This window comes from Megascapheus bottae, chromosome 2 (genome assembly GCF_031878675.1).
Source record: "Megascapheus bottae isolate mThoBot1 chromosome 2, mThoBot2.hap1, whole genome shotgun sequence".
Lineage (NCBI taxonomy): Eukaryota > Metazoa > Chordata > Mammalia > Rodentia > Geomyidae > Megascapheus > Megascapheus bottae.
The window spans coordinates 8365315-8437403 of NC_143510.1; the positions used below are offsets into that span (position 1 = coordinate 8365315).

The 72089-nt window shown below is 43.5% G+C and overlaps 1 long non-coding RNA gene and 3 pseudogenes across 1 annotated transcript; 2 read left to right on the forward strand and 2 right to left on the reverse strand.

Moving 5' to 3' along the window:
* The first annotated feature begins 18981 nt into the window (after positions 1-18981).
* Positions 18982-20994, forward strand: LOC150066353 (N-lysine methyltransferase SETD6 pseudogene; annotated as a pseudogene).
* A 544-nt stretch (positions 20995-21538) lies between these two features.
* On the reverse strand, positions 21539-22690 carry LOC150066354 (uncharacterized). Its single transcript, XR_016532939.1, has 2 exons — positions 22240-22690; positions 21539-21940 (listed from the first exon to the last, which is right to left on the reverse strand). It is a non-coding gene; the product is annotated as an uncharacterized LOC150066354 (long non-coding RNA).
* Positions 22691-47141: 24451 nt separating this feature from the next.
* Positions 47142-49809, forward strand: LOC150066355 (dehydrodolichyl diphosphate synthase complex subunit NUS1 pseudogene; annotated as a pseudogene).
* Positions 49810-71774: 21965 nt separating this feature from the next.
* LOC150066356 (golgin subfamily A member 2 pseudogene) overlaps positions 71775-72089 on the reverse strand; it is a 2799-nt pseudogene continuing 2484 nt past the window's right edge.

A 72089-nucleotide genomic window follows, 5' to 3' on the forward strand; every position in this document is an offset into this window, starting at 1 on the left:
CACAAAAGGAGCTGAGACTCTTATCTCCAATTAACCTTCAGAAAACTGGAAGTGGGGCTATGGCTCAAAGATAGGATTGTTGCTTTGAGCTGAATAGCTCAGGACTGCACCCATGCCCAGAGTTCAATTACTACGACTGACTAAAAGACAAAATAACAACAACAGCCAAAACAAAACATCAGAATTGCCACAAAGGCAGAGATTTGCAAAGACCCTTACCCACCAACCCCTCCACAGACGATAGAACACGAGGAGAGAACAGAACCCAACACAAGGACCTCCAAAGCACCGGGTTCCAGATAGAGACCACAGGCGAGAATAGGTGAACCCCAGACTCGAAAGCCCCCACTGCCGGCCTGTTCTGCTCACGACCAATGTGAGGCAGCACCATCCCCACAGGGCAGGATGGCCTGCCAGGAAGATTAATAGATAAAAGTAATGCTTCCAAAACCATAAATGGCTCAATTTCCACAATGCAAAGCACAATGGAAGCTATAGGAAACAGAATAAGATGAAAAAACGTTTCAGGAGTAGAGGATAAAATGGAGGAGCTGGAGCAGAAAGTCTTAGAAATGGAAATAGACACACACACACACACACACACACACACACACACACACAGAGAGAGGGGGGGGGATTACCAAAGGGAAGTTCAATGGCAGACAAACCAAGGAAAGCAAATCTACATACAGTCGGAATTGATGAGGGAGAGGAATACCAGAACAGCAGAATGCAACACCAATTCAATAACTATCAAAGAAAACCTCCCCATCTGAAGAGAGAAAATCTCACCCCCATAGCAGAAGCATGTAGGGCACCTGGTAGACAGGATCCAAGAAGAAACATTTTTAGACACATAGTAAAAATATTACACCATAGCATGGGGCACAGCAAAATCAAAGAAGGAGCTATATTAAAAATGGGGGAAAAATCAGAATAACTGCAGCCCTCTCCACACAAATCCTCAATGTGTAGAGAGCCTGGAAAGGTATGCTTCAAGATCTGAAGATCACAATTGCCAATGCAAACTCCTCTAAGCAGCAAAGCTAGCCCTTACATTGGATGGCCAAACTAAAACCTTTCAGGATAAACAAACACTAAAGGAATGCATTAAAAGGAAAACAGCAATACTAAAAATAATGAAAGGAGGAATAGAATATGAACAAAATAATCAAGGGAACCACATCAGACAGTACTTAGTAGAAGATAAATGAAGCAAGGACAAGGAAAACAAACACTAAAAACTACAATGCTAGGAAATACAACTTAGCTCTCTATAATAACCCTAGACATTAATGGACTCAATTCTCCAATCAAAAGAAAAAGAACCACCGATTGAGTCTGAAAACGGAATCCAGGGCTGGAGTGTAGCCTAGTGGCAGAGTGCTTGCCTAGCATGCAGGAAGACCTGGGTTTGATTCCTTGGTAGCACAGAAAACCCAGAAGGGGTGCTGTGGCTCAAGTGCAAGAGCAGTGTGACCACATGAGGACAGTCTTGGGAGAAAGAACCTGATTGTAATCCCCAAGAACCCTTCATATGTACATAAAATAATATATAGAGTGAAGGTAACCCCAAGGATGTGGTACAGAGGGTCTCTTCTTAACTTGTGCCATGGTTTGTGGAGGGCTCTGTATTCACGACCTGATACATGGCACAAACAAGTTCACATCTGTAGGAAGATGGAGGAGGGCAAAGGATAAGTGGCAGGTGGACTGATCAACTCAGGACCAGGGAGAGGAGGGAGGGAAAAGCAGGGAGGAGGGAACGGCTGATGCTAAGCAACAGGAACAGAAAAAATCACCAATAATGTTCCAAGAATTCAACTTTTTTCCTATATAAACTTGAGTTCTTTGTATTTTATATTAGTGACAGGTTTGTTAAATCAGAAGGATGATTCTTAACAGTGTGAATAGAAAAACATGTATATGATTCCCCAGGCTCAATAAAAGAAAGATTCACTTAAAACAATTTTTAAAAATCAACTCCTGTGGCCGTTAGTGCCCTGCCCGGCTTACTGTTGTCCATTGTGTTAAAACTCCATGATCATCTGAAAGAGCAAGTACACTGTGGACGTGCCTCATTGCCCAGATCAGGTGGAGACACCAGGTAGGTTGAAGGCAAGATGTGTGCAGAAGAAGTTACTTCATGTTAGGTGGAAATCACCAAATGTGAAAACTCAGCGCTGACCTGTGCTTCCTGAGCATGCGCAGTAAGAAATGGGCATATGTGTTCTGAGCATGTGCAGTATAGACATGGTACTATGCACGGAGCATGCGCAGTAAGGTATAGCATATGTTTCCTGAGCATGCGCGGTACTGAAATGCTAGTATGCGCTCTGAGCATGCGCAGGTCATCCTCCTGGAGGTCTCCTAGGAGCCGGAGGCTGACATGGAGACACGGCGGCTCCCACGTTGAGCAGAGCTGATACCCACGGAGCCGGGCTTCTCCAAGCGAGGCCTGGCCTCTGCTCCGTGCAGGTGCGGAGAGGACGACTTCCTTTAATGCTCAGGTGAGCAGCTTTAACAACTTGCGTCTCCTGAGGTTCCGTGGCCACAGTGGTTTCTTGGCGGGGCTCCCCCAGCCCGCAGCGGCCATGGCGGGCAGGGAATCCTCTTGGGGTGGGGGTGGAGATCCGCCCCGCCTGGGTGCCCCTCGCCCAGTCCAGTGGAGGTGGGGATGGCCATCAGGAGGACTGGCTGTGAGGAGGTGTGAGGATGGTGCTCTCCCCAGCCAGGCCCTCCCTGCAGAGCCCGAGCCCTGCTTCTCCAGAGCCGGACATGAATGGCGCCCAGGACACCAAGTGAGCGCTGGGTGCCAGTCTCCCCCGACCATCCCCTCCTCAGCCCAGCCTGGGCCCGACGCCGGCAGTGGGGCTCGGTCCAGGTGTGGACGAGGCCGTGGGAGCCTCTGTGCAGAGCGAGCCTCTGTGTCCACTGGCGCCTGGGTGGTTCTGAAGCTTGGCAGCAGCGAGGGCCCCACTCACCAACTGCTTAGGGACTGAGCTCAACCAGAAGCCTGGCTCCCAGGCTGAGCTGCTCCTCCACCCACCCCAGCTCTTCATCAAGACTCTCAAGTGTATCTTTCTTTACTCCTTGGAGTTTGCATTTAAAATGATCAATGGTTATTGATTTTTTTCTCTCTGTGTGTTGTCCAGTCCTGAATCTTGAACTCTGGGCCTGGGCACTGTCCTTGAGCTTTCTCAAGGCTAGAATTCTACCACTTGAGCCACAGCACCACTTCTGCTGTTTTCTGTGTATGTGGTACCCAGGAATTGAACCAGGGCTGTGTGCTTTCTAGGCCAGCACTCTACCACTAGGTCAAACGCCTAAATGTCCCTAAATGTCAGGCACTGGGATCCCAAGCCTGGAATCCTAGCTGCTGGGGAGGCTGAAATTGCAATGTCCACTTTGAAGCCACCCTTGGGAGACAAATCTAGGAAATTTTAATCTCCATCTAATCAGCATGGGCCTCAAGTGGGCTTCAACCATGAATAAAAAATGCTAAATGAGCACATCTCCAGACTTCAACTTCTATACTACCATACACCCACGGACACACACATACTCCATAAACACACTCAAGCACACACACCCATAATCCAAGCCTCTGTGGCAATGAAAACAAGGTGCTCTAGACTTGTCCAAAGTAAGGCTCCTTTGATTCCATCAAACTGAGGGAGAACCCTGAAGTTGAAATAGAAGAACTGGCTGTGCCTCCTATCAGAGGACTTTCCTGTCCTCACCCCTCCACCAGGGGGTGGGGTGCCAAACAGGGCAGGGCTGTCCAGTACCCAGAGGCCATCAGAATAAACCAGATCCTAGCCTGGGCAGGGTGAGCCTGGCAGACTTTACATGTCCCTTGATAAAGCAGCCTGGCTGAAGAGTGGTATAAACAGGCAGTTGCTTTTCTATGTTGTCTAACTTCCTTAGGTGCGTTACTGTTCCTCACTTTCTAACTTGGACAGATACTTTGGCAGTCACATCCCAACTTTGTGGTTAATTGGGACAGAGAATGTTAGATTAGGAACAAGTGTAAAATAGGGTCATAGGAATGCCTTTCATTTTCCTCTGGTTAGACCAGCATGGGAATTCCCATCAGAGGTAGTGAATGCAGCATGTTCTGGGTTACATTTCAGAAGCTGGGGCAGGGCTGGGAATACAGTTCAGTGGTAAAATGCTAGCACGCATGAAGCCCTGAAATGATACCTCAGTATCACACAAACAGAAAAGGCCAGAATTGGCACTGTTGCCCAAGTGATAGAGTCCTACCTTTGAGCAAAAAGAAGCTCAGGGACAGTTATCAGACCCTAAGTTCAAGCCATAGAATAACAACAGAAAATGTAGGAGCAGGTGAAGACTAGGTTGTGTGTAGAACACCAGCAAGTTCATCTCCATTATATAACTGTGGGCTGCTGTGAGCAGGACAGCCCAGCAGGGAGGGGAGTTGAGGATGTTTTTTTCCAGGGCACTCATGACTCACTTTTTACAAAAAATCGTGACCTTGAATCAAAGAGACCAAGTGGAGGGTCCCGGAGTTTGGCCTAGATGTAGTTGCTTGCTAGAATGCACAAAGACCTGGGTTCGATTCCACAGTACCACACACATAGAAAAAAAGCCAGAAGTGGCTCAAGTGGTAGACTTCTAGCCTTGAGAAAGCCCAAGGGCAGTGCTCAGGCCCTGAGCCCAAGCCCAGGACTGGCAAAAAAAAAAAAAGACCAAGTGGAAGCCAGCCATTTTTTCTGTTGCCATCATCCCAGCTGCATAGGAGGCTGAGATCAAAGGATTGAAGTTCAATAACAGACCATGTAGGAAAGACCTATATGATTGCATCATCAGTTAACCAAAAAATCCAGAAGTGAAGGTGTGCTTCAACCAATAGCATGCTAGACTTGCAAGAAAAAGCCAAGCAAGGAGATAAGGTCTTGAGTTCACGTCTCAATACTGGCATGAAAAAATAAAAAATATAAGTAACAATGGACGAAGTTGAAGCAGAGTCTCAATGTTGTGTTCCCCCTCTATCTGGAAATTCACTTAGTAGAAGAACTGCAACTTTTAGCCTCTGCCTACTCAGTGCCGGGCAGGATGTATGCACAGCCCAGGTCCTGTCACCCCTGGGATCTCTGAGACAACTTTGGCGGCTTGAGGAGGTGCACCACATTCCGGGGAATCTCCAGCACTGCAGCCTTCATAGAGGAGCTGTGCCTGACAGTGGGGAAGGGCGGGAGAGCAGGGGTCCTGGGGTAGCACCGCATGTGAGGTCACTGCATGACCAGGTACATGGCTGCAGGGACAGTGACAGTGGCTTCATGGTCCATGGTGTCCATGTTGTCCGATCCTAACCAGGCCACCAGATACCAACCCCGCTGCACTCAGGGCAGTTCAACACACTTCCTGTTGTACCTCTTCCTTTCTGTCTTTCTCCACCTTAATTCCTTCAATCCTTTTTTTTCCTGTATCCCTTCTATCTCTTTTTATTTACCTCATTCTTTCCTTGCTGGCTTTCTTCTTTCTTCCTCTCCTCATTTCTTTTGTTTTCTTTCCTTTTAGGCCAGGACCTGGCCTTAAAGTCAAGGGTCTCCCATTCTCCCTTGACCTTGCTGCACTGGAACCAAGCCTCCAACCTAGCTTTTTCCTGGTTAACTGATGATGGATTGTCAGGGATATTTTTGTGCCCAGGTTGGTTTGGAATCATGATCCTCAGATCTCTGTCTCCTGAGTTTTCCTTTGTTTTAAGGTGGAGTTTAAAGTTGACAGGGTGCCCTACCAGTGAGCTGAAGCTCCAGACCCAAGTTTTGGTACTCTGTGCATCACCACACTGTTGTACTGTGTGTACATTTACATGTGCACATGTTCATTGGTGCCCATATGTGAGCAACTGGATTAGTACATGGGTTACTTGTGGGAACTGAGTGTGCAGATCATTCTCTTCTGCCTAAAGACTCTGGCATCTGGCTCCCAGCAAGAAGGAAATTGTGCAGCATAACTGAAGTAGCATCAGAGTCAGAAGTCTCGATCTCAAGCAAGCACCGCTTGCTCATGAGCACTGTCCTTTGGCTTTCTGAGTTCAAGCCCTAGGATTGGCAAAAACAGAACCTACCTGAGAAGCAAAGCATACAAGATTCTTTTACTAGTTAACTTGCAAAAAGTAAGTCTGAAGGGAAGGCTCAAGCAGTAGAGCACCAGGTGTGAGAGAGCATCCTGGGAGAAACTGTAGGAGCTGACATATCTGACAGAGCTTTGAGGGAGGCCAGCTCCACAGGCAATGGGCAGTGGCCTATGAATAGGAGAGCTGGATTAGAGGGGATGGCATTATCAGGGCCAAGAATGCTGTATGAGGAAATTGGAAGGCAGGAAGAATGGAATTCACCCCGTGCTACTTCATGCATAGCAAAAATGTGAGACTCATCACCTATCTGAGGCTTTTGGGGCCAGTCTGCTCCTCAGGTCTCTGTTCCCTCTTGGGCAGCCTCTAAGTGCAATGGACCAAGCTCTGCAGCTGAAATCACAGGACCCCAGAGTGCTGTGCAACTGTTCTTCACAAAGGCAACCCACTAGGACAGCAGACCCTTTTTCACACTCCTACAAGGTAAGCTTAAGTTGGTGCCAATGCCTTGGTTGACTCAGAGGAAGACTTTCAATTCTTGTGACTGTGGGTGTGGGTGTTGGTCCTTGGTCTTGAACTAAGAACCTCGAGCTGATACATAGGTCCTTTGCTGGAGAATGGCACTCTGCCACCTGAGCCTCAGGTCCACTTCCAGCTTCTTCATGGTCAATTGCATAAAAGTATGTTGAATTGGATGCCCGGTATGATATCTCATATCTCAGCCTCTTCATTGGCCAGGATTACAGTTATAAGCTACTGGCACCCAGCTTCACTTTGTGTCTCCAGCATTGAAGTAAGTTATATGTACAAAATGAAGCAAAAAAAATGTCAATACAGAATATCTGTAAGATATCAAGATAAAGTGGGAGAAAATAGAAAAAGTAGAATGTCAAATGAGTGCGTGAGGAAATAAGCAAATGATTGGGTGTTGTATTATTTATAGATATTGGCTGTAAACTTATGTTTTTGTCTGTCCTCGGCATTATCCTCACACTTTCTCAAGGTTTCCACTGTACCATGTGTGCCATTACACTACTTCTGTCTTTTTTCTCTGTATGTGGTCCCGAGGAATGGAACCCAGGGCTTTGTGTGTGCTAGGAAAAACTCTAACACTAATCGCTCTCGTGGCTCATGGCTGTATCTTGTGTACACACATGCACATGTGAACAAGTGTTCAGTCTTGAAGTCCTTTACAGAACTCCCTTTGGCATTTTCTAGGTTGAATGGGAATCTAGGACATTATAAGCTGATGCAGACTTTGAGTGTTGTCAGGATTAGCTTGTGATGGTGCAGTGTTGCATAGGAATAAAGACATCAACTGGAAAGGAACTCATTAAAGCAAAGCTTACTTCTGCAGAAGGCTGTGCCCTTAGTGAAAGATCTGTCAAACAAGCAAAGAGCAGGCAGGCTGCTCCCTTTTCATCCCTAACTCAGCAAGCCCCACCTATCTCCTCCCATTGGCTGAACTCAGGTCCCTCTGCTCCCACTGGCCAATCTTAGGTTCACAACCTGCAAAACCATGTGGCTTAATTAACAGTAAATAATTCAGATTCAAAGAGCTTCTAGTAGGGAGCCTTAGAGTGCTCAAGAAAAGGATGTATGCATCTAATATGTAACTGTCAACAGGAAAGCCACCTGATTAAAGCAGAAGCTTTTCAAAAAAACCAATTTCACAGGATTAATATGAAGCAGAGTGAGAAAGCAAGGAATTAGGGGAGGAAGCACCATGATGTTGTGGACCTGTGCATGTGTTCCCCACATTTTGGGTGGGGGTCATGGGACTTGACCTTCGCCTGGGCACTGTCCTTGAGCTCTTCAGCTCAAGGCTACAACCTGCCCTTGAGTCAAGCCCTACTTTCCTTTCTCTAGAGGTTAATTGAAGTTAAGTGTCTCGGGTCCTTTTTTGCCTGGGCTAGCACTGAACTCAGATCTCAGCCTTCTGAGTAGCTAGGATTTTCAAATTTTATTTATGTGGTACAGTGGAATTGAACCCATGGCCTCATGCTTCCAATCAGTCCACCACTAAGCAACATTAGTAGCCTTGATTATTGTCATTTTTAATGAACATGGGGTAAGTGAGCTTCAGGGGCTCCTGCTTTTTATCATAGATGCACAGTAGGCTGAGATCTGATAAATGCGATTCGAAGCCAGCCTAGGTATACAAACTCTCAAGAACTTAAACCAGCAAAAAGGAAATGAAAATGCAACACTGACCTTGGATACAAAATCCCAAGACAGTGTGAGGTGAAGCCCAGCAACTGCACCAATAAATAAATAAGCCAAGTCCTATGGCCTATTGGAGGAACAGAGTGGTGAAGGCCACGAAGGAGTCAGCAAGAAGCCTCTGCAGAGGTGTTGCAGAGTGCTTTGGGATGAGAGCCCTGCTGCTCTGCTCACCCAGGGAGCCGAAGGACTGGGGGTCTTGAAATTCCTTTCCCCCCTGCAGCCTCAAGGCTCTGAGAGGCTGCTCCAGCCATGGTTCCACAGGAAGAGGCTGCAGAGTGAGGCCTGGTGGTGAGAATGACCTCGTGGGGGAGGCTGGCCCTCTCCTTCCTATCCTGTCAGCAGTGTTGTGTCCTGAGCTGGCAGGATGGACCGGCCCTGAACACACACACAGTGCAGGTCACCTCCACAGGTCATAGAATTTCAGACTTTCTAAAGGCTTCCTTTAGGATGCTGAAAAGAACTGGAATTGGAATATTATATTTTATTCTACAAAAAATGCAACACATATCACCTGTACATGTTTTGACATAAAATTATATATGATATTTTTTGTTTTTATTCTACCTGTACTTGTATAAGGTATTCTCATTGTCCTGTTACATTAACTAGCTTTGGATGTGTAGTTTTCAATGACTGCAAATCTTCATTCCTGCTTTTTTCAAAAAATGTTCACCATATATAATAATTTTATTTTTATTACACTTGTATTCAGCTCTCTAATGTGAATTTACCTGTTACACCATTTATAATATAAAAATGTTAGCATTCAGTACTGCCGTATACAGTGTACTTCATTGTGAGCAATGCAGACTTCTCAGTATACAAATATAAAATAGTAGTAATGTTATGTACAAAACAATAAGAAAATCTTATAGTAATATAGGGATCATCAAATATTTTAAGTTAAGGAATATCAACCTCTTGCACGCTCCTGACTCAAGGAACATGAGCGTCTCAGGCCGCCCTAGATGTTTCTATGTAGCACATTCTCACATCCCTAGACACACCCTAGGCCAAGACATGGTTGAAGGATGTGGCCAGCATTTCACCCTATTCTGAAGATGTCTGCCATGTAATCAGTGTCCTTTCTCTACCCTTCTCCTGTCCCATATTTGTCCAAGGTCAGGAGGTTGATCTTAGTAAGAACTGGAGTGTGGGGGTTGAATAAAGACTCCATTGTGTGGCCATGCTATCCCCACCATTTTCTGTATCTGCATCTTCATGGGCAGTCCAGGAAGTTAACCTAGGAATGCATGGACAGATAACCCCCATCCATCCCCTACCTCCCTCTCCACAGCACTTCCCCCCCACACACACACAGAGTCACTGTGGACACCGCACCCCCTTGTCAGGCAGGTAGATTTGAGTGTGGGCTCCTCCTCCTTGTGAATGAAGAGTTTCTCTTTGGCTGTGCTTGGCTTTAGTCAGTGAGATCCGTGGAAAATGAGTTGTGTTCATTGGTAGCACTCCAAGGTAGAAGTGGCATAGGTGGGCTCCAGTCAAGTCTCATCTCTCCGGTGTCCTTGCTTGAGCCCTTCACCGTGAATGGTATCTCATGAATGTCCCAGAGAAGAGGCTGGCTTTGATCTGTAGTTGTCCCTTCCTGAGGCTTTTCAACTTCCAGTACATTGTAAACATAAAACACCTATCTCGACAAGATAAAATAATGGCATTTGCAGGGAAGTGGATGAATCTAGAGTGAATCATGTTGAATGAGACAAGTCAAGACCAAAGGAACAAAAGACGCATGGTATCCTTGATATGTGGCTATTAAATCCAAACAGTACTAGAGCGAGGACTCAATATTTGCTTACCCAATGCTATAGACATGGTATTGGAAATATAAACAACTACATAGACATAAAAACTTATGACTCAAGACATATTATTTTATTACATAGATCAATATCTGTCTATGATATACAAACCCTTAGCCTTGCCAGTGATTGTATAGAGATTCCCTTCTTCAATACTTGTTTGTTAAACATGTCATTTGAAATATGATGTAAAAATCAATGTTAATAAATTCTAAAAACAAAACAAAACAAAAAATACACCTATCTCATGCCAGGTTGGCCCCATTACTCACTCCTATAATCCCAGCCATTGAGGCAGTTGGGTCAATCCCCTTACAGTCCTGTCCTAGAAAAATCGTTTGAGAGACTCTGAAGAGATGGGGCTGGGCCCAGTGGAGACCACCCCAGCAGAAAATCTGAATTAGGAGAACCTATGTCTATGTGCAGGCCTGGGCAGAAAGAGAGACCCTATCTCTGACTGGGAAACAGTCATCAGCAGAATACCTGTCTAGAAACGGAGGCTTTTTGATCAAATCTCACTGCTGCCAATACACACACGTATTTCTATAGCACCATGTCTGTATTCCTGTTCTAATGATGGTGTGTGTGTGTGTGTGTGTGTGTGTGTGTGTGCGCGTGTGTGTGTAAACATGTGTATGAGCATTTTGGGAATGTTGTCTCCTTGGGGTCTAATCTCACTGAGGGCAATAATTCTTAGTTCCATCCCTTTCCCCACCCAGCATTTACTGCCGTGGCCCCAGAAAGTGCTTTCATTATTTCTTGCTGTGGAAGAGGCCACTGCCAAGCTTGGTAGCCCAGGCAAGGAGGTGTGTGAGACTCATATCATAGCTTTCAAAAGCTATTCATGGAGCTGTGGCTCAAGTGGTCTAATAGTAGCCTTGAGAGAAATAGCTCTAGGACAGTGCCCTAGCCCTCAGGACCAGTGGAAAGACAGAAGGGGGGAAGGATGGAAGGAAGATATAGAGAAAAAGAAAGAAAGAGAGAAAGAAAGAAAGAAAGAAAGAAAGAAAGAAAGAAAGAAAGAAAGAAAGAAAGAGAAAGGAGAAAGGCCCACCCAGATTCCAGGAGATGAGAATGGCCTCACCTCCAGGTGGGAAGGACGATGGTGGCCATGGAAGAGGATTCCCACAGTGTCCTCAGGCAGTAATGTCACACCTCCTCCCAGGGTGAGGCCTGGTAATGAGATGACCTCCTAGGGACAGCCGGGCCTCTGCTTCCTTCCTGTGTCACCATGTCTTTTTATTTGAGTTGCTGGGTTAAACATAAGACTTCCAGAGTTTGGGAATGTGGTCTGCCAGCCTGGTTTCATTCAGTACCCGCATGAACACTGTTTGCAATGCATTTTTAATTGACAGAAAGCCAGGTATCGTTTCAAATTCATTTTTAATTGTGTATTCATTTCACTTGAGATTCCTTTGCTGTCATTCTGAGCCTCCTCTACACACCCAGATTTGAAGCATCAAATGTTCAAGTTCCTAAACTTGTGTAATGTAAATGTTTATTTTGGGGGTTTATTTTATAGAAGTTTGGAGAGCATTGTTTCTGCAATGTTAGGCAAATCAGTTAATATTTCTAGGCTTCCGTTAGGAAATAGTTAACTAGTTCATTAGTTAAATGTGCTGATTCTGGCACTTACACTCAGGACTTCATTCTTTTGCTTAGTTCTCTTGCTGAAGACTGACACTCTACCACTTGAGCAAAAGGTCCACTGCAGTTTTTTGCTGGTCCATTGGAGAGAAGAGTTTCTTGGATTTCTCTGCCCAGGATGGCTTTGAATTCGTATCCTCCAATCTCACTCTCATGAGTACCTAGGATTTTAGGTGAATCACCTGTGTGTGGCTCAGTGTTCTTTTTTTGTAGGGCAGGAACCCAGTACCCTGTGGGCTCAGTATTTTAGCACAGGTGAACATCCACAGGAAATTCTCGTTCATCCCTGTGCTTTCCATGCACTCTGGAGATGCTGTGGTGTTTTTTTACCTGTTCCTCTGCCTGGGACTCATCTTCTTGTTCTGCCTTTTCCCCATGTCCTTGTTTGTGGCTCAGTAGTTCATTTTTACTTCCCGTGATTTATATACAGGGTCATGAGATCCTGTCAAGCAACAGCAGGAGTTCAGCTGTAAAACAGACATGCAGATAAAACAAATATGAAACACCAGTGACAGCATACATGCCGACTATTAAAAACTAAACGAGATACTGGAGACTCCAACTTGGGATTTTAGCTATCCATGGAGCTGAGACAGAGAAGATCAAGCTTTAAAACCAGACCAGGCAGCAAAGTCTGAGAGACTATCTCAAATTAAACAGCAAAACAGCAGACTGGGAAATATGGCTTACGTGGTTGGGAAGGCACTGAGTTCAAAATCCAGGACCAGAAACAAAAGTGATCTCTATGAATTTTATATGATATTTTATGTCTTTTCTCCAGGTGTAAATTGAGCAGAAGAGCAGACTTGAGCCTAGGGCTTTGCCCAGGAAGTGTGCTTGTTTCTAGGGCAGGTGAGGGAGAGACAGCTCTGTTAACTCCAGCATCACTGCAGAGGTGTGACTGTAGTGGAGTGGGGATGTCACAGCAGCAGCGCTGCTCCAATGAGGCAACAGTGCAAGCAGCAAAGAGAAATAGGACACTTCCCTGGCATAAGGACTCTCTCTAGATGTAAACTGGAGTTCATGCTGAATTGTGTGTTTCAATGCATGTTTTCATTTATTTGTTTACATTTGTCAAATTATAATTAAACATATCCATTATGAAGGTATCCTTACTGGGTTGCAATCTCTTGCTGGATCAATCCCTGGAGTAGTAGGGCATGAGTAAATGACAAGGTTCCCACCCTTTGCCCACCTGACCATCTACTTATGATTCTTGTGAGGCTGGAAGTGAGGGGTGGGGTTTGCTGATTTCTCCCAGGTTTGTAGTTCACATGTGTGGAAGGGGAAAGCATGGAAATACTGGTACTGCTTTTTCCTAAAAAAGTAATTTCTGTTTCCTGAGTTCTGCAATACATACCATCTACCTCCATTCTTTTACATCTGAGTACAGAAAGATAGTCATCTTATTTCTTCACATTTTCCTAACGCTCTTCTTTTTCTTTATCTCAGGGCCTATAAGAGTATATCTAGAGCTAAAGGCTATGGATGGGCTGTGTCTGATAAAGTATTACTCTGGTTTTAGGCAACACATAGATAATTTTACGGGGAGTGCTCCTCACACAATCAAAGAAGAAATGTGACAGGGAATGCTGTCAATTTCTGTTCAAAACTATTCTTCTAACATCATATGCATATTTTCATGCACTGGAGATCAATTCAAGAACTTGCAGTGTGACAGTAAGTGCTCTATTGTTGAGGTACATCCTAGACTTTTACAAGTAATACTTAAGAAATGCGTGAATGGCTGGGCCACACTCTGTGGCTCACTCCTGTGATCTTTGATACTTAGAAGTCTGAGATCTGAGGAGCAAAACTCAAAGGCAGTTGTTGAAGAATAGTCTGAGAAACTCCTATCACCAATTAACCACCAAAACCCAGAAGTGGAGTTGTGGCTCAGGTGATGAAGTGCTAGCCTGGAGCAAAGGAGCTCAGGGAGAGAGCCCAGTCTCTGGGCTCAAGGTCAAGCCACATGACCAGCACAAAGAACAACCAGAAATGCACAAAGAACACTTCATATTCTCAGAAAAGAAAGTTTTCAGTGAGCTAGATCTTACTAAAATAAAACCTGTACTGGGGCTGGGAGTTTGGTCTACTGGTAAAGTGCTTGCCTAGCTTGTAGGGAGACCTGGCAGGGTTCAATTCCTTGGTTACCAGATGTATAGAAAAAGCCAAAAGAGGTGCTGTGGTTCAAGTGGTAGAGCTCTAGTCTTGAGAAAGCCAAAGGGCAGTTCAGGCCTTGAGATCAAGTCAGGACTGGCAAGAAACACACCTTTGTAAAGGGGCCAGCAGTTTGACCTAGTGGAAGAGAGCTTGACTAGCATGCTTCAAGAGCCAGCTTTGATTTCTCAGTAGCACATACATAGAAAATGCCAGAAGTGGTGTTGTGGCTCAAGTGGGAAATCCAACAACAGCGTCTAGGCTCTGAGTCCAAGCCAGGACTAGCAATACATGAATAAATATATATACATACATATATATATATATATATCTGTAAGACCTTTATGTGAAGAAATGGAACTAAAACTTGAATAGGGTGTTTATGGTCTTTTTCCGCTCAAAAATATTAAGTCTAAGAAAATTCTTGGAAACTACTGATTATATTATATCCTCATATATTTTTTTATGGTCTGTTTTCTTGCTAGTCCTGGGTTTGAATTCAGGGCCTGATCAGTGTCCTTGACCTTTCCTCAAGACTAGCACTCTACCACTGGAGCCAGAGCATCATTTCCTGCCTTTTCTGTGTATGTAGTATGGAGGATCCAACCAGGGTCTTCATGCACGCTAAGTCAGCACTGTATCACTAGCCCAAACTCTTGGCCCTTTTTATATTTTTTATGGCCCAACAACTATCCTGTCTCTTGATACTGTTTGTATGTTTACTTCATCTCTTTCTAAACTTGCAATTTGTTCTGAGAGAATAGATTGTTTTACTTCTCAGGATAGCTTTATCTTTTTTTTTCTGTTTGTTCAATTGTGGGTCTTAACTCTGGGCCTAAGCAATTCAGCACAAGGCTAGCCCTCTTCCACATGAGCCACAGAGCCACTTCTGGTTACTAAATAAAAACAGTTTGTTTTCCTTTTGAGAAGGTATCAACCGTATGACGTTTTGTCAGTGGTGCAGGTGGCAGTGAAGGGGCACTGACGGTGGGGCACAGCATGTCTATGGGAAAGCTGCCTTCGGTCTACACTGCTCCACTGAGAACCGAGTCCTTTCCTCTCTAAAGCCAAGTCAGACCAATATCGCATCATTCCAACTCTCTCCTGCATGATGCCTCAGTTAGCAATCTCTCCTGATACTCTGCACATATCTGATTATTTTCACTTACTTTACTGTCCCTGACTCAGCTTCTGCATAAACTCCCCAAAAGATAACAGAACTGAGGTAGTTCAACTTTTCAAATATGTTAGAAGTCAGCTATTGAGGAAGTTAAAACACCATGTTTAGTGCCATGGAAGTGTAGTCATTTGTCTTCCCTTATATTTTCCTTTCCAGCACAGAAATTGTAAATATAAAGATGCGGACGCTATAGAGGGAGTGGCCTTCTGACAGTAATTCACCAGCCTAGCAGGGCGGTGCATGCCCATATCAGAAATTCACACGGGGCAATCATGGTTTGACCTCAGCCAAGGCAAAGTTAGTGAGACTCTACCTCAAAAAGAAAATATAGTCTAAAGGACTGGAGACCTCCTTCACCAAGTACAGTGCTTGCCTAGAAAGCACAAACTCTAAAGTTTAGACTCCAGTAGTGTACAACAAAGAGAAAAGAATTCAGAAAAGTAAGAAAAATAAATACTCTGTTGTTCAACTTGTCTTTGTGTCCAAGAGGAAAGCACCCATGCCAGAGCTGGAAAGGCAGCAGAACTTCAGAAGACGTCCATGTGGGCCGCGGGCTGCCTCTCTGTGCTGTGCTCCGTGTCGACACTCATAGAAAATAGGCGACCACAAAGGTTTTGCTCTTCCTTAATTTTAAGACTGCTCCTGGGCTGGCTGGCCATGGCATGCAGTGGTTAAGGAACCAGCATAGCATGTGCAACGGCCTTGCTCTAAGTCAACTCCCAGCACCGCATACACTGGTCAAAGTTCTTGTTGCACTGGCACAGATGACTAATACCTAGAATCCTAGCTACTCAATAGGCTGAGATCTGAGTATCACAGTTTGAAACCAGGGGAGGAAAGAAAGTCCATGAGACTCTTAAATTCAAATATCATCACCAAATATCCAGCAGTGAATCTATGGCTTAAAAATTAACAGAGACAGTACATAGGCCCTGAGTTCATCCTCCCATACTCAAAAAAGTCCCCTCCATTCATATCTAATTAACAAATATTCATCAACCTCAACAGAAATAATCTCAAAATGTGCTCAGCTGATTCTCTCCATTGGCAAGAAGGGGGAGAGAAAATGGCACGTAAACTCCACAAAAGGGAATGTAGTGGCCTTGTCCTGTTTCATATCCTCAGGAATGAGCACAGTACCTGAATGAGCAAATATGTGAATGGACAACAAGTGAATATTCAAATCTGCACCTAGAGGACTTGTTAAAGAAAGATCCTCATATTAAATTCTAGGTAAATCATAAAGAATGACATCGCCCCATTTGTAAGGAAATGGAAAGACTTAGAAAAAGTCATAGTAAGTGAAGTAAGCCAGACTCAAAGGAACGTAGACTCAATGGTTTCCCTCATTTGTCATAATCAGTAGAAACCTTGGGTTCTCCCAGCAGAAATTTATAATAGAACAAAACCTAGACACATAAGGCCATACAGGATGACGCTAAACGAAAGGACCTCCAGGATATAGAAACAAAAGCCATGTACTGAGTGATTGTTGTCCTTAATGTACTACTTTAACTCTCATCTCTTTTGCTGTCCCTTGGTTATCTCATATTGTTACAGTATTTTACCTTGTTATTTGATATATTATATATATGCTTATTTTGTTATTTGAAATTGGATAGGGAAGGGGGAAAAACAAGATGCGGGGTGAGATTGGGAGGAGAGAAATGGGGACCAAGAAATGAGAAAGAGTATCAATGTTTTTGAAGTAATGCACCTTCTGACTGGTGAGTATAATGCAACCCTTATATTAATTACAATAAAAAATATATGAAACAAAAGATAAAAAAAAATCTTCTAGGTTTAGCTGCACTATTGTCAATGGTAAAATGTCTTTGGGTTTATCAATAAAAAATATTTCTTTCTTTGTGTGCATAGATATTATATATATGTAATTAATATAATACATGCTTTATGTTTTGTATGATTATATATGACATAAAGCAAATATAAATGTACATGTATATTTCTGGGTGGTTAAACATAGCTTGTACATATCCCTATATATGGATTTGTGTGTGTATATATATGGTTTAATCCATATATATATAAATATATTAACAGATACTTACACTCATTCTATGCCTTGTTTTTTGTGAACAATAACAAGTAACATTAGGGTACATGTACTAAGTGTATTCCACAGAGTAAGGTTCTCTTCATTTGTCTAGAACTAGGCTGCACCTTATCCCCTAACTTACGTCCTGAGTAGCTGGGATTGTAGAGGAAAGCCACTTTGCCAGACTTATTTTTGTTTTAATAATGGATATGTATAAAATTAAGTACTAACAGATACTAGAAATACTTAGCTCACTGCAGACAGATTTAGTAGGTAACAGCAGTGCTTAGCTCATAGCAGGTTACTTTTATAAAGTGTTAAGGAGAAAGCTTGGCATATGGTTACAGTAATCATGCACATACTAGAATCAAGTATATAAATGAAATCTTATCAGTATCCCTTAGAGGACAACTCTTTTGGGTTAGGTTCTGGAAGAAGGAAGAATAATTCTGAATGGAATGTCTTTTTGGGTTTATAGATCCTAACCCTAAGTGGATAGAGGACAAGAAGCTCCGTGTGTTATGAATATTATTTACTTATTATACATTTGTGAAATAAATAACAGAATGAGTGAGTAAAGAAATGAGGTATTAGCAGATGAAAGAGACAAAGAGTCACATACATATACCTAAGATGACTGCTCTCCTTCCCAAATGCTAGGTGGCATGCTGGCCTCTCGGCCTTTCCACTACTTCCTCCTGGTTCCTGAAAGGGAAGTTGCCTGGAAAATGGCCTTTCAAAAACTGAACCACTATGTAGATCTGCCAAGGGCTCTCACAACTGTGGAGTGTCTACTTCACGACTAGGCCTCCCCACACATCCTGCACAGAGAAAGAGGACATGAGAAGAAGCAGGGGACTGGAGAGGAGACAGAACAATGCTAACATGAGTTGGTGGCATTTGCTAAGAAAGGAGGGGATGCAGGTCCTGGAGACCTAGGACTTCTTCATGCTGTCTGCACTCTTCCTTCCTCTTCTCTTTCAACTTTTCAGGGGAATTTCCATTTCCCAGGGAATTCTGAAACCTGGTTCTGATGAAGTTTTTTCTTTGGAATGAGATGAAAAATTGGTGTTTCTGGCAATGACTGTATGTGGGGTGGGATGGGGGTCACTTGATTCCTAAGTGAGGGATTCTCTACATAGACAAGTCTGATCCTCCTGTCTCGACCTTGCAAACACTAGGATGTGCATTTACCACCATTGTAATTTTACTATTTTTACTTAATACTATCACCCCAAACTGTATTGACCAACATCTGTTCCTCACCACTGGTTATGTACACACAGATAGACAGACACACACACACACACACACACACACACACACACACTTATGTTCCTGGGAATCCATGGAGCACACCTGTAATCCTAGCTACTCTGTAGACTGAGCTCGAAGGATCATGGTTCGAAGAAGGCAGCCAGACAGTTCATGAAATCGTTATCTCCAATGAACCACTCAAAGCTGGACATGGAGATATGGCTCAAGTGGTAGAATGTTAGGGAAAGTGCCCAGATGCTAAACTCAAGCCCCACGACCAGAATACACACACACACACACACACACACACACACACACACACACGTCTTAATAACATTAAGCATCTTAAATAACATTGTATGGGCCTTTCTGAAGGTGTAACTTGAACATGAGAACACAGGGGAACCTTCCCAAAGGTGAGATGTTAGGGTGCTAGTCTAACAGTTCCATTGTCTCTTGGGTAGCTGGGGCACAGACAGCTCTGTCACAGCAGCAGCACTGCAGAGGTGTAACTGTCTGCAGTGGAGTGGGGATGTCCCCAGGGGAATCACAGCAGCGTTGCTCAAATGAGGCAACAGTGCAAGAAGCAAAGAGAAGCAGGAACCTTAGAAAACTTCCCAGCATACAGAATCTGTGTAAAAGGGAATTTAATAAATATAAAGGTTTGACGCTGCCGACTGCGACATGGATGCGCCATGCCGTGCTGCGGGCGGATCGCGTTCGGGGCATGGCGATGCCGGCCAAGAGCCCGCGGGTTGGCGGGCAGGCGGGCTGCGAAGGCAGTGGCGAGGAGCCGGCTTCCGACCCAGTGGCAGGCTTCCTGCGCTGGTGCGGGCGAGTCGGACTAAAGCTGAGTCCCAAGGTGGCGGTGAGCCGGTGGGGGACTGTGTCCGGCTATGGCATGGTGGCTCAGGAAGGCCTGCAGCCCGGAGAGCTGCTGTTAGCGGTGCCCGGGGCTGCGCTCCTGTCTCTGCACACCTGCTCCATTGGCAGTCTGTTGGAAGGAGGTGGGTGCGCGAGCCGGCGCGGGGAGCCCCGGGCCAGGCGGGCGAGCCAGGGCGCGCCAGAGCCTCACTGTGTGTCTTCTCCAGAGGGAGCTGCGCTGCAAAGCCCCTCGGGCTGGGTGCCGCTGCTGCTGGCGCTGCTCCACGAGCTGCAGGCCCCGGCCTCCCACTGGAGCCCCTACTTTGCTCTCTGGCCCGAACTGGGCCGCCTGGAGCACCCCATGTTCTGGACGCAGGAGGAGCGGCAGCGCCTGCTGCAGGGCACAGGTGTCCCCGAGGCGGTGGAGAAGGATTTGGCAAACATCCGCAGCGAGTTCTATTCTGTCGTGCTGCCCTTCATGGAAGCCCACCCTGATCTCTTCAGCCCCAAGGTTCGCTCCCTGGAGCTCTATCACCAACTGGTGGCCGTGGTGATGGCCTATAGCTTTCAAGAACCACTGGACGAGGACGAAGAGGAGCCAAACTCCCCTGTGATGGTGCCTGCGGCAGACATCCTGAACCATCTAGCCAATCACAATGCCAACCTAGAGTACTCTGCAGACTATCTTCAGATGGTGTCTACTCAGTCCATTCCAAAAGGCCATGAGATTTTCAACACTTATGGGCAAATGGCTAATTGGCAACTGATTCATATGTATGGTTTTGTTGAACCATATCCTAACAACACAGATGACACTGCTGACATTCAGATGGTGACTGTTCGTGAAGCTGCATTCCAGGGAGTGAAAAGCGTGTCTGAAAGGCTCCTCCTATACGAGCGCTGGGATTTCTTGTGCAAACTGGAGATGGTAGGGGAGGAGGGAGCCTTTGTGATCGGGCGTGAAGAAGTGCTGACTGAAGAGGAGCTGACCACCACACTTAGGGTACTGTGTATGCCTGCTGACGAGTTCAGAGAGTGTAAAGACCAGGATGGCTGGGGGGAGAGTGAAGGCGAAAGCAGCTTGTCAATCGCCAGTATCCTGAAACTCCAAGCATCATGGAGAAAGCTTCTTTGAGACAGTGTTCTGTTAACACTGCAGACATATGCCACAGACCTAAAAGCTGACCAAGATGTGCTTAGTAATAAGGAGCTCTATGCCAAACTCAGCTCAAGGGAGCAGCAGGCCTTACAGGTTCGCTATGGTCAGAAGATGATCTTGTATCAGTTGTTAGAACTGACAAGTTAGCAGATTCTGTGTTTAACTGCAAGCTGGTGGTATTAAGGGAATCAAACCCCGCTATGCAAGGCTCCAGCTATTTACTTCTGAAACTAAGTCCACTAGCATTGGTGGTGCTGTGGCTCAAATGGTAGCATTGAGCCGAAGAGCTCAGGGCTGACAGCTCCTAGGCCCAACAACAACAACAAAAAATTTGTCTAAGTGGAGTCAAGTAATAACTAATTTCTGGACGTTGTTTTCCTGTTCCAAGTTTTCTCCAAAAATTCCCTTGCCAAGTGTGTCTTCAGGACAAGCTAAGGTGCACAATAAGATTGCCTCAAGAAACAAGTTTCTGTTATAGTAGTACAATCAGCAAGGAGTGATTTCCCAGTGGTCTGGATCTGTTTGCAGGGTTTTTTTTTTTTTTAAATTATTTCTTTTTTTGGTACCAGGCATTGAACACAAGACGTTGCTAGGCAAGTGCTTTTCCATTGAGCTACATCACAGCCCAATGGCCAGGGTCTGTAAGGCCAGGCGGCCTACTTTCCCCTTTACCCAGCCCTGGCTTCGTGCCATGACTTTAATGTTTGCAAAGCACTTAAAATCCTCAACAGAAGAGGCTGTTTTGGTGTTGACTGTGTAGAGAGGGCCTAAGCTAGTGCTGAGGAAGGATAACTCCTAATATTAGTTCCTTTTCCCATAGTTTGAAAGACCAGGAGGGTTGGGGGAAGAAGCTTCAGGCCTGGCTTGCTTTTTTTTTCTCTTCAAAATGAGTGCTTCCCCTGTAACTGTACAATGGCTTTCAGGAAAGGCACACAAAACCCTATGTTCTAGTGTTTGTGTTAGCAACTTAGTGTGGGTAACGCTAAGAAATCTACATTAATATAGTAATAGTTGGCACACTAGGAATGTCAGAAGACAGTTATATCCTTGAACAAAAAGCATGGTATTTAGCTGCCTCTTTTTATTACAAGATACTAGGTTTATGTACTTGCCTTGAACATATTTTGCACAAACCCAGAAGTAGACAAAAGATTTTTCTCTTTCATATATTTACACAAGTTCAAAATGATATTCACAGCATCATCTAAATTTTGGCCAAGTCAAAAAAATGCATTTAAACTTTGGAACGTGCCCACATAGACAGGAGGCCAACCGCAACAGTGTAGGTGTTGGGGCAGACACCTGAGGGCTGGGAGAGTTAGGAGGAGTTGGAAGGATTCCACAGTCAGTTTATCAGTTTGGTGCCTTTACAACAGAGATGCAGTTCATCTAACTGGCACCAGTTCCTTCCATTACTTGCTGAGCCTGCTTCTGTCCCATGCAGCACTGTGCAACGGACTGGAATAACCTAGAGAGTAGAAAGAATTACACACTGACTCATGAGCGAAGTTCAGGGTTAAAACTACTGGTTTTAGCTACTATTGCCTTTTTTGGTTGTGCTAGACAGTGGCCTTGAGCTACTTTCCCCTCATGGCTAGCCCCTCTACTACTGAGCCACAGCTAAACTTGGTTTTTATGGTGGTAAACTGGAGAGTCTTAGGGGCTTTCATACCTGGGTGGGCTTTCAACTGTGACCCTAATTAGCTGGGATTATTGTAACTGTACCAATCTACAGACATTATCCTGTTCCTAGATAATTCAACTTACTTTTCAATTTCTGGGGCACAGTGTACAAACTCATGGTTCCAGAACTTAAATGCTGGATTTTTAATCAGCTCGATGAAGGTAATAAGAAGACCCCAAGGATGTGGCCTATTTACAATCAACCGTTCCAAGAGAACCCTACAAAGGAGAAAGGGATTAATGACTGTTAAAAACTAAAAACAAGAAGTGTTTTCCTAGTCAACTTTATAAGGAATACACATCACAAATAAGATGAATCAGCAAGTTTGTGTATGTCTCACTGGAATCATGCTACTTCTTGATCCTATACATAGTCCAAACAAGCTGAAACATCCTTGACTATGGTTGAGGAAAAGGAAACTTTTTTAAACTTAAAATATTAAGGATCGTTTTTACTTTAAATAGATCTGTGAGACTCAGTGTTGTTCTAAATAATGCAAACTAGACTCTAGCATTGCTAAGAAAGATTTCAAAAGACTAGTAGGGACGAAAAGACCACCCGACCCCCCTCCCCGGTTTGTCTACAGTTCTATCCTGTATTTACAGTAGTGCTATGTGAAAGCTATAAAGGCATCATTTGGACAAACTTCTCACCTTGTGATATCTGTTCCTGGATAGCTTCAGTGTTGGCCTCTGCAAAAAGGTACAGCATGGTGCAGCTGAAGTAGTGAGTATGGCTGTTTGGGTACCACAGCTGATTTGCAATTGCATTCAAGAAGAGATACCAGCCTAGAAATCAAGAAACTTGACTTAAGACTAGCTTTGAAAGACCATCATTATAAGAAAATTGAGGGTTTTTTTTAAAATTTATTTTATTGTCAGGGTAATGAGAGGTTACGGTTAAATTCATCAGGTAGTGGGTACATTACTTCTCAAACATTAATACCTTCTCATGTTTTTTGTCCCCTTTCCTTCCCTCCACCCAGAGATTTACTTTTACTCTTTCCTTTTATAACTATTCTCTAGACTCTACAGTTTTCAGTTCTCTGGGGTTTTTTTTGTGCTAATATTTTTAAATACTTAAAAAGAATAAAAATACTGTTTTTCTTTAAAAAAATAAATAAATATAAAGGTTCTTTCTGAATCGCGTGCTACAAGTCGATTTGAAATGTTTACAATAGATATGTCTACTTTTGATCCTATAAAATATTGCTATTCCATGGTTTCTAGTTATTCATAGGTAAACATACTTTTTGTGTATGTTTGTATACTTTACAACATATGGTTGTTTAATGTTAAGTCATTGAATATTTAAAGTAGCTCAGAGAACTAAGTGCGACAACATTCAATTTGTTGGCAGTTAAGGTAAAAATAAGAATGCACCTAAAGTATTGCCACTTTAATGACTATGTAAATTTTGTTTGATTTTACAATATTCACAACTAACCTTTGTAAAAACAGAGTAATTTACAGTTATATATCTTTTTTCAAAACAAACACATCATGGGAAGGAACACAAAATCTATTTTTAGGTATAGATTTGTAGAGAATAGACAGTGATTTAGAAAACGTTATTACCTGCTTGCTGTGTGCATACGTATGCCAGCCCTGCTGCTTGAACACAATACCAAGGTGCTTTTCCTAAGCTTCTTTGCTCATGGCTAGCCCTTTACCACTTGAGCCACAGCACTCTTTCTGGCTCTTGGCTGGTTACTTGGATTTAAGAGTCCGGGGTCTTTCCTGCCAAAGCTAGTATGATCCTCGGATCTCAGACTCCTATGTACCAATGGTTCTAGGCATGAGCCAGGGCGTCAGGCCTACATGCTTATTTTTAAATCGACTTTTAAAAATTATGTTTAAGGGCCGGGAGTTTGGCCTAGTGGTTAAAGTGCTTGCCTAGCATGCATGAAGACCCGGGTTCGATTCCTTGGTACCACATACATAGAAAAAAGCCGGAAGTGGTGCTGAGGCTCAAGTGGTAGAGCTCTAGCCTTGAGAAAGTCCAAGGACAGTGCTCAGGCCCTGAGCTCAAGCCCAGGACTGGCAAAAAAAAAAATTATGTTTAAGTGATTACACAAATAACTTTCAATTCAGCATGTGAGTTTACTACATGCTAGTATTTAACTGTCTATCATTCCAGCTTTTTTTTTGCATTTTTTTATTGCAATTAGTAAAAGGGGTACATGATATTTGCCAGATAGAAGGTGCATTAATTCACGTACATTGATACCCTTTCACATGTCTTGGTACTCATTAAAATAAGAAGTTCTGGCAGTGTTTCTAAGGTCTCTTCAGTTTTGAGTAACTGATTGACCTAGGGAATATTGTCCCATCTTCCAGTTTCTAGTGTGATCAGGGGAGTAACGCTGCGGCTTACATCACCCTCTCGTGGCATTAAATTAGAAGGAATAAAAGAATCCTAATTGTTACCCAGAAGAGTCATTGAAACAAACAAAGGAGCCAGGAGGAATTGACACCAAATCACCAAATGATCTAGACAGTGAGAGGAAAAGTGAAACAGGAGAAAAGGGCAAACTACAGGAAACACAGAGAAGAAGACCCAGGGTCAATATTTGAAGCTTTTCATGCATTTGCTAACTTTATCTTCATTAGAACTCCATCACCACAGCATAACCTCTATTATTATAGAGAAATTAAAAATGAAAGGACAAAATAATGTGCCAAATAATAATGTAATCAGAAACTATACATGAAGGGGTCAATTCCAAAGTCAATGCCCTTTGAATCTCAGCTTATAAATAAAGTTGGGAACTTTGAAGAGATGTTGGAATGATGTTGTCCTTTGTTCTTCATTAAGTGTCAGTCCACCCTTCGGGAGCAAGCATGATGAGTGTGACAGTGTCATCATTCTATTGCACATCTAGCCACCTATTTGTGCTCCTTGTGGAAGCTGGAATGAGGGGTGGACTTTACTGAGGCCTCCCAGGTTTGTAGCTCATTCTATAATTCATTAAATCAAATGGGTTGGGGCTGGGGTCATCCAAAAATACTATTACTATTTTTCCTAAGTGATTTCTAGGCTGGGGGTGTGGCTTAGTGGTAAAGTGCTTGCCTAGCATTCAGGAAACCCTGGGATCGATTCCTCACTATCACATATACAGAAAAAGCCAGAAGTGGTACTGTGACTCAAGTGGTAGAGTCCTAGCCTTGAGAAAGCCCAAGGATACTGCCAAGCCCTGAGTTCAAGCACCAAGAATGGCAAAAAAAATTGATTTCTATATCCCAGGTTCTGTACATCATTCACCTTTAACAACTGTCTATCCCTTGAGTTGATAGCCTTGTTTATATTTCCTACTACATTTATTCCTTTAATCTTTTCCTTAGCATGTAATAGTCTATCTTTAACCAAACATTAGTGACATGCTATGTTTGGTAAAAGATTACTCTGATTCCAGACAATATAGAGAAACACTGTGAATGACTTTAAGGAAAGTTCTTAGGCAAGGAACAAAATATGACAGAGAATTCCTGTTAAGTTCTAAATTTCCTTAATTTCTTTTTGTAAACTTCTAATGTGTTATGCACTTTTTCTAGTACTACAGAGCAAACCGAAGACCTGGCACATGGAAAGCACACTCTCCACTACTGAGTTTCATCCCCAGCATTTTAAAGTAGTACTTAAAAGTGCAAAAGAGACTGGGCATTGGTAGCTGACTCATATAAACCTGGCTACCTAGGAGGCTGAGAATTGAGGGTCAGCTTTTAAGGCAAGCTGGGACAGGAAGGTACTTGAAACTCTAATCACTCACTACCCACCAAAAAGTCGGAAGTGGACCTCTGGCTCAAGTGGTAGAGCACTAGCTTTGAGGAGAGAAGGACAAAGACAGTGTCCAGGCTCTGAGTTCAAACTTCAGGAAGTCACAGACACAGACACAGTCACAATCACAACCACACACACAACATATTAATGGCTACACACATGAAAAAGGTAGTTCTCACTATAAATACCTCTGCATAAATATTTGAATTAAAACTGTATAGGGCATTTTTTGAAAACTATTATTAAGTTGAAAAACTGTTGAAGTTCTTTGTTTACTTTACGTGCTCAATATATTATTTGCTCATGTAAGAACTCTTTGAAGGCCCAACAACTATGCTGCCTTTTCTGCTTGTTGGTATATTTCTCTCATCTTTTCACAAAAGTTGTAACTTATTTTGAGGAAATAGGTTGTTGACTAATAATGGTAACTTTCTATTGAATAATAATCCATGATTATTACCCAGGTCTTTCTCCTAACAGACAGTGGTATTCCTCATGGGGATGCTGGATAGCTGTGCCTGTTTCTTCCCTCGCGCATTCAGGTGTTGTTGTTGCTGTTTTGTAAATGGGGCTTGTTATATTTCCTTTTCTAATTTAAGTTTTAATTGTTACTATAAAGGTTATGTACAAAGGTTTTACAGTTTCATACTCTTAATTGTAAGAGTATGCTTCTTTGTGGACAATATCACCCCTTCTCTTACTCTTTCCCAGTTTTTCTTTCCAATCCCCCATCCACAGCTTGCTATGTTTCTCAGGCTGGCCTCAAGCTCCTGTGCTGAATGGATGCTCCTCCTTCTCCAGTACATAGGACTAGAGAGACATGCCACCATGTCTGCTCTTCAACTGCTTTTATTTAATGTTTTCTTGAGTACTGCAGATGCCAGCTTCATTACTCTTTAGTTTCATTGTTCAGAACTACACATTGGGCACTTCCAACTGAGCTGCCACCTCTATGTCCCAGATTTAGGTTTTCAAATTCTATTACTTAGCACTCTCATCCTCCATTTTCCCTTTTTTTCTGGGCTGTACTAGGGTTTGAACCAAAGGCCTCCCCCTTGCTAGAGTGGTGCTATTTCACTGCAATCATGCCTCCAGCTGGTGTATGGTTAATTCTGAGATAACGTTCTCTTTGTTTTTTTCTCTCTAGGCTGGCCTTGAAAAATGATCTTGTTTTCAGCTTCCTGGGTAGGTAGGATTCACATGTGTGAGCCACTGGGCTAACAACTCTCAATTTCTAACAATATCCATCTTTATCCACACAGCCATATACTTTCACAATCTCAGTTAAATCTCTAATCTTCTAGAACTGCTTGAACTTCTGTACCTCAGATTTATATATGTTATGCTGGTATCTTCCTTGTGCTATTTTTTCTGTTTGCCTGCTTTCCCCTCAACAAACTATTCACGTAGGTTAGAAGATGGCGCCAAGACCATAGGGACCCAGCCTAGCTCTTTCCCACAAAAAGAGAGAATCAGGGAATCCCATGAGCCAACTATCTTAATAAACCCACAACTACAAATTCAAGAAGGAACGGAGAAGGCCTTTAATAATCTGATCAAACAAGGGATACAAATGTAAATAAACAAGATGGGGGTGGGAGGAGGGAAATGGGGACCAAGACATATGAAAGGGTATCAATGTATGTGAATTAATGTACCTCCTATCTGGCAAACATCATGTAACCTTTTTATTAATTACAATAAAAAATTTTTTAAAAAATGTAAATAAAATCCTGTTGGTTACTAAAAGCATTCTATTGAGTTCCAAATCCCATCCATTTAAACTCCAGTCTATGGAAGTAGACATGTGCCTCAAATGGCAGAGTGGAAGCCTTGAGTGAACAAACAAGTAAAAGCACTAGGTTAGGCCCTGCATTGGAGCCCCAGTGGGGCAGGTGGGCATACATACATATGCATGTGTGCACATGCACACACACCCTCACACTCACACACAAACTGCTATCTAGACAATATTTAAAAACAAGGTTAGTGACACTCAACTGTTTGAAAGCAGCTTCATGTTCATCTTCCTGCCATCCTTACAGGTGCAGAAGAAACTTCCTTTACTTTCAGTATTTATTTATTTTTACAAAATCCACTTAAGCATAGGCACAAGCACCTATACACTTTGATTTTCCATAGAAATTACATTTTTTACAAGGAACATCATTAAACATATAACAATTTTAAGATATCATAAAGTTTACATTTTTGTTTTTTTTCTGTTTGGAGTCAGGGTTGAACTCTGGTCCTGGCCACTGTCACTGAGTTCTTCAGCTAAAGGCTAGCACTCTACTACTTGAGCCATAGCACCACTTCTGGTTTTCTGGTGGCTAATTGGAGATAAGAGTCTCACAGACTTTAGTGCCTGGAGGGGCTTGTAACTGTGATCCTCAGATCTCAGCCTCCTGAGTAGCTAGGATTACAGGCCTGAGACACCAGTACAGCAAGAAGATGGACATCAGATGACATATGATGCTGCCTTGGACTGTGAGAAATATATTTCTCTCCCTTATATATTAAAAGAAGCAGTTAGGTATTTCTTGTCAAAACTGGATGAGTGATTTCTCCCTTCCTCAGTGACAGAAATAGACATGTCTTCCTGTTCTAGTAGAAATAGAGCTCATCTGCCAATTCCTATCTATCTTATCTCTCTACATTTCCTAACTCCCCTTGCTTCTGCATAGTAATGACCCATCATTGTGTGGACCTGAAATTTAATTTCACTCTTACTCAGCATTATATTAGCAAGCAAAGGAATAGTCACCTTTCAAACCCCACCACAAACATTATTTGTCCACAAATGTTTACTAAGGAACTCTAACCAAAATTATTTTGTGACCGTTTACTTTAAAATTACATTCCTTGATATCAATCTGTGGCTCCTGCCTGTAATCCTAGCTACTCAGGAGGCTGAGCTCTGGAATCAAGGTTCAAAGCCAAGCCTAGAAGGAAAAGTCCATCAGAGTCCTGTCTTCAACCAGCCAGAGAAGCTGTAGGTCAAGTGGTAGAGTTGGTAGACCACGAGTCTTGAACAGAAAAGCCAAGCCCTGAGTTCAGGACCCAGGACTCACAACATATAAACTCTTTTATATTTCTTACTTCATTCAGCCCTATGAAATCTTGACAAATTTGTCTCATTCCTTTAATTAGGAAACACATCACTGGAGTTCCTTCTCTCTTAGGTTCTACACCTCATAAATCTGAATTATCTCCACTACTTTTAAGACATTTGCTCCTTCTTTTAGAGTACCCTATTTCTTCTCCCTTTTTGCAATTATTGCAACCTATAATGATTTGCTTATCTATATAGATATCACTTGAATCCTTCTTCACCAAAATAGAATTTCTGAGGGATAAAAACAAATCATTCCTTTTATCATTGTATGTACAGTGAAACAAATGCACTAACAACTGATTGTCGTTGCACAAAGCCAGCCTTTAGATGACCAACTACTTGACTAGGTAAAATTACTGCCCAACTCAGTTCATTTGCGTCTTGTTTAGACCTAAGCTCTTTCTTTAGCCACTTAAGATAAAATGTTCAAATCATACTGAAAGAACCACCAAAAAAGAATCCGACACGAGACAAACTCCATCTGTGCTGAAAATCCTAAAACAACCTGAACAGCGCTTGAGTTAGTTGAGCTTCTGCATTTTATTCGCTCAGTAGAAACATTTTTACTTTTGATCAGTTGTAGGGCTTTACCTCTGGGCCAGGACAATGACCCTGAGCTCTCCAGCTCAAGGCCAGTACTCTACCAATTTGAGCTATAGCAACTCTTCTGGTTTTCTAGTAGTTAACTGGAAATAAGAGTCTCATAGACTTTCCTGCCTGGGCTGACTTTGAACTGAAATCCTCAGATCTCAGCCTCCTGAGTAGGTAGGATTTCAGGTATGAGCCACCATGGCCCAGCTTCAGTGGCAATTTTTCATGAATATGTATTGCACATATGTAAAATATCTCTCTATATATATGTTTATTTATTTTGCCAATTGTGGGCCTATGCACAGTCCTTGGACAAGTTTTGCTTAAGGCTAGTGCCCTGCCACTTGAGTCACAGTGCCACTTCCAGCTTTTCCTGTGTATGTGGTACTGAGGAATCGAACCCAGAGATTCATGCATGCTAGGCAAGCACCCTACCACTAGGGTATGCTCCTGGCCCATGTGAAAATATTTTTAAATGATTTATTTTTTTATGGATATGTGCCTCTCATAAAACTTGAACTCAGGCCTCACCAATGTTCTAGAGTTTTTTTTTTCCTTTAAACTCAAGCCTATCATGTTACCACTTGAGCTACAGCTCTATTTAATATTTTTTGGTGGTTATTTGGAGATATATATCCCAAGGACTTTTCTGCCTATACTTGCTTTGAAACCCAATCTTCAGGTTCTAGACTCCTGATTTACTAAGGTTAAAAGTAACAGACATTTGGTTAAAATGATTTTAAATTGTGAAGTAACCATAGATGCTGTATTATGTGTCTTCTCTTTTGCTCCCTCTTTAATCTCTGCCTGGGTGCTGTCCCTGAGCACTTCAGCTCAAGGCTACAGTCCTACCCTTGAACCAAGCCCCACTTCCTGTTTTCTAGAGGTTAATTGGAGATAAGGGTCTCAGGTCTATTTGTGCCTGGCTTCATCTGCTGCTTCTGACAATATTCAGTTTCCACTGTCAGGAGTCAGAAGCTCATACTTGTAAGTCTGCCTACTCAGCAAGTTGAGACCTGAGGGTGTCAGATCAAAACCAGCCATGGTGACCTAATCCAACAGACACTTATCTCCAAATAGCTAGCAAAAGGCTGAAAGTGGAGGCAAAAAGGCCCAGGGAGGTCAAGATTCCAGTACCTGCCCAAATAGGACTGAATAGCACCCTTCTAAAGTTCTTGTCTCAGTCACATCTCAGGAAAATATAGGAATTCAGCATTTAATTCTTAGGGCTCCACTGAACCAAAAAGAGGGTGTGGGGTCCATTTGAACTTCAGCAGGCTACTGTGACTGTGTACTTGAGAGCTTGCAAAGAGCTAGAAAAAACAGTCCTGACCAGTTTCATTCTGATGTTAAGTGTAACTTGATTCAAACTCTTGCAGGAGCCTGTTAATGAATATATATATATATATATATATATATATATATATATATATCCATAATTTCTGGAGTCAGGAGGCAAGATTAAAGAGCAGAATTGCCCCAAAACAGACTCTGTACGTGACAAAAGGGGTTCCAGAAATAACTTTCAATTTTTATGTGCCTTAAATCAGGAACATGAAAACAGGAGAAACTAGAGTGGATATTTATTCAAGAAATAATCATTACAGGGCTGGGAGTTTGACCTAGTGGCAGAGGGCTTGCCTAGCATCAATGAAGGCCCAGGTTCGATTCCTCAGTACTACATACATAGAAAAAAATAGCCAGAAGTGGTGCTGAGGCTCAAGTGGTGCTGATTGGCCAAACCCCACGATATCTGAGCGTGCATAGTGGGGCGTCAGCAGTGTAGAACGCCTGCTGTCCTGGTGATGAAGCACTGGTGCCCCGCCTCGGCTGAACTGGAACTCACTGTGTGCGTAAGGCTGGCGCTCGAGGCTGCTGTCGGGGGACACCTCCAGCCTCCGCAGGGGCTGCCTCAGGGACCTATCCTCCACTGACCTCTGCGAGCTGTACTGGGCTGTGCCTCGCCCCCAGCCACCACCTCCATAAGTGGCCATCATTCCAGCCTGAAAGACAGGAAGATAATGTAAATGATGCACAGTCTGGTTCTGTCTGTGTAAAGGTCATTTGTCAACCTCATGGGTTTGAACTCGGGGCCTTTTGCACTTGCCAATAAGAAGTACTACCACCTAAGCAATAACCCTAATGATTTTCGCTATTATTACTATATTATTGTGTGTGCACGCACATGTGCATGTATTTGTGTGCTGGGTTGTTTAAACTCAGGCCTGAGTGTTGTCTCTGAGCTTTTGTATTCAAGGCTAGCATTCTACCACTAAAATCACAACTCTGCTTTGGCTTGATTCTTTTTTGTCAGTTGTGGGCTTGCACTCTAGGCCTGGGTGCTGTCCCTGAGCTCTTCAGCTCAAGGCTACTACCCTACCCCTTTGAGCCTCAGCACCACTTCCTTGTGGTTAATTGGAGATAAGAGCCCAGACTTTAGTGCCCAGCCTGGCTTTGAACCACAATCCTCAGATGTCAGCCTCCTGAATAGCTAGGATTACAGGCATGAGTCACCACACCCAGCTTGGCTTTTTTGATTCTTAATTGGAGATAAGAGTCTCATGGACTTTTCTTCCCAGGTAGCTTTGAACCTCAGTACTCAGATTTCTCTGAGTAGATGGTTAATGGGTGTGGGACACTGGGCCCCGCTGCTTTTGTGATGGTTGTAATTGTTATTGCTATCCTAGGACTTCAATGTAAAGCCTCACACTCTTGTTTGGCTTTTTTACTCAAGTTCTACTACTCCAGCCATATCTCCACTTCTGGCTTTTTGCTAGTTAGCTGGAGATAAGATGTGCTGGATTCGTCTGCCTGGGCTGGCTTTGAACCTGAGATCCTCAGATCTCAGCCCTCTATGTAAGCTAGGATTATAGGTGTAAGCCATTGGCACTCAGATGCTTTCCTCACTTTTCCAATTGTGTCTCCTCATGTATGCCCAGGCTGGCCTGGCCTGGGACCCTCCTGTTTTGCGCCTTTATAGTTACTACTGACAGACATGATACCATGTCCAGGTTTACTTTGGTTGTGACGGTGTCTCTCAAATTCCCTGCACTCCTGGTGTAGAAATAAAATTTTCCTGTTCCTTGCCTCCTGTTGGAATTAAAGGCGTGAACCACCTCACTTAGCTAGTCTCTTGTTTAAAACAAGTTTCAGTTGGCTTCAGTCCTGTTTATTTATACTCTAGGATTTCATACTGTTTAAAGTCTCCCATTTTCCTTTTTGTCAGCACTGGGGTTTAAACTTCAGGGCCTTATGCTCTCACTTGACTTCCTGCTTTACCTCTGAAGCCACGCCTCTACTTTTGACTCTTGCTGGTTACTTGGATAGCTTTTGAACCTCAATCCTCAGGTCTCAACCTCCAGAGTTGCTAGGCTTGTAGGTATGAATTGCCAGTGCCTGGCTCCCAGTTTTCTACAGTGTCCCCACAAAACCAATCATTAAAAAAGAAAACAATCAATCAAAGGAAGTCTAAAATGTTTTCCTGGCTGTCTGAGGTGCAGGGCTTGTTGTCTGGTACCTCACCTTCAGCACGTCATTACTTTTAGGTACAGGGGTACGCCCTCCAGCAAAATCATTTTCCACCAAGTGCAAGTTGTAGACATATTCTGGAACACTGCTGGTTCAGTGGAGATTGCCTGAAGTTAAGCAAACATTAAAATCATTTAGAATATGAATGAACCAACCAAGGTTACAGACTCCATGTGAAGCTCTTAAATGTAAGCAATGACGAATGCAAATACATATTGTTGATAATAACTAGTTCTGATGACCAAGAATCATCAAAAACATTTGGTTGTGTGCTAATCTGTACTCCTAGCTACTTAGAAGGCTGAGATCTCAACTGCAGTTCAATTTCAGCCCAGGGTAGACAAACTAGAGAAACGCTTATCTCCAATTAAACAGCAAAAATTAGAAAGTGGAAAGGTGGCTCAAATGGTAGAGCACCAGCACTGAAGGAAAAACCTAAGGGACAGTGAGTACTAGGTCCTGAGTTCAAATTGCAGGACAGGCGTAAACAAACCAAAAATTATCTGTCAGTATTTCAAAGTAAACACTGAATTAAAAAATAAGAAGGGAGCTGAGCCCAGTGGCTCACGCCTGTAACCCTAGCTACTCAGGAGGCTGAGATCTAAGGATTGCAGTTCAAATCCAGCCTGGGTACTACAGACTGTGAGACTCTTATCTTCAATTAACCACTGGAAAACCAGAAGTGGTGCTGTGGCTCAAAGGACAGGGCGGTAGCTTTGAGCCGAAGAGCTCAGGAACAGCCCACAAGCCCAGAGTTCAAGCCTGATGAAAGAGGAGAAGGAGAAGGAGAAGGAAGAGGAAGAGGAGGAGGAAGAGGAGGAGGAGGAGGAGGAGGAGGAGGAGGAGGAGGAGGAAAAGGTCAAGACTTGGGAGTCTGAGGAGGGGTGTCTATTGTTCTAGACTAGCCTAGGCTACATATTGAGACCCTGGTGGAAAAAAAAAAAGAGAGAGAGAGATTTCTAGAAACCCCAAACTAACCATGAACAATACAGAAGTCTGAGACTTGCTCACTGGTTAGATGGCCTGTCTGTTCTACACTTTTTGGTGTTGGTGTTGGTTGTGGGGCTTGTTTAGAGTCTGGGCGCCATCCCTGAGCTTTATTGCTCAAGGCTAGTGCTCTACCACTTTGAGCCACAGTGCTAATTCCAGTTTTCTGGGAGTTAATTGGAGATGAGAGTCTCACAGTCTTTTCTGCTATGGCTGGCTTCAAATCACAATCCTCAGACCTCAGCCTCCAGAGTAGCTGTAGGATCACAGACACATGCCACAGGTGTCTGGCTTATTCTACACTTTCCTTTTTCTTTTTGTCAGTTGTGGGGCTTGAACTCAGGGCCTGAGTGCTGTCCCTGAGCCTCTCTGTGCTCAAGGAAAATGCTCTACCATTTGAGCCATGGTGCCACTTCTGGTTTTTAAGTGATCAATTGGAGATAAGAGTCTCTCAGGGACTTTTCTGCCTGGGCTGGATTCAAACTTCGATCCTTCGATCTCAGCCTCCTGAGAGGCTAGGATTACAGACTTGAGCCGCCAGTGCCCGGCTCACTTTTCTTTCATTAAGAAAAATGAATTCTGTTCTTAGGGCCTGGGAGGTTAGCCTATTGGTAGAGTGCTTCTTGCCTAGCATGCACAAGGACCCAGGTTTGATTCCTCAGTAACATATACATACAGAAAGCTTTAAGTTGGGCTGGGAGTTTGGCCTGGTGGTAGAATGATTGCTTAGCATGCACGAAGCCCTGGGTTCAATTCCTCAGTACCACATACACAGAAAAATCTGGAAGTGGTGCTGTGGCTCAAATGGCAGAGCACTAGCTTTGAGCAAAAAGTGTCCAAGGACAGTGCCAGGCCCTATGTTCAAGTCCTGGAACTGGCAAAAAAGAAAAAGCTGGAAGTGGTGCTGTGACTCAAGTGGTAGAGCTCTAACCTTAAGAAAGCCCAAGGACAGAGCTCAGGCCCTGAGTTCAAGCCCCCGGACTGGCAAAAAGAAAACCAAAAAGAATTCTATTCTTGTCCAGGAGTGTGGCCTAGTGGTAGAATGCTTGCTTAGCATGCACAAACCCTAGGTTTGATTCCTCTGAACAATATACATAGAAAAAGCCAGAAATGGTGCTGTGGTTCAAGTGATAGAGCTCTAGCCTTTAGGAAGATCAAGAACAGTGCTCAGGCCCTGAGTTCAAACCCTGGGACTAGCAAAAAAGCATTCTGTTCTCAGGAATTCATGAACTTTTTGAAATAAGTAGGTGTAAGCAATAAATGTAATGGTGACTCAACACTACTGGATAAGATAGCCAGGGTAAACAATGAGGTCAGTGAAAAGAAGCAACAATGCTGGAGGCTTATCCCTGTAAGCTTAGCTACATAGTACATATATATAATATAGATTTATTTATATATTATATATGTCTGGCAAAAAAAATAAATCTGAAAGCTTGGCATCTGTGGCTCGCTCCTGTCATCCTAGCTACTCAGGAAGCTGAGATCTGAGAATCCTGGTTCACAGCCATCCTGCGCAGGAAAGTCTCTCCTTGTCATCAAAAAGCCAAAAATGGAGCTGAGGCTTAAGTGGTAGACTGCAAGCCTTGAGCAAGAAAGCCTCAGGAACAGCACAGCATCCAGCCCCTTACTTCAAACTCCAGTACCAAAAAACAAAACAAAACAACAACAAAAAAAAAACCAACCCTAAGACTAAAACCACACAGGAAGCATATACCAGCATACTTTTCCAACAATTCTTTAAAAAAAAATGCAGGCTGGGCTGATATTTGAGGATTGTGGTTCAAATCCAGCCTAGTCAGAAAAGTCCACTAGACTTTTAATCTGTTGTAAGCACCAAAGAGACTAGACAGACTTTCTCAAGTTATTTGGAGAAGGAGAGGAATGCAGTTTCTGGTTGCCAGAGAGCTAAGACATCTACCTCTACCCCTAATTACCTAATTAGGTCTGGCCCTGTGTCCTCTGTTCCCTAGGGGCACACAGGGCTGATAAACAGCTCTCAGGCCTCCAGGGATCCTAGGGGAGGCAGCTGACAGCCACTCACCATCACACTGTAACCCGGGAAGCAAGAGAAGACAGGGAAAGGTCAGGTAGCCCCATAACTTTTAACCTCTGACTTGGAAGCCTTTCATCTGGACCTCAGGGACAGAAAAGAATCTGCAAACCAGGAGTTTTTAAGGGTGCAGTTCTCAAAGGATAGAGCTCCCGCTGGACTGACTAAATCCCCCTGTCCTCAACTCTGCACCCAGTTTTCCCTTCTCCATCCCCAAGTCCACACCACAGGCTTCCAGGGAGGCAGGACCCCCCCCCCCCCAGGCTACTGTTGGCCAGGGAAGAGGTTACCACACCAATGGTGGGAGTGGAAGGCTCCAATCTCTAAGGTCCAGAGAAGGGATGAGGAACACAGCTTCAACTCAGCCCAACTCCAAAAGAGAGAGAAGCTCAAACTCAGAGGCTGTTATGGGGACAGGTAAAAGTGATTAATTCCTGATATATCTAAAACCAAATTTTCTTGTCCTTGCCTCTAACTGCAAAGGGGTTGAAGTCTGGATCCTCTCTGCTGCTCCCAAACTGTCATTTACTAAAGCCCTGTGTTGTTACTATCATCATTTTCATACCAGAATGCAAACCAATAATTCTGTCTTTCCTTTGTGCCTCACCTGAGCCATTCAACACACTCTGAAAACGTTCTTTACTGTTATCAGAAGGAAGCTTAAAAGGAAGCTAAGTTCTGTTTTCAAATGAATGAACTGAGACAAGTTTAATGGTTTCTAAAAGAACCACAAGGTTGTTGGCATCAGAGAAAAAAATACCATTTTTAATTTTTTTCAGAGTTGAGGATTAAGTGCCTTCAGCAAGTGCTATAATTCAACTATATACCAATGCCCATGAACAGATTTGTGTGTGTGTGTGTGTGTGTGTGTGTGTGTGCACATGAATGCACACACAGCTACTGAAACTTAGACTCAGGACCTTGCCCTTTTTTTGGCTTTTCTACTGGTGCTCTACTACTTGAGTCACAGCTGTCACTTCTGTCTCTTATTTTTTATTTTACATATATATGTTTTATTGTTGTTGAAAAAGTAAATACAGAGAGAGGGGTTACAGTAACATAAGTCAGGGAATGAGTATATTTCTTTTTAATATGTCACCTTTTCTTTTGTTTTCTGTTTTCTCCTCCCTTCCCCCACTTTTCTCTTTTTGCTGGTTAGAAATAAGAGTCACTATAACTTGCCAGGGCTGGCTTTGAACCAGGATCCTCAGCTCTCACCCTGAGCAGCAAGGATTACAGGCATGAGACACCAGGACCTGGCTTCATGATTGGATTTTTTAAACTGGGGCTTTCCTGCAGAATACAGAAAAAAAGAAAAGATGCTATTTTTGATACTCTGCAGCTTGCTGACCCACAGTTTTCTTTGTTAAAGGATAAATCTCAAACAAAAAATAATTCAGGGGGCCGGGAGTTTGGCCTAGTGGTAGAGTGCTTGCCTAGCATGCACGCAGACCCAGGTTCAATTCCTCAGTACCACATACATAGAAAAAAAGCCAGAAGTGGTGCTGAGGCTCAAGCGGTAGAGCTCTAGCCCAGGACTGGCCAAAAAAAAGTAATAATTCAGGTTAATAGCTTAAGCAGGTATGTGTCTGGGATCAGTACGCTAGAATCACAACTATGTTCTAAGATTTCAAGCGATCTTAAACTTGGTTTAATTTTGTTTTAAAGGCAACTAAGTATCTTTAAAGGTAGAAACTAATCTCTAAAGCAACTCATTTTCCATTCAACCAGAACATAAAATATTTAATGACTGCTGAACATACAACTCAGCCATGTCTTTCACTAAAAGCACACATTTAAGCGGGTGTAGTAGAGATGGATGAATGATGAAATCAGCCAATCCTAAAAGAATGATCTGGTCGGGTGCTGATTGCTCATTCTGTTTTCCTACTCAGGAGGTGAGAGCTGAGGACTGAGGTTCAAAGCCAACCTGGGCAGACAAATCTGACAGACTCTTATCCTCAACTAACAAAAAGCCAAGTGGGAGAACACCAGCCTAGAGAGAAAAAGTTGAGCAAGAAAAGTGGAAGTTCTGAGTTCAAGTTCCAGTACCAACAGACAGGTATACAGACACACACAAACCAAGCTAAGCTCCTGATAAAATTATTCCAGAAGGATCTGAGAAACTCTCCCCTAGACTAGAAGAATAGAATATTTACAGGAAAGAATCTGAACAACCAGACCCTCCTCAGTTTCCCCTAGTCTATCAGCATTAGATCATGGCTACTATGTCCAACTGTATTTATGCATGATTCCATATAAACAGGCATTGTTCTGTTTCTTATGGCCTTCATTTCTGAAGGCTCCCATGTCACCTAACATTTATATTAATGTTGTACCCTTTTTCCTCGATAAATTTGTGTTCTGTTAGCAGAATAAGTGTTCTGCTAGCTGAATATGGAAAGCAATCTTTTCTCCTCTACAAAAGCAGTATGGAGCTGGACATGGCAGAGAATACCTATAATTCTAGCACTTGGAAATGAGATAGTTTGGGGATAGAATTTGACACACACAAAAAAAAATTTCCATATTTTCTCTTCTAAAAAGAGAAACTTCCATGTCCGTTTAAAGTGTGCTGTGTGTGTGTGTGTTTTGTTCAGTTGTGGGGCTTGAACTCTGGGCCTGGGAGCAGTCCCTGAGCTCTTCAGCTCAAGGCTGCCGCCCTACCTCTTGAACCACAGCACCATTTCCAGTTTTCTAGTGGTTAAGTGGAGATAAAGTGTCTCATGGAGTCACTGGTTTTGAACCGAGATCTTCAGATCTTAGCCTCCTGAGTAGCCATGATTACAGGTGTGAGCCACCACACGCAACTTAGGGATTATTTTAATTAATAATGACTCAGGAAACACCTAAACCTTCTCATGTAATGATACCACAGACCTTTGAGGAAGTCCACTGGAAGGGCCACTTTCTTCTCCATGACCAGCAATTGTGGGGATGTGGATGAGAAGAAATGAGGAAGTGTGTGGGGAGAGGTGGGAGGGAAGTCGGGGCTGAGAGGGATGATGGGGGAGGGGAGGACAGGGAAGGGTGGGGGTGATGATGAGGGAGGGGGAGGACTGTGAGGGTTTTGAGGATGATGGGGCAGCAGTGGGGAGGATAATGGGGAGAGTGGGGGAGGACTGTGAGGAGTAGGGAGGATGATGGCTGAGGGGAGGACTGTAGGGGTGGGGAGGATGATGGAAGAGGGGAGGCTGTGGGGGTGAGGAGTATGATAGGGCATTGGTTTAGATGGTCAGATTATTACTAACTACTCAGAAGGTTGCAGAGGTATGGCGTTCACAGGGAAGAACAACCTTCTGCCTTTCCTGGGCTGAATACTCCTGTAAAAATAAGCTGGAAGTGGAGATGGAGCTAAAAGGGTAGATCATCACCCCGGATCAAAAAAATATCTAAGGGAGGTTTAACAACCTGAGTTCAAGCCCCAGTTCTGGCCTAAATAACCCAATAGGGCTTTTTGTTTGTTTGAGGTTTTTTGTTTGTCTTGCTTTTGGTTTTGGTGCCAATCCTGGGGCTTGAACTCAGGGCCTGGGCACTGTCCCTACTTTTGTTCACAGTGAGTGCTATACCACTTGAGCCACAGCAACACATCTGGCATTTCTGTTAGTCTATAGAAGATAAGAGTCTCGGGGATTACAGGCATGAACAACCACTGCTGGACTGGCGTGCCTGCGTGCGTGAGTGTGTGCGTACGTGCGTGTGTGTGTAGTTAAGAGATTAGTTAGCAATGGTGAAGTGGGCTAACTTTCCTTAATCTAATTGTAGTTCCTTCATTCACTCCACATAACCTGCCAAATGTATTTTCACAACCTTTGCAATTTTCCTGATTCAGCCAGGCTCAAACACCTTGTGAACAAGGTGGCTTATGCTTGCTATTCTAGCTACTCAAGACACTGACCGAGATCTGAGGATTCTAAACAAATGTAAGAGACTCTTATCTCCAATTAACCAGCAAAAAGCCAAAAGTATAGGTCTGGCTCAAGTGTTAAGGCTCCAGACTTGAGCAAAAAAAGCTAAGTGACACTGAGATGCCCCAAATTCAAATACCAGTCATATCTGCAATCCTACCTTCTCAGGGGGCTGAGATTTGAGGATCATGGTTCAAAGTCAGCCCAGGCAGAAAAGTCCAGGAAACTCTTATCTCCAATTAAGCACACACACAGCAAAAAGCTGGGCATAAAGGCATGGTTCAAGTGGCAAAATGCTGGCCTTGAGCAAAAAGGTACAGGGACAGCATCCAAGTTGAGTTCAAGCCTGCGCACTGCTGCACTGCTACACACCCCTTTCCTTACAATATAAGAGGAAAGAGGATGAGGAAGGCCTCTTACCAGGACCCCACAACTGGGCTGAGTTTTGCAGGACATGTAAGAGTTAACCAGACAAAGAGAAGGATAAGCTCTGTGTGTGTGTGTGTGTGTGTGTGTGTGTGTGTGTGTGTATGTGTGTGTGGTGAGGAGGGAGGCTGGGGTGGTGGAGGTGAAGTCTGAAGAGTTGCAGGCCTAGTGCCTTGCCATGGGGAACAGGGATTTGCCTCCTATAGATAACAGTAAGAACCCTGAGGAATGTCAACTGGGGAAGGATGCAGTGAGGTTCTGCAATGTCCATTCTAGTAGCTATATGTGGATGGTGGGGGGGAGGGGAGGGGGCGGGGAGATTCCAGTAGGAAGAGGTTATCTTATCTCCTAAGTTGATTTTCACCTCTTACAGGAGCACTTCTAGCTGAGTCCTGTAGAGCCCTTGACAAGTGAGTTAGTCATATTGTCTGGACATTCAGAATACCCTAGTTACACAAATTAGGATTTCATGTCACCCTCCAAGCTGACAGGGGTTTCCAAAGATCAGCACAGTGGAGCCAATGGGAGGCACACGTGAATGTGTGAATGAGTGATGGGGGGGGAGGGGGCACATGGACAGTTGTTTCCTTGAGTTAATTACCCACACTACCCATGTCCATTTTGGAAAGGTTGATGTTATGTTTAAACGTCTTATATATTTACTTATTTTAATAAGTGAGGTATTAAGCCCTGAACTCAGGGTCTTCTGTTTCACTTAGCTTTGCCAGCCCTGGGACTTGACCTCAGGGCTTGGGCATTGTCTGTGGGCTTTTTCAAGGCTAGCACTCTACCACTTGAGCCACAGCACCACTTACAGCTTTTTTCCTGTATTTGGTACTGAGGAATCGAACTCAGGGCTTCCTGCATGCTAGGCAAGCACTCTACCAGTAGGCCACGATCCCTGCCTGATATAGCTTTTTCTGCTCCCCCATTAGAGTCACAGCTCCACTTCTAGCTTCAAGCTGCTTAACCAGAGATGAGTGCCAACAACTTTTTGCCTAGGATGGGATGGAAATGTGTCAGATCTCAGTCTCCAGAAGAGCTAGGATCCTAGGTGTGAACCACCAGCTTTGGAGCCATTCTTTTTCTATATGACAGGAGATGTCATTCAACTGGTACAATGCTTGAGAGGCAGAAAATCGAAGTAGAGTACAAGGCCTTGAGTTCGAGTTCCACACACACACACAGCAAAGTTATTGTGTCCAATATCCATTATGTAAGATGGTACTATGTAATAGATGGGTTATCAACTGTTTTTTTGTGGGTCACAGGGTTTAACTCAGCCTGGGTGCTGTCCCTGAGCTCTTCAGCTCAAGGCTACCACCCTACCCTTGAGCCAAGCCCCACTTCCCATTTTCTGGAGATTAACTGGAGATAAGAGTCTCAGGTCCTTTTGTGCTGGGCTGGTTTTGAACATCTCAGCCTCCTGAACAGCTAGGATTACAGGCGTGAGCCACTGTGCCCGGCTGGGTAATCAATTAAAAAAATATATTTCTATCATAAGAGGCTCTTCTAGTCTGTTTATTATTCTTTATGTCTTAAGTCAGGAAAAAGCAGGAAGTTCACTTTAGTAGACTGAATGTTTTCCGGTTTCTGGTGAGTAATATTGCCAACACTATGTCTGTCCCTTCAGAATAAAATAAAAAATCAAAACAATTTTTCATCAATCAGACCAGAAATTCAATTTCAGTATAAAATCAAACTGTCCCAAAATAAAATTTATGCAACTATATATAGCCTCATTTTAATACCTGATTTAAAAAATTGTGCAATTTTACTTTGAGCTAACTACACAAATACCTAGAATATCTCATTCACTAAATAGCCCTGTCCCCCACTGCAGAGCCTCTCACCCAGAGGACTGGGAAACCACAGTCTCTTAAACAGCCTAAGCCAAAGCTCTTCTCTTTACAGTGATTTCTCACATCTTAATCACGGCGCACAAAACAACATAGTTGTATAATCACATTCTGTTACCATAGGTCTTCATGATTTCTTAGTTTCATTTAACTAAATATAAACAGAAGAATTTCTAAAAACTAAGAAAACAAAGCTACAAACCAGAGGCTTGTGCATGTAATTTCAGCTACATAGGAAGTTTGAGACCTGAGGATCATAGTTCAAAGCCAGCCTGGGAAGAAAATTTGTTGGTGGTGGTTGTGGGGCTTGAATTCAGGGTGCTGTCCTTGAACTTTTTCCACTCTAGGCTAGCACTCCACCACAATGCCAATTCCACCAAAAAGGTGGAAGCAGGGCTGTGCCTCTCCTGGCAGAGCACTAGACTTGCACACAAAAGCTCAGGGGCAGCACCTACACTCTTGAGTTCAAGCCCCAGCACCAAACAGCATGAAAAAAAGAATTCCATTAAATTCAGGCACCACTGATCCTCACATTCCAAACAGCTCCAGGGCCAGGCCACCCACCTTCGAACTGAACTTTTCTTTCCCTTTCCCAATCCCTCCTACTTTGTAAATTCCTGGAATTCCTTTTTTTGGTAGGGAATTTATCCAGAATTTGAACAATGTATAACTTCTTGTTTTCTCAAAGCACCTTAAAACTACCTTTTTTTTTTGGTAAGCTGAATGAAATTTTTTTTTGTAACAGAATTCAGAGTTTTGGAATTGTCTGATTACAAACATTCAAAGAAGATTCATCATGAATAGGATAAGGATAAGAGCAAAATATGCCTTCACTCTTTTTTAATAGTGGATTTCCAGGCTAGTTTTAAATTGCATTAGGGGAGTTCATTGTGTTCTAAGCATTATATACCCTAATTTTAAAACCAACAAACTTGCTTCCCATTTAGGCACTTTGGGGAGGACTCTGCAAGAAGTAACGTGATACTTTTAAGGTGTAATATGTAAGACATGGGAAATTTTTATTTCTCTCTTTGCTATGATTTTCAACCAATCCTTCCTTCCTTCCCCGCCCCCCCACCCCTGTCTCGTTGTGGGTCGTGGGACTTGAACTCTGGACCTGGGCGTTGTCCCTGAGCTCTTCAGCTCAAGGCTACCACTCTATCCCTTTAGCCACAGCCCCGCTTTCTGTTTTCTAGTGATTAAAGAGTCTCATGTTCTTTAGTGCCCAGGGTGGCTTTGAACTGTGATCCTCAAATCTCAGCCTCCTGAGTAGTTAGGATTACAGGTGTGAGCCACCATGCCTGGTTCTTTCTCTTTCTTTGTTCCAGTATAGGGAATTGAACTGAGCACTTAGCATTGTCATTTAGCTTTTTTGCTACCACTTGAGCAATAGTTCTGTTGGTTGGAGATAAAGTCTCATGGATTTTCCTGCGCTAGCTGGCTTTGAATCGGCATCCTCTAGATCTTAGCTTTTTGAATAGCTAGGATGATAGGTGTGAACCACAGGCACCTAGCACAACTCCAAACCTTCCATGATCAAAGTGACAGCCAATCTTAAAATGCTCAGTATAATTTAAATTAGTGTCAAGTCATTAGATGATTTATAAAACGACCCACATATTTATGAAGGCAACTGAAAGAAGGTTAAAGACTCTTGCAAGTTTTTAATCTATACCTCAGCCACATTCATTTCACTTCTATTTTTTTTTAAATTAGCCACCGTTAATTCACCCTTTCTGTTATGTCAGCAACTGGAGATTCTCTAGGGCTCTGTAGCTAACAGCAGTTAAACACTGGGTCATTCCTTCTCAGAAGGTCTTCTGTTGATACCATAATCTTTCCAGATCCTCTGGCTTTCAACAATTGCTTTGTCTCTTTCAACTTCAGAGACAGGAGAAATAATATGCATTGGCAATAAAAACAAACCAAAAAAACCAAAACAAAACAAAAGGTCCTCACAATCATTATGAAACTCCAGACCCTTTCAAAACACTTAAAAGACACATATGAGTAGCCCTGATAATCGCTGCATGGCATGTGAAATGTTACATTCTGGAGTCTCAGAAGCCCAGCTTTCAAGCATGTGCTCTTGATGTCTTATGCCTTATGCTTGATTTTTATTTCTGTGTAGGCTGCAGAGGGAATTGCAGCTTACAGGGAAGCTGTTATTGAAATCAAAGTATTTCAGAGGCTTTGTTCCTTAGTTGGAAGAATTGCCAAGCATTTCAGTAGAAGTCCTAAGATGATGCCCCATCAACTCTCTGAACTATGGATTATTTGGGAGATCTTTCATGAAGATTCTGCCTCTGCTCACCAACATAAGATCAATCCTATTAAGTTTTTGAGAATTAGAAATATCAATTACTTGGTTGCAAGTAGCTCATGCCTGTAACCTTAGTTATTTCAGATGCTGAAATCTGAGAATTGCAGTTCGAAGCCAGCTTAGGTATGAAAGTCTGGGAGACTGTGATCGTCAATCAAACACCAGAAAGCTGGAAGTGGGGCTGTGATTCAAGTAGTAGAGTTCTAGTCTTGAGCAAAAAAGCTCAGAGACAGTACCCAAGACATGAGTTCAAGCTCCAGGACTGGCACACACACACACATGCGCACATACACAATCACTCCCCAAAGTTTTCCATATTCCTTTCAGCTGCAAAAAATGTACATCTTAGATTCCATGTCTTAGCTGTTCTTGTGGCTTGTTTAGGATTATTTACATGTTTATCTTTAGGGAGGCTTCACACTTCTTCCTATAAGGCAAGCAGTCTGTCCTTTGTGTTGGGGGGGGCTGGGACTGGGACTAGAACCTTGGTTCTGTCTCTTAGCTTTTTCACTCAAGGTTGGCACTCTACCACTTGACCCAACTTCTACTTCTGTCTTTCGCTGGCTAATTGGAGGTAAGCGTCACTTGGACTTGGGTAGTTGGGTTGACTTCAAACTGTGATCATCAGCTCTCAGCCTTCTGAGTAGCTGGGGTAACAGGTGGGAGCCATCAGTACCCAGCGGTCTAGCTGTCCTCAGCACTTGATTATGCAGCTGCACAAAGCAGCTGTTAAATTCAGCTTGTGCACTAGGCAGACCAGAGGATGGACCACCAGCTGGGACAGCCTGAAAACATTGGCAGACTCATCCTTCACTTACCTATCTCATTTAACCATCTAAAAGAATATACAGAAATGCAAACACAGGACATTCCAGTGACATAGCAGAGGCTCACAGGTTCCTTTCCTTCCATTCACTTTTCTCCCTACTCTCTTTTCTGCTTAGCAGCCTGCTCTTCCTGGGTCAGGAGAAGCAGCATTATTTAATTTGAATAATTATTTTCATCTGTTGTGCCCCAGGTTAGTTGTAGGTTTACCCTGGACATGTGGGTCTCCAGGCTTCCGGGTGGAAGGCTCTGCTGCTGACAGGTGGGCCTCAGTCCTGGTGACTTAGCCTGGGCGCTGTCCCTCATCTTTTTCAGTCGAGGCAATTGCTCTACCACTTTGAGCCACAGCTGGATTTCTAGTGGTTTACTGGAGATACGAGTCTCCCTGACTTTCCTGCCTGGACTGGCTTTGAACCGTGATACTCAGATCCTTCTGAGTAGCTAGGAGTGCTGGTGTGAAGCCAGTACCAGGCTGTTGTTTTCTGTTCTATAACTCCTCATCCTTTCAAATTGTACTTAAAGAAAACTGGGAAACCAAAAACAGGCTTCACATCTAATAAATACGACTTCATATTAATAATCAAAAGTTAATGATATAACTCATAAGCAGATAAAAAGTCAAGTTAGGCACACAACACACACACAGAGAATTGACTAAAGGATGGTACACTCAATGGAGGATTCCTCTGAACAACTAAAAGTTTAACAAAATGACTAGCAGAAAAATGAAATATGTTTTGTTACAGGGATGGTCAAGTGGAGGGGGAAGACAACTGGAGAGAGGATGGATGGGTGAATAAGTGGTAAGATTCAACACAGATGTGAGAAAATGGAACCAGGTGACTTGAGAGGAGGGTGGGTTGGAGGAGCTGAGGGAAAATGATGAAAGGGGTGACACCGGTCAAATGCATAGTACCCCAAAACTAATATGTTGAACTGAAACACCTTTGTAAACTACTTACATGTTTTTAAAATACAGATTTGGGAATTTAAACAATCAGCTCTGCCATTTACTTACTCTAGGTGGAAATGTGAGGGTTACTTAGCTGCTTACAGTGAAATAGGAATTAAAATACCTAGCTCACAATTATCTTTTTGAGAATGCAAACTACACAGCATGATTCTGGGCACACTGTCGTCACTCAGCTAACATTGGCTTACAATCCTCAGGCATTTTTTTTTTTTTTACTTTTCAAGCATGCAAGTATTAACACTGGCCTGATCTTTTAGGATTTCTTTTATAGAGATTGAAAGTGCTGTCTCTCCTGCTGTCCACCAGGTTCTATGGCTTAAGTTTACATCTATGGTCTGGCCTGGGTTTTTTTGGTGTGTGTGTCATGGGGCTTGAACTTGGCCTGGCCACTGTCCCTGAGCTCTTCAACTCAAGGCTGCCACCCTATCCTTCAGTCAAGCCCCACTTCCCATTTTCTAGAGGTTAATTGGAGTTAAGAGTCCTTTTGTGCTTGGTCCTCAGATCTCAGCCTCCTGACTAGCTAGGATTATAGGCCCGAGCCACCGCGCCTGGCTGCTTGTTTGCTTTAAAACACACACACACACACACACGGGGGCCGCCAAGGGAGGAGGAAGATGGCGGCGGGGGCGAGGTGAGGTGTTGGCAGTGGCGAGGGCTTCGGTCGCGGGGGGGGGGGTGGGGGGGGACGCGGGGCGATGGCCCCCGCCGACAGCCGGGGCGGATAAAGAACCGTGGCGCCGCGGGGGCAGGCGGGCGGGCGAGAGCATGAAGAGGCTGTAAGAGCTGGTGTGGTGGGAGCTGCAAGCGCAGCTCTGCCTGTACCGGCGCGCTCACCTCATGGCTCCGCCTGCACCGCGCGCTCACCTCGGGGCTCCGCCTGTGCTTTGGCACCTGGAACTGGATCTGGCGTCCCTGCTACAGCGCGGCCTCCGCCGCGGTCCTAGCGCTGCTCGGCTTCAAGCTCCGCAAGCGCCCGGCGGGAGGCTGGCCTCGTCGGTTCCTGCAGTGGCCGCGCGGGGGACGGCTCCGGCTGCCCGCCCACCCCCGGCTGCGCTGGCGCGCGGACGGCCGGACCCTGGAGAAGCTGCCGTGCACATGGGCCTGGTGGTCACCGAGGAGCAGCCGGAGCCCAGCTTCTTGGACGTCGCGAGACTCGTGGTGTGGTGTGTGGCCATGGGGATCTCCTACGTGAGCATCTACGACCACCAAGGAATTTTCAAAAGAAATAATTCCAGATTGATGGATGAAATTTTAAAACAGCAGCAGGAACTTCTGGGCCTAGATTGTTCCAAATATTCAACAGAGTTTGCAAATAGTAATGAAAAAGATGATCAAGTTTTAAATTGCCATAGGGCAGTGAAGGTGTTGTCCCCAGAAGATGGAAAAGCAGATATTGTGAGAGCTGCTCAAGACTTCTGCCAGTTTGTAGCCAAGCAGCAAAAGAGATCCACAGACTTGGATGTAGATATGTTAGACAGTTTACTTAGTACGAATGGTTTCCTTGATCCTGATTTGGTATTGAAGTTTGGTCCTGTGGACAGCACATTAGGCTTTCTTCCCTGGCAAATCAGATTGACTGAAATTGTCTCTTTGCCTTCCCACTTAAACATCAGCTATGAGGACTTTTTCTCTGCCCTTCGTCAGTGTGCAGCCTGTGAACAGCGTCTGGGAAAATAATGATCCCTGGTTGTGCAATTTTACTTCAGGCTTTTGGAGAAAAGGACTCAAGTGACTCTGATGTTTACAAAGCACCTATGAAACCCTGCATTCACCTAGTTCATATTCCTCATAATTTATCAACAAACACAAAAAAGTGTCTTACTTGAGAGTGAATGAGAGAGAGCGTGTGTGTGTGTGTGTGTGTGTGTGTGTGTGTGTGTGTGTATGCGCATGGAAATAAACTTATAAATGGGGGAGTGTCAGAACGAAGTACACAAATCTGCAACCTGGAGCAAATAGCAGCCATGTTTTAGGAGCTGAGATTTCAGATTAAAGAATTCAGCCCTTGCCACTTCCCTGTTTCTGTGGGGAGTGGAGGGAATGATTGGAGCTGTCTTGGTTGTCGTTTGGGGTTGAAGAAGGAATACCTTTTGTCCCGTCTTTTTCTAGTGACCAAACTTTTATTTTTTTAAATAATATATGGACTTGTTAAATGGAAACATTCTGAGTTTGAGGAGCTTTAGAGGAATGAAGTTGTTCAAAGTATCCTCACTGTCAGGCAGAGGGAATACCTGTCTTCAGCTCTCCGTCCATTTCATTTCTTTATTGTAATTCAGGTAATGTTATCTGAGACTGTTGCTCTGGTGTCTGTCCTGAGGGGTGGAGATTATTTGAAAAAGAACTCATACACTGAAATATAGAATTAAAATTTTTGCTTATTGAATACTTACATATTGAATTAGTCATAATCAGATTAGTAAAGCAAATGTTGATCTTAAAAGTCAAGGTAAAAAAATTCTCCAAAAAAGGAAAGTAAGTTTTAACTTTTTTTATTTTTTATTTTATTGTAATTGCCAGATATTTGCCAGATAGAAGGTGCATTAATTCACATACATTGATACCCTTTCACATGTCTTGGTACCCATTTCCCTCCCCCTTAACTTTTTTTAATATAATGAATAGTATCCATGTAGTGCCCAAAGTTAGTTTAAAAATAAGCCTATATTTTCATGAACTTTTTATTTAAAATAAACATTTGACAAATTACCAAGGCATTTATTTTCCCCTCTCCCTCCCCTACAGTAACTGGTTCCTCTTTGGAATAACATTTGGGAGTTTTATTCATGAAATCCCAGTGGTAACTTAGTATAAAAGAAAAATACAATTGAGCCCTATGTAGGAAATAAGATTTTACCAGAATCTGCAAATACTTAATTTTACATTTTCTTTTTTATGGAAGAGAAAGCACTGGTTCTGTTATTTTTAAAATGAATAAGTGATTTCTTTAAGTATTTTATTAGTATTCCCTCTTGCTGATCCTTCAACAGAAACTATTTGTATTTGATGGATGTTTTTCCAAAAAGAATCTTATCAAGAAGTATACAATGCTTATGCACATTTAGAATGGATTAGCTTAAATTCTAGGTCTCAGAAGTCTGCAAAATAACAGTGGAAGTCTGGATTTAGAAAGCATGGTCTGGAATTGCTTGCCAGATTCTAAAGTGAGGAAGAAAAAAAAGTTTCAATGTTGAATTACAAAGCCCCATTTATGATTTTTAAAATATACTTGAAATAAAGATGATTAAACTAAATGTTGGTCCAGTGACATTACTTTCCATTTCATAGTTGTTTGCACAACTTTTTGTAGTGTCATAAATTTATTGCCAAAATTTTGTGTGAAATTATAACGTAACTGAACTTTGAGAATTTCCCATTTCTGTTCCCTTTAGTGATATCCATATCCTCTTGAGTTTATTTTGCAGGGGGCGAGTAAAGTTAATTGATATAGGCTTGATAAAAGTGCCATTTAGAAACTTTCTGGAGTGCATAGTTTTAAAGAATTAAATCTAATGGTTCTTATTGAATTGAAGAAATTTAATGTTTGTTATAATAAATCTAATCAAATTATCCATTGAGATGTAGCCCAAGTCCTGAAAGATTTGAGTTTTTATGCCTTTCTTTCATTTTATACCAGTATGCGCACAGCAAAAATAAACGGACATGACTAAGGTTTGCTGTCATAGGAAGAGGGTTTTAAAAGAAATGATTAAGGTTTTGCAGTCAAGTACAGGAGGAGGTGAACTGCTTGCTAGTTCAGTTTCTACAACTCTATTAGCACTGATCATTCAAGAACCCCTGCAAAAATCGTCACAAGTTCTGCATCATATAGGCTTCCCTTTGCACTCCCAAGAGGTGCTGATAACTGAAAGGAAAGTGTATCTTCTCACAGACAAGGAAGAACATTGTCTTTAAATTATTCTTGACACAGTGGAAAAATTACCAAACTCTACTGGCTTGAAAGATGGCAGCTTAGAAGCTGGAGGATTTTCATTCCATTCGCAATTCTGGTTGTGCTTTACTTCTTGAAACTTAGTTGGTTACTGTTATGAAGTTTAAAGGCTGGTTTTAATGTGACTAGAAAATGGCGGTATATTGTGACTAACACTTGAGAATGCCTGTTTCTCAAAGGAAAATGTTAAATGAATGAACAGTGCCATGTACACTGTGCATACTTATAATGTAATCTTGGGATGTATGTTACTTAAGTAGCCACGCCTCTTGTGTGAAGGTTTCATGCTCAGTCAGTTCCCCTCTTGTGATGTTTTACATGGCTGTAGACCGTGGCAATATGTAAATAATATGTACAGCAAGTTTTTATGATTAAGGAATCAAATTTATTGAATTTTATTATTGAAAGTTGAAACTTAACATGTATGAATAAAAACCAATAAAATATACACTTTTCATGGAAAAACACACACACACACACACACACACACGCAAAACAACTATAGTTGGTCACTGGTCAAGCTATGTCCACAGTTCATATTGTGGAAACCAACTGATACCCCAATTTAAACTTTTCAATTTCTTAATCTTCCTTTTTTTCTGTAAGAAACCTACAGTACTTTACCTATTTAAAATAAAACCCACTCCACAAGTGCTGGTGGCTCACACCTGCAATCTTAGCTACTATAGAAACTAGGATCTGAAGATTGCAATTTGAAGACAGCCTGTACAGGGAAGTCCATGAAACTCTTATGTTCAATTAACCAGCTAAACGCTGGAAATGGACCTGTGGCTCAAAGTGCTGTCAGCTTTTAGCGAAAGAGCTAAAAGGACAGTGCTCAGGGTCCAACTTCAAGACCCAGTACTGGCACACAAAGACACAAAAATGCCACTAAAGGCAAACCGGGTCATGATGTCTTTCTGATCACTTGGGCAAAGGAAAAAAGGCTACATGACATTCTCTAATTTTCACAACTGCTTTGCCATCCTCCCCTCCACACTCCACCTACCTGCAGATAAGACTGTGGGTTTAATATTTTGGATATAATCTCTGCACCCAGAGGTACATGGGTGGCAGTGGGTGGGTGGGGACAAGCAGGCTGCACTAAAGCAAGGGGCTCTGCCAGCCAGGCCAAAGTCCCTTTCCTCCTCCTCCCCGGGGTGGGGCAGCAGCCAGGGCTGGAGCCTTCTGACCAATGGGGTCACTTCCTCCATCAGACTGCTCTAGGACCCTAGTGAAGCGCCCCGGACTACCTGGCAGAAGCAGTGCTGTCCTAATTTACGATGGTAGGAAAGGGAGGTTGTTTTTTGTTTTTTGTTTTTTTTTAATAAAAAATATTCATGGAGGTCATGGATTCTTAAAAAGAAAAGAAAAACGTAGTTAAAGCTAAGGGCGCTTTCCCCCCTGCACAACATTCTGCTTAGCATTTCAGAGGGTGTGTGGGCAGAGTCTGGGTCTCCAGAGGAACTCCTTTGCCCACGGTGGGGCTGAGGCAAGGGGAGGGGGAAAGAGGGGCGATCAGCCAACCAAGGTGAAAAAACAACCTCCACCGAACTCTTTAACATGGATAAGGCACACTTAGTATGCACCAATACGATGGACCGGGGAGACTCCACAAGCAGGTATCACGGAAAGCGCCTTTTCCCCGAGGGTGCAGGGCCCCAATCTAGAGGTGGCGCCCCGCAACAGGTGGGCAGAACCCTGGGGTGCTGCGCCCCGGAGAGCAGCGGCCCAGGGCACCGGGGGGCAGGGAGGGAGCTGGCGACGCGGGGGTCCGGAGGGGGTGGGCTCCACTCACCTCTGACCACGGAGCCGCGGGGTCTGCTGCACCTGCTCCTGGATCCGCAGGCTCCGGGCCGCCTGTCCGCTGCGGCCGCTGCTGCCTACCAGCTTCAGTTCGGCTTCGGAGGGCAGCGCTAGGCTGCAGCTGTCCAGCTGGTCCAGGATCTGCTGGCCCAGGACGGTCCGGATGTAGCCGCATTCGGCCAGGGAGCCGGGGGCCGCCATGGCGTTGGCAGGGATGGCGAAAGACAGAGCTAGGAGCCTAGTCCGGGAACCGACCGGCAGAGCCGCCGGGGAGCTGGGGGCCCCCGAGCGAGCCCCGCCCGGACACGCCCCGCCAAACCCCCAGGCAGCCCGGACCACGCCCCCTCTGCGGGGGCGGAGCGGGGGCGGCCGCGGAGCTAGGCCTCGGGGCTCTGCGCCCGGCCTGCCCCGGGGCGGGGCGGGGCTCAGGCCCACAGGCGCGCGGGCACGCTCTTAGGGTCCTCAGGCCCCTCCTGAGCCTCGTCCCCGGGAAGGACGGGGCTCCCGGCGGCCTGGCGCACAGGTGCACCGGGAGGAGCGCCTGTGACCGCGGGCTGGCTGGTAGGGGACCCCGCAGCGGACCCGCCGGCCGGCTAGGAGGGCCCGGCGGGACGTGCGGGGAAGCGGGACTTCGCGGCTAGTCGGCCGCCCCACTGCAGCTTCGGGACGGCGCGCTCCCCGCACAGATGCCGTCCCAGAAGCGCGAGTCCCCGCGGAGACACAGGCTATGCCCGGCGCGCTGGCTCGACTCCCTTGTGGGAACACCACCCACGCAGGGAAACCGGCGGGGCGGCGGGCGCCAGCGGGCACGGCCAGACTCCCGAGCAGCCCTGCCGCCACGCGAGGGCCGGCGCCTTCCGTCCCCCTTCATTACACACGCAGGTCAGCAGGGGTCCGTGACCATCACATGGAGATCATCTTGCCATGAACTGCTTGGTCTAAGGCTTCCCTCCCGTAACATAATTACATTGTGCTGGGAGCTGGCTGCCGTCGTCTGTCATCCTAAGTACGCGGTGGGGCTGAGATCGGAGGGTCACAGTGTAAAGCCGGCCTGGCCAGGAAGGTTTGTGAGACTTTTGTCTGCACTTCACCACCAGAAAACCAGAGGTGGTCCTGGGGCTCAAAGTGGTACAGCACCAGCCTTGAGCGAAAAAGCTCTGGCACAGCCAGCACCTCGATCCCGAGTTCAAGCCCCAGGGCCCCCATCAACAATAAAAATCAGCCGCGGAGGCTGCACCTTCCGTGCAGTAGGCTGGTGAGTACACAGTGAGGGAGGACAGAGCAAACCGGGTCCAAAAAGTCCGGGCAAGCGAGAAATGATCATTTCACCGCCGTTTCTCAACAAGCCTCGTGGCCAAAGGTTGTGTGGAAAACCGGTCTTGAAAGCAATCTCTCTCACCCCAGTACCCGTCTTTACGGAAAGTATACCTTGCGCAGAGCCCAATTATGCAGCCGGGTGTGAACATCCAACAGCGATGCTGAGACTTAATCAAAAACAGAAGGATGAACCTGGGGGTCATGTGATGATAGACTCTGAACAACGAACTCTGTTCCCAGTCCCTTCTTTCCACAAGGTCTCTTCTGGCAGCCCCAGGTCTGCAGGTTTGAAAGATGATTTCAGTTCCTGTCCCTGTTTTTCTGTGCCTGGTGAAGTGATTTAAAAGGTCAGCTCTGCCTCCATCTCTACCCTGCACTGGGAATGGAAAGGAAACTTTCTTTGTTACTGGTCTTGGGGTTTAGAATGAGGGCCCAGGCACTATCTCTGATCATTTTTTTTTTTGCTCAAGTCTAATGCTCTACCACTTGGGCCAGAGCTTCACTTCCCACTTTTGGTGGTTAACTGGAGATAAGATTTTCCTGCCTAGGCTGGCTTTGAACTACGATTCTCAGGTCTCAGTCTCCTGAGTAGCTTGGATTACAAACTTGAACATCCATTGCCTGGATTATTTTAATGAGCCTAACTTTGCTTTTTTTGGTCTCATTTGCTTTTCTAAAGTGTGATGTTGCATAGTATGACATGTAATCTATTAGGTAGGCTCTTGACACTAAGCACAGGGAAATCTTGTTAACATGCACTTGGATGACTGTATAGGAGGAAGGAAAGGGACTCAGAACATAGCTTGTGAGTAAAGAAAGCTTTATGTGAGCTTGCCTTTTGCAAACAGCATGCTTTCAAGAAGTCTCTGCTTTTGCACTTAGATATTTTTCCTGTTAAATGGGTGCAAAAGAAATATCTAGGCTGGGAGTTTGGTCTAGCCGTAGAGTGCTTGCCTAGCATCCACGAAGACTCGGATTCAATTCCTCAGTACCATATACATAGAAAAAGCTAGAAATGGTGCTGTGGCTCAAGTAGCAGAGCTCTAATCTAACCTTGAGAAAGTCTAAAGACAGGCCTCGGGCCCTGAGTTAAAGCTCCACGATTGGGAAGAAGAAGAGGAAGAGAAGAGGAAGAGGAGGAAGAGGAAGAGGAGGAAGAGGAAGAGGAAAAGGAAAGCGGGAAGAAGGGGGAGGGGGAGGGGAAGGAGGAATAATTATCATCTATGGATAAAAGCTCTGGGATTCACCTAGCTGGCCACTTAGGAAAAAGATCGACGGATCTCAGTTTGAAGCCAGCCCAGGCAGAAAAGTCTGTGAGACTCTTATCTCCAGTTAACCAGAAAAAAGGCCAGATGTGGAGCTATGGCTCAAGTGATAGAGTGCTAGCCTTGAGCAAACAGTTCATGGTCAGCATTCAAAACCTGAGTTCAAGTCCCAGTACCATGTGTGTGCACACATGTGCGCATGCACACACACACAAGTTCTGTGGGGAAAATGTTTATAGGTTCATTGATGAGTAACCCATGGAAATGTTCAACATTCCTACATTTCCTCTGCACTCAGTGCCTTCAGGTCTCTGGTCACATGTCAGCCTGTCACATTGATAAGCAGTGACACATCTCTCTGAACATAGAGATGACCAACCCTCAGATGATCGACTACCTCCTTCTCTGCTTCACTTTTCTCTATGTGCTGATCTTTATGCTATCTATGTCACATTCTTATTTCATAACTGTTACCCTAACAAGTCATATAACATATATCAGATAGGATCAGTTATAGTCTCTTAAGGGAAAAAAAACCACAAAAACAAAAACAACTAACCAAGATAACATTTAAGCTTTTTGTAAGTGTGCCTGGACTGGGGCTTGTACTAAAGACTTTGTGCTTTAGGTTGGCTTTTGTACTAAGGATGGTAATCACAAGTTGATCCACAGGTCCATTTCCAGCTTTTTGGTATTTAACTAGAGCTAAGCATTTCATTGAGTTCCCTGCCTGGGCTGACTTCAAACTGTGGCCCTCAAATTTCAGTCTTCTAAGTAGGATTATAGACATGAGATACCGTAGCCTTGCTCTAAGATAACTTTTTTTTTGGGGGGGGAGGGTTGGTCATGGGACTTGAATTCTAGGCCTGGGCCTGGGCACTGTCCCTTAGCTCTTCAGCTCAAGGCTGGTATTCTACCACTTGAGCCACTTCTGGTTTTCTGATGGCTAATTGGCAATAAGAGTCTCATGGACGGGCTGGCTTTGAACCAATAGTTGCAGATCTCAGCCTCCTGAGTAGCTAGGAGTTACAGGCATGACCCCACCGGTGCCTGGCCTAAGATAACTTTTATTTTTATTTATTTATTTATTTATTTATTTATTTATTTATTTATTTAATTAGTTAGTTAGTTAGTTAGTTAGTTAGTTTTTGTGCCAGTCCAGGGCTTGAGCTCAGGGCCTGAGCACTGTCCTTGGACTTTCTCAAGGCTAGAGCTCTACCACTTGAGCCTCAGCACCACTTCCAGCTTTTTTCTATGTATGTGGTACGGAGGAATCGAACCTGGGCCTTTGTGCATGCTAGGTAAGCACTCTACCACTAGGCCACACTCCTGGCCATGGCCCGAGATAACTTTTAAAGAGACCTCTGATCAATTGCTTGAAGCATGGAAACAAAATGCTAAGAATCTCTTTCTAACATTTGGCTATTCCTTTTGTTGGCCAGTATTTAGATTCACTTATGAAAACATGTCTATTATTTCTTTTGTCTTTCATTTATTTACCAACAAACTCTGATAAGAGAAAAAAACAAAAATTACAGTAAGTAACAAATTAGGAAGTATGAGTTCTGATCTTTTTGCTGAGAACCTAAAATAAAGGATTTTCTTTTGAATTAGTTTTAATTATTTTATCTTTTTGAGCTTGTACTAGGGGTGGAACTCAAGAACCTCATGCTCTTGCTTAGCTTTTTTTTTTTTCTAGTCCTGGGCTTGAGCTCAGGGCCTGAGCACGGTCCTTGGACTTTCTCAAGGCTAGAGCTCTACCACTTGAGCCTCAGCACCACTTCTGGCTTTTTTTTTATTATTATTATTTTTTATATATGTGGGGCCAAGGAATCGAACCCGGGTCTTCGTGCATGCTAGGTAAGCACTCAACCACTAGGCCAAACTCCCGGCCCCTTGCTTAGCTTTTTTTTGCTCAGAGCTGGTGCTGTACCATTTGAACAATACCTCCACATCCAGCTTTTTGATGGTTAATGGAGATGAGAGTCTCTTGAATTTTACTTTCCAGGCTGGCTTTGAATCTTGAAACTTAAATCTCAGCCTCCTGAGTAGCTATGATTACAAGTGTGAGTTAGACAGGATTGAGTTTTGATCTAATTTTGAGTTTTGATCTGTTGCCTTGAAACACTAAGCTTTATTGTTTGTAAATCTACAGTTAGACTTTCCTTACAGTGATCTTTATTCCTTTATGGGGAATACCAGTATGCAACCAATGAGAAAGTTACAAGAAGAGTAATACCAGTATGCAACCAATGAGAAAGTTACAAGAAGAGTAAATATAGCTTTAGTCTTAAGGTTCAAATAATACTTCAGTGGAAAATATTAATAAACATACAAATCTTTGATTTGTATTAAAAGCAAAATCCTAGCCTTGGATTTTTATTAAAAACATGGCAACATGTATTAGCTGTTTCCTACTACTTCTAGAGAATTAATATCAATTGGTTTCCAAATATTTTCTAAATCAGACTAAGGGGCCTGGCAGAGAGAAAATCTAAAATAACCCTCAGAGTTTATTTCCACTTTTAGCAAATGGATATGTTGCCAAGGCAATCAGTAGCAGTTTTATCATCAGCTCTGTAAATTGAAGCTCAATCAAGTCTCCAAAAGGAGACCGTGAACATGCAGGTGCTGAAAACCACACTCTGTGTGTACTTTAAACCACACCGAGGGCTATGAGTGTTTAATTCACATGTTTATCTTGTGTACAATTTGGAGTGTATTGTTAGTGTGTAAGTCTGCACCCTGTTCTTTTTTAGAGGACCTCAAATTTGGTGTAGGAGGTGGAAATCAGGTGAGCACTTGGCAATGGTGAGCAATTGGTTCACAGACAGGTAGGCTTTGAATATTTCCTATAATCATCACTCTTAGCTCATACCTATAATCCTAGCTACCCTAGGCTAGGATCAAGATCTGGGTTTGCGGTCAGTCCTCAAAGACAAATCCAAGAGTCTTATCTCCAACTAACTAGCAAAAAGCTGGAAGTTAAGGTGTGGCTCAAGTGGTAGAGTGCCAACTTAGAGAGAGAGAAAAAAAAGCTAAGTGAGACTACTAGGCCCAGAGTTCAAATCCCATAAGTTAAAAAAAAAAAGTTGAGTGCGGTGGCTCATGCCTGTAATTCTAGCTACTCAGGAGGCTGAGATCTGAGGATCATGGTTCAAAGCCAACCCAGGCACTAAAGTCCATGAGACTCTTACTGCCAATTAACCACCAGAAAACCGGAACTAGCACTAGGTCTTAAGTAGTAGAGTACTAGCCTTAAGCTGAAGAGCTCAGGGACAGCATCGAGGCCCAGAGTTCAAGCCCCATGATGGACAAAAAAATTAAATATGTAATAGTTACATTCGCATATGCAAAATATTCCTATATAAACATAAAATATAATAAGTAATTATAACAATATATATACATAAGTATGATATATATTGCACTTCAAATATTTGATATATTTGGGAGCTGATAGTAAGACATTGTTTTACATAAGTATACATTAATTCATAACCTATTTGCATTTTTAGTTGCTTTTATTCTACACGCATTAATACTTTAATTTCAAAAAGCATTACGTATTGTACAAAACAGTTTATATATACATATATATGTATATAATTGTTTATTGTTGGTCATGAGGCTTGAGCTCGGGGCCTGAGAACTATTGCTGAGCTCTTTTCGTTGTTGTTGTTGCCAGTCCTGGGCTTGGGCTCAGGGCCTGAGCACTGTCCTTGGGTTTTCTCAAGGCTAGAACTCTATCATTTGAGCCACAGCACCACTTCTGGCTTTTTTCTATGTATGTGGTACCAAGGAATCAAATCCCAGTCTTTGTGCATACTAGGCAAGCAGTCTTCCACTAGGCCAAACTCCCAACCCTCCTGAGCTCTTTTGAAAAGGCTAGTGCTCTACCACTTGAGCCACAGAGCCGCTTTTGGTTTTCTGGTGGTGAATTGGAGATGAGTCTCACGGACTTTCCTGCCCAGGCTGGCTTTTAACCGTGATCCTCAGATCTCAGCCTCGTGAGTGGCTAGGATTATAGGCGTGAGCCATCAGTGCTTGACTTAGTTTATATTTTATATAGGAAAAATAAAGTTAAAACAGAGGGCTGGATTTCAGCAGCCCCATCTCTCCATCCCTTCTATTTTTTTCTTTCATGGCACATGATAATGAGCCATCACTGATTACCTCTGCCTCCCTCATGAAAAAGGGAAAGAGGTGATTGCTGAGCAGGTGCCACCTTGGCTGCATTTAACACCATTTGTGCCCAATAAATGAGGTTATTATTATTTAGATTAGCATCTTTCTCAGAAATTGGAAAAATTATCATTTGTGTGTGTGTGTGTGTGTGCGTGTGCGTGCCTGTGCATACACGTGCGTGTGCCAGTACTGTTGCTTAAACTTCCGGTCTCTTTTCTGGCTTGGCTTTTTCCACTCAGGGCTGACACTCTACCACCTGAGCCTTATCTCAGCTTCCTGCTTTTTGTTGGTTAACTGAGTTTCCTTGACTTTTCCGGACAGGTTGGTCTTAGCCTCCTCAGTACTCGGTAGCTAGGATTACAGGTGGGAGCCATGAGCCACCATTACATGGCCCCTTTACTTTTTTTTTTTCCCCCTTCAGCTCAAGGCTAGCACTCTACCACTTGAACCACAGTGCCACTTCTGGTTTTCTGGTGGTTAATTGGAGATACGAGTCTCACAGACTTTAGTGCCCAGGCTGGCTTTGAACCATGATCCTCAGATCTCAGCCTCCTGAGCAGCCATGATTACAGGCGTGAGCCACCACACCTGGTCCCTTTTACATTTTTTAAAGATAGTTTTTATTGGAAGGTAAGATCTGAGATACTTGTTTGGTAACATTATTGTTATTTTTTAGATAATGTTGTAATGATGTGTTAAGTGCAGGAGAGTGTGTTTTCTTTTGGTCCTGGAACCTGAAACCCAGGTTCAGGCAAATCTCATATAATCACCACTATTTCAGTCAGGGCTTCTTTGTTAGTGGTCAGTTCCCCTTGCAAAGAGGCCATAGGGTCTCCATGGTTACCAGGACAGGTTTCTGCATCTCTGAGCTCACTTGCGCATCCGGATAGCCCAAGCTTCTTTAACATCACTGCTGGGTTAACGTCCACATTTAGAATCCATTTGAACATTCTGCTCTTTTGAAGCTCCAAGTGTTCTATCTCAGATCACAGGAAGTTTTGTTTTTGAAGAAGTATTCGCCACAGAACAGAAGTTCAATAGAAACCCTAGGGGTTGCTGGTATATGCCAAGGATGAAGGTCTTTGCAACTTGTGACTGTGGCAACAACTTCTATGAAGATGTTTTATTGACCTCAGAGTTTTTGTTTTGTTTTGTCAGTCCTGGGGCCTGAATTCAGGGCTTGGTTCCTGAGTGTCTCTGTGCTCAAGGCTAGTGCTCTAACACTTGAGACACAGAGCCACTTTGGGCTTTTTCTGTTGCTGTGGTACTGAGGAATCGAACCCAGGGCTTCATGCATGCTAAGCCACACTCCCAGCCCCTCATAGATGTTTTGACTAAATTGCGAGTAGTGTGTGTGTGTGTGTGTGTGTGTGTGTGTGTGCGCGCGCACACGTGTGTGCGTGTGTTTGTGTGCCTATAATGGGATTTGAACTTGGTTTCATGCTCTTCCTTGATTTTTTCGCTCAAGACTGGTGCTCTTCTCCTTGAGCCACACAATTCCATGTGAGCGTTCTGCTAGCTAATTGGATCAGAGAATATCATGGACACTTTAAATTGGGAATCTTAGATTTCAGTCTCCTGAGTAACTAGAAATACATGTGTGAGCTACGGGCACCCAGGTAGAACTGGGGTTTAAACTCAAGGTCTCATGCTTTCTAGGCTAGGCAGGGGTTCTATCACTTAAGCCATGTCCCCAGCACTAGCACTGACTTAGATTCTGTCACCTGTTGAGTTTTCATGAACTAGCCAAGAGAAATGCCTACAATTTCAGAAATTATCTGAAAAGCACTCCTCCTTAAACCAACCACTTCTTAGACTTGTGCCCTGGGGAGTAGGCTACCACATATGGAATTTGGGGGGAGGGGCCAAAACATTCTGACGAGAGCAGGTATATGGCAAAAGGAACTGGAAACTGATACTAAAACAAATACATGAATACATTTGTTCATCCTAACACTATTCACAATCACTCAAATGTGAATCAACCAATAAATGGGCACACAAAGTGTATTGTATACATTAAAATGTTTAGCAGCCACAGAACTAGGGCATGAATAAACTTTGAAAACAGGATTCACTACAGTATGAATGAAACTTGAAATCGCAATTCTAGAGGAGTGGTGATGGCACAAGCCTGTGGTCTGAATGACTCAAGAGGCTCAGCTCTGAAGATTATTGTTCAAAGCCAGTCTTGGGCAGAAACATTTCTGAGACTCTTATCTCCAGTTAACCACCAGAAAGTTGGAAGTAGAGGTGTTGCTTCAGTAAAGCTAAGCAAGAGCATGAGGCCCAGAGTTCAAGCCCCAGTACCTGCCCCCCCCCGCATGGTTGATATTACGTGAATTTCATATCAAACATCATAGCTGAATGCTCACCAGATGCAAGTCCCAGTGGTAGGCAGAGATTCCGAATTTTTGTTTTTTTCCTTATGTAAACAAAATGAATAGTGTCTATCTTCTTTCAGTTGGCAGTGTTTTGAGTATCTGATGCTAGTGTAATCATTATTTTGGCTATTATCAGACATAGCAATGCACGTTTTTACTTTGATTTTTCTGCCCAGATATTGTGTCAGGAATAAGGCAGAATTAGGCAGCATACTCAAATCAATCATTTCTTTCATCAACAATCAGTTGAGTGAGTCTATTTGCAGTTACATATTTCTTTGATATTGTGAATACTGCCAGCAGAAGAGCTGAAATGTACTGTGTTGTTGAAAGAACCCAAGATTCCTCAGCTAGAAATGTGTCAGCACCTTCCAAAGGTGAAAGCCAGCAAGTGGGTTGTTTCTATGAGATTGCTCTGCTCAGAAAACTTGGGAGAAATGTCCTAAATTCATGAATATATGGAAGAACGTGAGTTAGCTCACAGTTCTGGAGTTTGCCTTCTCATTCCTGTGTCTACAAGAAGGAAGATGCAGCAAGAAGTTTGCTGTCTGTGTCTGTGTCTGTGCGTGCACATGCTCGGGCACATGCTCACGTGGTACTGGAGTTTGAAATCAGGGCCCTGTACTTTTACTTAACTTTTTCTCCTCAGTGCTGGAGCTTTACCACTTGAGCCACAGTTCCACTTCCAGCTTTTGGCTGGTTAATTGGAGTAAGAGTCTCACAGACTTTCCTTCCCAAGCTGACTTTGAAACAAGATCCTCAGATCTCAGCCTCTTAAATAGCTAAGATGACAGGTGTGAGCCAAGAATGGCTGGCCAAGAAGGTTTCATGTTTGCCATGAGAAATTGCTTTGCATTGTGTGTGCATGTGTACGTGTGTGTGTGTGTGTATGTGTGTGTGTGTATACACGCTAGATCTGGAGCTTCAACTCAGGGCCTGGGCCATTTCTCTGAGCTTTTCTGCTCAAGGTTAGCTACACCTCCACTTCCAGATTTTTAATGGTTAATTGTAGGCAAGAATCTCATGGTATTTCCTGCCCAGGATGACTTTGAACTGAGATCCTCTGATCTATCTCCTGAGTTACTAGGATTATAGGCCTGAGACATCTGTACCTGGCCCTCACATTCTCTTTTCTGCCTCTGCCTCTCTTTCCTCTTTCTTTCTGGCATTTGTACATAGAGCTTTGAGATTTCAAAGCAAGTCCATTTGGTCCACACCCCGAGTCTTCTTTGCTTTTAGTTACTTTCAAGTAGGGTCTTTCATTTATAATCCAGCTAAGTTGTGCCACCATCTTTAATTTATGCCTTCTATTGCAGCTGGCAATGACAGGCAAGGCCACTACATCCAAATTGACTTATTTGTTGGTTGTGAGGCTTGAACTCAGGGTCTGGGCATTGTTCCTGAGCTTTTCTACTCAAGGCTATTGCTCTACCACTTTGAGCCACAGCTATACTTCTGGTTTTGAGGTGGTTAACTAAAGTTGAGAGTTTTCTGCCATGGTGGCTTTGAACTGGGACCCTCAGATCTCAGCCTCCTCAGCAGGTAGGATTACAGCTATGCATGAGCCACAAGTGCTTGGCTTTTATCAGATTTTTTTTGTTGCTTTTTGCTTTGTCAGTTGTGGTGCTTGAATTCTGGGCCTGGGCATTGTCCTTGAGCTCTTTAGCTCAAGACTAGCACTCTATCCCTTGAGCCACAGCACCACTTCTGGTTCCTGGGCTGGCTTTGAACTATGATTCTCAGATCTCAGCTTCCTGAGTAGCTAGGATCACAGCACCTAGCTTATATGAGATTTTTACTGGTTGAGATAGAATTTTGTGAACTTTTTGCCTAGATGGCCTTGAACTGACATTTTACTGATCTATTTTTCCCTGAGTAGTTAGGAGTACAAGTAACAGCCACCACACCTGGCTAGTAAGGTGATATTTCTTTTTTTGGGGGGTCGTGGGGCTTGAACTAGGCTTGAGTGCTGTCCCTGAGCTCTTCAACTCAAGGCTACCACCCTACCCCTTCAGCCAAGCCCCACTTCCCATTTTCTGGTGGTTAAGGATATGAGTCTCACAAGCTTTAGTGCCCAGGCTGGCTTTGAACCGTGATCCTCAGATCTCAACCTCCTGAGTAGCTAGGATTATAGGTGTGGGCCACCACACCCAGCATCCTAGTGATATTCTTCTCTCTAACTAGCAAAGAGTCAGAAATAGTCGTGAGTCGCAAGTGGTGTCTTGCCAGCCTAGAGCAACAAGGCCTAGAGCAAAAGTATGAGGTCATGAGTTCAAGCCCTTGTACTAGTACTAAAAAAAAGAAAAGAAAAAAAGGAAAAATAGAAAATACCCAGAAATACTGTCATCTTAAAAATGTTCAGGTACATTATAAGTTTCTTTGTCTCATTTTTCTTTTCTGGTGATCTGCTAGGCGAGCATCACCTCTTCTCTTCTTCAAAGCTCACGTTGAGCTACAGTGACACCATGTGGCTATTCTAGGGCATTAGCTCCCAGATGGGAATAATTTTCTTTCCCTTCTGTGGGGATACTGAGGCTTAAACTCAGAGCCTTTGCTTTTGCTTAGAATTTTCTCACCAGGCTGGTGCTCTACCACTTGAGCAACACTTACACTTCTGGAGTTTTGCTCATTTCAAAGATCTTAACCTCCTATGTAGCTAGGTTCTGGGTGCCGTCCCTGTCCTTTTTTGGTCAAGGCTAGTGCTCTACCACTTTGAGCCACAGCTTTATCCCTGGTTTTCTGGTTGTTAAATAAAGAGTCTCACAGACTTTCCTGCCCAGGCTGGCTTCAAACTGTGATCCTCAGACCTCAGCTTCCTGAGTAGCTAGGATTATAGGCATGAGCCATCAGCACCCAGCCCCAATTACTATTGATTGGCAAGTTTATAAATACAGACATTTAAGCTGGGTACTAGTGACTCACTCAAGTAATCTTAGCTGTTCAGGAAACTGAGATCTAAGAATCACACTTCAAAGCCAGCCTGACAGGAAAGTACAGGAAACTTTTATTATTAACCAGCAAAAAGCTTTTGTAGAGGAGTGGCTCAAGAGGTAAAGCACCAGCTTTGAGGAGAAAAAGCCAAAGGAGAGAGCCCAGGTCCTTGCATCAAGCCCTAGCATTGGTGTGTGGCACCCATGCCACACACATACACCACACACACACACACACACACACACACACACACACACACACCACCACCACCACCACCACCACCACCACCACCACCACCACCACCACCACTCGGATCCTTCAGGCTGAGTGTAGGCAGGTCCGGTGTCATGTGCCAGTCTGCAGCGCCCAGTGAGAATGTGCTGTCTCCTAGCTTCCATTTTGTTGGACCTGACAGGGAAGACAGGGAAGCCACTCTCTGGGCTCCTGATCAGTAGATGAGTCCTGTCCACTTCCCTTAAGAAGCGATCACCCAAAGACCCCACTGCCGAACACCATGTACTTAGGGCTTAGAATTGCAGTATGTGAATTTGGGGGAACCTAAATTTCAGTCCATTGTCATTTGTTTATTCTAGATATGGAAATAATTATATATACATCTTACTTTTTTTTCTGTCAATACTGGGGCTTGAATTCAGGGCCTTAGTATTTTTGCTCAAGGCTGCTACCTCTACCAATTGAGTCACAGCTCCACTTCCTGCTTTTAGCTGGTTAATTGGAGATAAAAGTCCTACAGATTTTTCTGCCTTGGCTGGGCTTGAACCATGATCCTCAGAACTCAGCCTCAGGAGTAGCTAGAATGATAGGCATGAGCCACCAGTGCCTGGCTAAATGAATCCTAATGTAACTCAATAAGTGTAAATTCTATTAAGTGGGAAATTAAAAGGTGGATCTCGGGATTTTACCTTATAATTCATCATCAAAGATTTCTATGAAGGTGACCTTGCACTTATACTATGAGTAAGTACACACCTTCATATATATGGCTTCAAGAAATGCACTGCTAAGACACACCTAAGTAAATGTAGACAAGTTATTTCATTGCACTAGAAGGTAGCATTTTGAAACATGTGCCTTGGGGAACACTGAAAAATACAGGAGAAGGAACGTGTAAGGAGCTTTCTCTCTATCCTGTTTGGAAGATGAGCACAACAGAGTTGGTTAAAGCTAGTCTGTGTGCAGTATGGACACTGGCCACCCGTCACAAGCCACCAGTGCTAGCAGGAGAGCAGGCTCAACTCTGCTCTGGAAGGGCTCTTTGCTTTTCCTCCTTGAGTTTCTCCAGTGTCATTTTATTTATCTTTATTCATGTGTTCAGTGCTTCTAAAATCTGAAAAGAAGACTGGATACTGGTGACTCAGGCCTTTAATCCTGCCTACTCAGGTTCAATCCTAGGTTCAAAGCCAACCTAAGTAGACAAACCTGAGAAAGTCTTATTTACAATTACTCAGCAAAAAGCCGAGAAGTAGTGGAGATATGATTCAAGAGGTAGAGCCCCCACCCCAGGGCCAGCACACACACATAAAATCAGAAAGGAAAGGAAATATATGTTATTTTCAAACTGTGGCCTTTTTCGTCCTCCAAGTAGGCTAAAGAAGGGCCCCTCAGTTTAGATCTTGATGACTACTAATTTTAAGTCAAGAAGTGGGTAGATACATTTAGAAAACTGTCAGGAGAAAAATGCATGTGAACTAAACACCGCAGGCAGCTATCTGGCGTGTTATGGATTTGCTGCTGTAGACAATGTGATGATCAAAAATAATAGACAGGAGAGAATTTTGGTGAGCTGTCATCTATTTTTGAGCTGAATGTTCCTAGCATTTTCGAATGACTCAGGGATAAGGCATCAATCTAGAATGCCTCTGCATATCCCATGCCATGTGAATGGTGGAGTGGGATTAATGAGTGCTTTCCTTCAGGTTTTGAGCAATAAACAATAACTATATAAGAAGAAAACAGGTGAATGTGGTGGCATGCACTTGTGAGATAGGTAGAAGGCTTATGGTCCAGGCCAACCTGTGCAAAAGCATGAGACCCCGTCTGAAAAATAACTAGAGCAACAAGGGCCACAGGTATCCCTGGTAGTACACCTGCCTATCAAACAAGAGGTATGAGTTAAAACTTCAGGACTACCAATATATATGTATGGACATAGCAAGGTTCTCTATAGTTATAGTCTGTGCATCACAATCATTGTCCCTCAGCTCTCAGTGCCCCATATAGACTGGTGACACCACCCATGCCAAATTTGATCCCAGGACTGGCACCAAACAAAAGCTAAGCAATACAACCCTATTGCCTATGCAAGTAGAAATGTGACTGAAGTGGTAGAGTGTCAGCATTGAACAAAATAGCCAAGGAGGTCCACAAAGCTTTGATATCAAACACCAGTACCAGCACACAAAAGTACGCTCATAAACACATGCACAGACATGCATACACACACACACACACACACACACACACACACACACCCTTTGCATAAACATAGTCTTTAAAACTACATTTAGCAGAACTCAGTTGTTTCAAAACAGCTTCACATTATTGTTCATGCCACACTTGAAGCTATTAAAGAAGCTTCCCTTACGTTCAGTGTTTTTTTTTTACAAAGTCTAGTTAAGCATATACGCAATGTTTTGATTTTGAAACAACCACTGAGCAGATATGTTTTACAAGGAATATTATGAAGTCTAGAATAATTTTTAAATGACATAAAATGCAGATTTTTATGTAACAAAATCACTAGTAATCATAATTATCCTCTTGTAGTTCATATTCTGCTTAAAGAATTTATTATTAAGGAAAACTTTTCTTTCTATTCCTTAAAAAAACATCAGACAGAGCTGAATTTAACCTATGATTCTGTGGATGGTCTTGGCAGGTTTGTGTGTGTGTGTGTGTGTGTGTGTGTGTGTGTGTGTGTGTGTATGTGTGTGTGTGTGATGGGGCTTGAACTCGCCCTGGGCACTGTCCCTGAGCTCTTCAGTTCAAGGTTACTTGGTAGGGTTTTAAGGAGGTTCTTAATCTTCGCCAGAATACACCAACCTAGAAAATACATCAAAATTGTGTCATCTGAGTGCCTGGGGCCCATGCCTGAAATCCTAGCTGCTCAGGCGGCTGATGGAAGGAAATTACTTCAAATCCAGCCTGGGCAGGAAACTGTGAAACTTACCTCCAATAAAGTACAGAAAGACCCTAAGTAGAGCTGTGGCTCAAATGTTGAAATTCTTGCCTTGTGCGCAACAAAAGCTCAAGGACACTGCACAAGGCTTAGGTTCAGTTTCCAGGACTGTTCCACAAAATAATTAATTAATGTATTCTGCCTATCTGCTAGTTGAGAATGCAGTAAGAAAACAGATGTCAGATAAATGATTACATGAAGGCAAAAAGAAGCTGAGAGCTGGTGGCTCATGCCACCACACACACCCACTCAGGAGGCTGAGATCTGAAGATCACAGTTCAAAGCCAGCCTGGGCATGAAAGTTTGTGAGACTCTATCACAAATGAAAGTGGCACTGTGGCTCAAAGTGGTAGAGTGCTAGCCTTGAGCTGAAGAGCTCAAGGACAGTGCTCAGGCTCCCACCCCCCCCAAAAAAGTTGTGTGAAGCTTTTTCTTTTTCTTCTCAGAATTGGGTAGTGATTTCTCCCTTCTTCAATTACAAAAACTTGCTTTAGTCCCACATAAGGTAACTAAAAAGTCATAAATGTATAGAAGATGTTTTCCATTTAGATGGTCATTAAATAACCAATGTAGATAGAGGAGGGGATGAAAAAATATGATCCTAAAAATATCCAAAGTTGGAAAGAAGAAAGAACTGAAAATCAGTCTAGCTTCCCTACTACCTTGGCTCCTTTCAGATGCTCTCTCCTTTGGCATGGAAAACCCTGCCACTCCTCCATACTGACAGGTGGGGAGCACACCTGGTAGAAGGAGCCCTAAAGCTCACCTGCTGGCCCTGTGGATCAGGTAGGCCCAGGCTCTCTAGTACAGAAGAAGGGGCAGCAGCCACCCAGGCCACCCAGCACTGCTGTCTACTGGTTAGCGTTTGTAGAGGACCTGACAATGTGTGCTTCCCATCCCCTCAGAAAGAACAGAAAATAGCTGCATTAATGACTGCTTATCTCTCATTTCCTGCAGTGGGAGTAGGAAATGCTTTTTTTCTCACTATGTCAACCCTGCTTTACTAAAAGAAATCCCTGATACAACTCTGGCTTGGTGATACTCTGCTGTGACACACCTGAAATATTTCTCATGACAGGACCTCAGAGACCTGTGATTTAGGTGGAAACTGGTGAGCTGAGGAAATCCCTCCCTCACCCATGTGAGAGGAAGAACCTGGCCGGCCTGAGGCAGGGGGTGAATCTGACAAGGTGTGGAAAGCATATGTAAGTGCAAGCTCCTAGATGCTTCTGCTGGGCAGTGAGTAAAGTCAAAGCAGACCACCAGTGCCATGCCTTTGTATGTGTGATTTTGGATCTGAGCCTTCCCTGCTTCAGTCACTTTACCATCACCTTGGGGTCCAGGAAAAGTCATGAAATGCATCATCTTTCTTATCTTTCACCATGTCTCATTCTTTGCCATATAGGAACCTGTGGATGGATCTAACAGGGAATTCCTAGACTCAGGATCTGGAATGTAAGCAGCTAGAATCAACCAAGATGATCTGTGCAGGAGGGATTTTTTCCCTTCAGGTGACAGCCACGCCCAGCTAGCTGATCCTGCCTGGATAGGAAAAATGGATTGGCTCCACTCACCTCATATACATAACAAAACTACAGCTTTGGGCAAAGCTCAGTTTGCTCGTGAAATTCCTGAAAACAATTGATCAGTGTAGGTCTTACCACTAGGATTGATATTTTGCATTTTCTTAGCTTAGGGTCACCTAAAAGTGAAGACTTAAAAAATATATATCTGTTGTATATATACACATGAATATCTTTTAAAACATTGTTTTAGAGTATATGGGTGTGTGTGTGTGTGCGCGCGCGCGCATTCACATCTCATGGGGCTTGAACTCATGGACTGGGTAATGTCCCAGAACTTTTTTTCTGAAGCCTAGCTTCTACCACTTGAGCCACAGCTCTACTTCTGGCTTTTTGGTGGCTGACTGCAAATAAAGTCTCACTGACTTTCCAGAATTGGCTGATTTTCTACCCTAGCCCTCAGATTTCAGCCTCCTGAGAAGCTAGAGTTACAGATGTGAGACAAAGGCATCTTGCTAAAATTAATTTTAACTTAGAAGTATTTCTTCATTCTTTTGTGTGCTACTTATAAGAATACTGGTTTTCCATTGCCAGGAGCCAGTGACTCATGCTAATAACCCTGAAAATTCAGGAGGTTGAAATTTCAGGATCTCAGTTCAAACTCAGCCCTGGTAGAAAATTCAAGAGCCTTTTTTTTGTGTGTGTGTGGGAGAGAGCTAGTCTGGGTCCCTATTGCTTCTCCTCTTTTTATTTTTTTTCTCCAGGTTTGAGTCTTTGTGGTTGGAGTCTTTATTAAAAGGCCAGAGACTACATAGCAGACTTGTGTCTCAAAAGCGAGCAGCCAGAAAACCAGAAAACACACTCAGTATACTTAGGAAACAGCCCAGAGATGACAGAAACAACAAACATAATACCAAAAAGCCAGTTCAGCTTCGATGGAGAGCTGAATTGGGACACTATGGTGACTAGAGAGTAGCCAGGAGACAGGACACAGGACACAAACATGGAGACACATGGCATGGCATCTTCAAGAGACTCTTACCTCCAATAAACCAGCAAAAAGTTGGAAGTAGAGGCAAGGATCAAGTGGCAGAGTACCAGTCCTTACCGAAAAAGCCTAAGGAGGTCAAGGCTCAAGTATTTCCACACAAAAATGAAATGATTGGGGCTGAGAGTTTGGCCTAGTGGTACACTGCTTGCCTAGCATGCACAAATACCCGTGTTTGATTCCTTGGTACTACATACATAGAAAAAGGCAAAAGTGGGGCTGTGGCTTAAGTGGTAGAGCTCCAGCCTTGAGAAAGCCCACAGACAGTGCTCAGGCCCTGAGCTCAAGCCAAGGAATGGAAAAAAAGAAGAAAAAAATCGATTAAGCCAGGTGCCAGTGGCTCATACCTGTAATCCTAGCTACTCAGGAGGCTGAGATCTGAGGATCTTGGATCAAAGCCAGCCTGGGCACGGAAGTCCATGAGACTCTTATCTCCAGAAAACCAAAAGTGGCACTGTGGCTTATGTTGAGCTGAAGAGCACAAGGACAGCACCAAAGCCCAGAGTTCAAGCCCCACCACTGACAAAAATAAAAAATGTTTAGTTTTCCTAAGTTTTATCTCAACCAGACAAAATTCAGCAAGGTTTCCCTACAAATACAAACCAAAAAAAGCAGGATGGGGTGGTTTTAAAACAGCTTCAGCAGAATGTTGTGACTAACTGGAAACTTGCAAAGAACTACAACAAATAATTCTGATAAGTTTTATTCCATTGTAAGTGTAATTTGAATAAAACTCTTACAGGAACTTATTTATTCAGATAACTTTTAGTGTAATGAAGCAGGAAACACGACTACATGATCCAAAAACAAACTTTGCAACCCATAAGAGATTCTATACTTTAACATTCAATTTTCTTCTACCTTAAATCAGAAAATTTTAAAACAACAAGAGAAATAAGTGTTAGTATTTATTCAAGAAATAATAATGAACATATTACAGTATGTTTCGCTGAAAGAATTGAGATATGTGATATTCTATGGATCGCCTATAATTCTGTATTCCTTTAGGATTACAATTTGGTACTTTGCAATTCGGGATTTTACAACTCCAGCATATCTCGTTGTTAAATTCACAATTTTTCTTTGTTTTTTTCAAATAATTAGCATTACAAACCTTTTCTTATTTTCTACAGTTTTTACTATTTTCTCATCTCAATATCCACATTGTGGGATTTTATTTTTCAAACAAGAAAATTTCTTATTGTGGAAGACAGCATAGTATATTTTGAAAATGTGGTTGACTATGCAATGGGTGTGACAACACATAACATGAAATGATTAATATCATGTATACAATACTGCAATGTAAAAGTTTTAAGTAAAAAAGATAATATCATGGTGTGAAATCAATATTACCATATTATAAACTATTCCATTAAATAATTACTATCAGTGCTATCCAATATTGATATAAAGTGAGGTCATTGCTCCCAGCTATCTTTGTAAAGGATTGACCCCTTGTAATAATCCTGACCTAGACCCCTTCCCTGTAACCCATCAAATTTTAAGACCTGCCTTGATATGGACAACTCCCACCAGCCTCTGCTCTGTTTGACCTGCAGTTACCATGCCTTTTCCCACCACTCCATTATAATTAAAATCTCAAGCCCAAAATATCTTTGCTAGTACTCCAGTCTTTAGATGGTGATTATGTCAAACACATCCTTTGCTTCAGCCTTATAGAAGAAAGGGAGGCAGGACTCTTGGCTCAAGCCTGCGGGGTCTCCATGGGCTTGCACAGCAGGCAGCAGCTGCACAGGAGGCTCTGTAGTGGGGTTTTCCCAGGGTCCAGGCACCCCAGCCTCTTCAGGGACAGGCTCCAAGTTTTCTTCAAAACACACGCCTTCTAACTCTTGCTGCACCTCCCTGACTTCCATCCTCAGGGACCCCAAGGGCTGTGAGGGGGTCTGGGCATCAGGGGCCTGGGAGGCTGCCAGCATCTTGTCCTGGCA